This window comes from Beta vulgaris, chromosome 7, assembly GCF_026745355.1.
Source record: "Beta vulgaris subsp. vulgaris cultivar EL10 chromosome 7, EL10.2, whole genome shotgun sequence".
NCBI classification, from domain to species: domain Eukaryota; kingdom Viridiplantae; phylum Streptophyta; class Magnoliopsida; order Caryophyllales; family Amaranthaceae; genus Beta; species Beta vulgaris.
The window spans coordinates 12,859,087-12,920,034 of NC_079208.1; the positions used below are offsets into that span (position 1 = coordinate 12,859,087).

The 60,948-nt window shown below is 37.0% G+C and overlaps 4 protein-coding genes across 7 annotated transcripts; 1 reads left to right on the forward strand and 3 right to left on the reverse strand.

Moving 5' to 3' along the window:
* Window positions 1-2,668: 2,668 nt before the first annotated feature.
* Window positions 2,669-10,158, reverse strand: LOC104884309 (uncharacterized). The gene is made up of 8 exons (XM_010668936.4): window positions 9,882-10,158; window positions 8,771-8,926; window positions 8,398-8,670; window positions 7,469-7,500; window positions 7,291-7,386; window positions 6,502-6,661; window positions 5,680-6,410; window positions 2,669-5,400 (listed from the first exon to the last, which is right to left on the reverse strand). The coding sequence occupies exons 1-8, from the start codon at window positions 9,976-9,978 to the stop codon at window positions 2,788-2,790; spliced, it is 4,158 nt and encodes a 1,385-aa protein (XP_010667238.1). The 5' UTR covers window positions 9,979-10,158; the 3' UTR covers window positions 2,669-2,787.
* Window positions 10,159-11,701: 1,543 nt separating this feature from the next.
* LOC104884308 (PWWP domain-containing protein 5) lies at window positions 11,702-15,074 on the reverse strand. The gene is made up of 2 exons (XM_010668935.3): window positions 14,915-15,074; window positions 11,702-14,738 (listed from the first exon to the last, which is right to left on the reverse strand). Exon 2 carries the CDS (start codon window positions 14,714-14,716, stop codon window positions 12,089-12,091), a length of 2,628 nt encoding a protein of 875 aa, XP_010667237.1. The 5' UTR covers window positions 14,717-14,738; window positions 14,915-15,074; the 3' UTR covers window positions 11,702-12,088.
* Window positions 15,075-27,651: 12,577 nt separating this feature from the next.
* On the forward strand, window positions 27,652-56,847 carry LOC104884306 (probable DNA helicase MCM8). 4 transcript variants are annotated; one of them, XM_048648586.2, is made up of 17 exons: window positions 27,673-27,938; window positions 32,103-32,243; window positions 32,368-32,482; window positions 32,624-32,846; window positions 33,270-33,433; window positions 34,192-34,455; window positions 36,023-36,118; window positions 36,229-36,381; window positions 51,093-51,190; window positions 51,283-51,401; window positions 52,689-52,818; window positions 54,487-54,538; window positions 54,624-54,780; window positions 54,860-55,034; window positions 55,688-55,858; window positions 55,958-56,071; window positions 56,452-56,847. In XM_048648586.2, exons 1-17 carry the CDS (start codon window positions 27,729-27,731, stop codon window positions 56,500-56,502), a joined length of 2,433 nt encoding a protein of 810 aa, XP_048504543.1. In that variant the 5' UTR covers window positions 27,673-27,728; the 3' UTR covers window positions 56,503-56,847. The 4 variants fall into 4 exon arrangements, with proteins under 4 accessions (XP_048504545.1, XP_048504543.1, XP_010667234.1 ...); XM_010668932.4 differs by having other exon boundaries at window positions 27,676-27,938; window positions 51,093-51,163; XM_048648587.2 differs by lacking the exon at window positions 27,673-27,938 and adding an exon at window positions 28,996-29,643.
* LOC104884307 (pentatricopeptide repeat-containing protein At3g09650, chloroplastic) lies at window positions 56,644-60,546 on the reverse strand. The gene has a single exon (XM_010668934.4). The coding sequence runs from the start codon at window positions 59,197-59,199 to the stop codon at window positions 56,950-56,952; it is 2,250 nt and encodes a 749-aa protein (XP_010667236.1). The 5' UTR covers window positions 59,200-60,546; the 3' UTR covers window positions 56,644-56,949.
* Window positions 60,547-60,948: the final 402 nt, after the last annotated feature.

The following is a 60,948-nucleotide window of genomic DNA, read 5'->3' on the forward strand; positions in this document are numbered from 1 at the left end:
TGACCCTTGGTTAACTTAACGTTACAAGAGATTAATATGGCTGTCAAAAACTCTTCATAAACCATGAATAAGAATCAGAAAATCGGACCCTCTAATACAAATAATACAATGTATGAAAACTCAAGTACAATGTATGTTTCAAAAATAAAGTAAAAATCGTCTAAATTATATATAGATATAAGTAATTAATTTATAATTGAAAATTATAATTATTAACGTAATACAAATACGTACTTACCACACAAGCACATTTTACACTTTGTACAAACACGAGCACTACATTGCCCATTTAACATAATTAACGCAGATACGAGCATTGTACACCTACTAAGCAATGCCAAACATAAAAACACGTTATAGAAGCATTGAAACATTATCAAACAAAAATGTAGGTGTAAAAATATATATTTATACTTACCGGAAAATATATTAGTAAAATATAATTTCACACTCAATAGTAATAATTAACGCGCGAAAATTTCAGAGAAATTTTAGGGTGTTACAGCAACTTTGATGTTCCAGCAATTTTAGGGGAGGGCTTTGAAGTATAAAAGGGCATCATATGTGAAGAAAATATGCGATAAAGTGAGGGTAAATCTATCAATCTTAAGACCTTAAAACTCCTTAGTTGCTTGCATGTTGACCAAGTTTCTTGAAAGAACTTGAAAGAACTTCCATACAGAAAAAAAAAACATGTAGGATGAGAGAGGATTCCCTTGTCTAAGGCCAGCTTTAGAACGGAAAATCTCGTAGGTTCCTCGTTCACTAGAATCAAGTAAGACAATGTAGTGATGCATTGCATGATCCACTGAATCCATATTTTCGGAAAGTTCAGCTTCCATAGGTTCGCTTCAACAAAATCCAATTTGATCCTATCATAAGTCTTACTCAAATCAATTTTAAGTATACCCGCAAAAGAGTTGTCATTTTTCCTCTTCTTGACCTAATTCATGATTTCATGAGATATCAGACAATTGTCTGACATTTGTCTTCCAGGAGCGAAAATTTTTTAAAGTCTCCCAATAAATCGCCAACAATGAGTTTCGGCCTTCTCGCCAGGGTTTTGGAAATGGTCTTTAAGAAGCGTTACAGAGGCTGATTGGGTAAAAATGCTTCAGCTGTTGAAGTTTGTATGTTTTTAGGATTAAAGTGATAGATGTTTTGTTTTGATCCTTGAGAAGGAAACCGTTTGAAAGGAAGGGTTTCACGCTGTTGACAACCTTCTTATTAATTTCATTCCAATTTTTCTGGAAGAAAACTAAAGGGATACCGTCTGGGCTAGGAGATTTCATAGGGTGAGCACTGAAGCATACTTCGTTGATGTCGTCGTCTGATAATGGTACGTACTGAGAGAAAAGTGATGTAATTTTATGTGAGACTTGATATATGGTCGAATATCGTATCCCAGTGACGGATAGGCTCTGGATGAGTCGTGTGATAGCCAAAGAGATCCTCAGAATAGGTCTAATTAAGTCCCATATATAACTAAGTCTTCAGTTTGTTCATCTCAGCTAGCACCATTTTACAAGGTGCCATATAAATAGGTGTACTTTTACATTTCAAGTCTCTCATTAACTTCACATCTCTCTTATTAGGTGGCATTATCAAAATCGCTCCACAACAGAACATTTGAGTACTTGTGCACCATTGAGACATCCACAAGTCTCCTTTGTCCCTTTTCAACCCTTCAAACATACTATTTCTGTTTACAAATAATTGTTACGCTTTTCTTTTTGGATTGTTTCTATTTAATTAATATACTTTCATTTTATCCTTTTATGACAAGATGTCAGATCAACATTATACACTTTTCTACCTCATATGCCCATCATCCATTTCATTAGTCGATCCAAAAATTTCTACCTCATACATTTCTCTTTTTATATCTTTGAATGGGTTCTATTATGTTTCCCAAAATCAAATATGCTTTTGTTGTACTTCTCTCATGCTTTTTTCATCATTGTCTTGGTTCAAACTGAAGTGTAACAATTATTTGTAAATGGAGGGACTAATATACAGTAAAAAAAACCTTTTTGTATCAGCCTGAAAGACTTAAATTAGAGATGTTGTTCACACCTAGTTTAAAGTTGATCATTCTACTATATGTCCAGCTTTAAATGCTGTACTCAAATGGTTTTTTTTTTTATATATATTTACTTCTCTTACCCATCTGAGGCATATTGAGTGAATTCTTCGTCTATTTCTCATAAGTACTATCAGGTTTCTTGGCATGTAGCCATGTAGGTTTGTTTATGAGAATGATAAACAGGGTAAACAATCTTTTTCAAAAAATATCAACGCTTACAACCCTTTGACTCCTCTTCACGATGTTGATTCAAAAAAAAAAAAAAACTCCCTCTTATCTCATCTACCATCCTCCTAAAATTTCATGCCAAAGTACTTGGTAGCAATTTAAAATAACAAAGCAAGAAAGTAGCATTCAAAGAGGCAATTGACTATTAAATCTGACATGGTTTAAGTAGGGGCTGCAACTAAAAAGTCTACATTGTACGCTAGCTGGGAGGGAAAAAAGAGTATGGCACTATGGCAGTACCTGCCGTGGAAGATTTTGTAGTCCATGTAGTACAGGATGAACATGCACAAGGCAGAAGTCGAAGCTTCACGCATTAGGATATGCCGCAGATGTGTATATATAAAAGCATGTTCATGACAATAATCTTCTTTAATCGTCCATTTATACTATGTAAAAGAGCAAGTATAACTTGTGAAACATTAAGTACATGTTACCTTGCAAATTAAAGTTAAATTGCATTAATACAACCAAAATCAATAAGTTTCCTTCTGACTATTTTCTAACGAAGGCACAACATCAACCTTCAAGAATGCTTCGGTGGCTGATCCAGTGGCTGGGTTGCTGAGCTCAACCAAATTAGGTACTGTATTCTTTATCTTAAAAGGAGTCCTTGCCGCATAACCGACTTCTAAGGAGGGCAAAGGAGAGCATGAAATCAGGCTCGCAAGTTGTGCAGACTCATTTTCTTTATGATCACACGGCTCCATGAAAGATGAGAAACCAGAGGTGACCTTGTCAAAAAGCATAGAGTCGGACTGAAGATTTCTGTCTAATTTTTCCGGCATCTCCACCTTGTTGTCTCTGGAATCCATATTACTACTGAATCCCTCCAATTGGATTTCATCATAGGCATCTTCCTTGAACTCCACCGGAACAGTTACTAAACATTGGTTCTCATCAGTAGCACTGTGCCCCATAGTTTCACTGTCATCCTGCTGTGCCTGGTGACCAACACAATCAAGATTATCATCCTCATCGACTTCTTGAGATGGAGTGAAATTGTAAAAAGTGCAGCTGTTGCTTCTACTACTCTGCTCCATGCTAGAATGTGGACGAGCACATTCTATTTTAATCCAATCAGTAGTTCCATCCAAGATATTTGATCCATCTTCAGAGGCAACAGCTACCAGATCAGTAGCCGAATGCAATATTTTTTCTGTTTCTGGAGCAATTAAGTCATCTGCAACCACTGAACCAAAATTAGGAAGAGTATGTTTCTCCCCATCATCCACTTCACTAATCGGTTTTAAGGCATCTTCCTTGAACTCCACCAGAACAGTTTCTAAACATTGGTTCTCATCGATAGCATTGTCCCCCATACTTTCACCTTCATCCTGCTGTGTATGGTGACCAACGAAATCAAGATTATCAGCCTCATCAACTTGTTGAGATGGAATGAGATTGTAAAAAGTGCTGCTATTGCTTCTATTACTCTGCTCCATGTTAAAACGTGGACTAGCACTTTCTATTTTAACACAATCAGCTCTATCCAAGATCTCTGATCCATCTTCAGAGGTAACATCTACCAGATCATTAGCCGAATGGAATATTTTCTCTGTTTCTGGAGCAACTAAGCCATCCTCAACCACTGAAACAAAATCAGGAAGAGTATGTTTCTCCTCATCATCTACTTCACTAATCAGTTTAAAGGCATCTTCCTCGGACTCCACCACAACACTTTCTAAACATTGATTCTCATCAGTAGCACTGTGCCCCATAATTTCACTGTCATCCTGCTGTGTATGGTGACCAACAAAATCAAGATTATCAGCTTCATCAACTTGATGAGATGAAATGAGATTGTAAGAAATGCTGCCATTGCTTCTATTACTCTGCTCCGTGGTAGAATGTGGACTAGCACATTCTGTTTTAACACAATCAATTCTATCCAAGATATTTGATCCATCTTCAGAGACAACGGCTACCAGATGATTAGCTGAATGCAATATTTTTTCTGTTTCTGGAGCAATTAAGTCATCCTCGACCACTGAACCAAAATCAGGAAGAGCATCTTTCTCTCCATCATGTACTTCACTATTTGGTTTAAAGGCAGGCATACATGAGGTACCATTTGAGAGTACAGAGGAAGAACCAGATCCAATATCAGTATTCTTAGCTTGTGAGGCACCTTGCAAATCAGCTGAACAGCCTTGTAGTTGAGCAGTTGGCGGAACGTTAGGATTGATGCTTTGGGAGTCAGCTTTGAGTTCATTGGTGGAAATCTTTTCCAGATCAAGAGTAATGAGCAACTTCCCTTGTGGGCTTGCTTCATCCTCAGAAGCAACTATATCATCTTTGGCCTTCAAAGCAAGCTCAAGAACCTGCTTCCCACCATCTGTTGCTTTGGCAACTTCACTATCTATCTCTAAGACTGACTTGGATAAATTACTTTCAGGAAGTTTACTGGTAGGATTTTCCAAATCCACTAAGTTATCCTGTACACATGATTTGAGGTCTGCTTCAAAGTTTTGAGAGTCAGGTTTGGGTCCGTCTTCAGTTGTGACAGTTAGAAGATCACAAGCAAAGTTATATTTGCCCACTTGCCAAGAATCAGAAACATGTTTTCCTGGAACAGATGCTTCAGGAATGTCATTGATAGCTCCTACAGCTGACTTTGGTGAAATGCTTGTCAAAAGTTCTGAGGAAGTCTCAACACTATCAACAGTGACAAGATCACTAGTTAACTTATCTTCGTACACTAACCCACAATCAGGAACAAGGTTTCTTAAATCAGATGCTTCAGGAATTACTTTGTTTCTTTCTAGAGCTGACTTGGGCGGAGTACTTCTCAGGAACTCTGAGGAAGTTTTAGAATTGTTATCAATGTGCTTAGCAACAGAGGGAGTTTGCAAATCAACAAATTGGTCCAGTAAACAAGCAGCTGTTTTGAGGTTTGTGTCAGTCTGCTGTTTAAGCTTGGCTCTTCCAGCTCCTCCTGCTGCAGTCAATCTAGAAGCACCAGTGGCAAGTTTCGTCTTGTTTGAAGTGCCAGAAGGGCTAAATGTGCCTGCCGCAGATCTAGGAAGACTGCTTGGCAAGGTAGATCGAGATCGTGAACTACTAGGAGTCCTGGCACCAGCTTTTACCTGCACAGGACATTTCTCAAAATGTAAAAACAATAAACAATATATGCACGTACTATCAGTACACAAAACAGATATAATATTATAAAAACATCCAAGTGCAAGTAGGGGAGCTCAATGCAGAGCTCCCTCACCCAGCGAATTGCTAACTTTTGAGTTATGGTAGCATGGGTTTGGATCCAGTTACCACTTCCACAACTCCCACACTGCCCAGAACCAGAAGCAGGTTAGGGTTGAAACTTGAACACCTTAAAGAAAAAGTATAAAGTGTCGGAAACTGACCCCATCAAAAAAACCAATGTTCGGTGATGGCATCCGAAGACCTGATGGTTTGGCAGAATCTGGGCGATTATTGGACACAACACTCCCTGTCGAAGGTTGTTGTTTTACTAATTGACTAGATACAGAGCCTGAGCGTGTATTGGACACAACACTCCCTGTTGAAGGTGTTTGCTTCGCGGATTGGCTGAATATTTGTGGTACCTTATTGTCATGTTCACTCAAAGCTCTATCGCTGGATAGATTACGCAGTGTTCGAGTAATATTGCTATCGACAGTAACATCTTGGGAGGAAGGGGGGTAAGGATTCACGCCAAAATGCTTTTGATTAACTGTAGCCGTTGAAGAAGATGACTCTGTAGACCATTCGCTAATTGAGCTCGCTGGTGATATACTAGGAGAAAGATCTGATGCAGACTTCAAAGATGCTGAGAGACGGGAATCCTTATTCTGAGATCTAGCCTTTTCAATAAGTTTAGATGAGGTTCTGATTTTGGAACCACATGCCACATTGACGTTCTTGACCATCATTCCTTTGATAGCACCTAAATGGGATTTTCGAACATTCTCAGACGCAGAGCTACTAGAGCTGTCACATGAAGAGCGTGAACTGCGTGTTGTGGTTCTGTTCAATACTGAAGAAGGTGCAGGAATTTTGGACGAAGCTGGAGCTTTAGGTAAAGGCTTTCTTGAATTAACTTGACGGGGAGCTTCTGGCAATGAAGATCCTTTCACTGCACCATTTGAAATCAGGCTTAAATTAATAAGGTACATTTCGGATACATCGGTTTACTAGGGCAATATAGAGTAGATAAATTATTATACCTTTTACACTTTCTGCAGCAATAGCATCTACTTTAACACGACCAGCACCAACCGACATCCTTTTGGGGGTTGCTGCTACTTTCAAATTTGGTTCACCAGCTGCCTTATTAAGTGGCCTAGGAAGTAATGAGCTAGGCTCTCTGCTACGGCTGACAGGAGGCTTTAATAAGAAAAGCAAATGCTAATGTCAGTTCAACCATATTGTTGCAAGCATAAAATTCATTTCCGAGAAGTAAAATATCTCTATAGTAAATGCTGAGCCAAATATTATGCATAAAGAATATGCTCCCTCCATTCGTACAAAATTTTCACATAGTCCTTCATGAATATAAATTTTCACAATTTCAAGTACTTTTCTCTCCATCTTAATTTCTATCGATCCTTTTTTCTCGCCTCATCCAATGTTACGTGCAAACTGTGATTCAAAAAAAGGCGAATTGTACATGCAAGTGGCATACATTTTTAGCAAAGCTAGATAGCAAATTGCATTTCCGCACAAATTCTTATATCGTAAAATGGGTAACACAATTCCATCCCTACATTTTCTTGCAAAACTTTATTTTTTTCCTTCTATACCACTATTCTTGATCTCCATGCAAAACCCAAAATGTGAAATTATTCAAGGGATGGGAAGTCATTGACAGATCTATTCATAAAAAGTGGAAGATTATAAGACATTATGTTCCAGCATACTGCAATGCTAAGACTTTCTAAAGCTGACATAAATTAGAACATGCCATCATTCAGATAATAACATGTACATAGATGCTGTGAAGAAGAACTACATGCCTTTGTCTCTTGTTTAGAAACAGACACTGGTTTCAATGTTCTCACAGGCCGTTGTACACCAGACATAAGTTTGTTGGAGGCTGATTTGGGCTTTGCCTGCAAAGAGTCAGTATACACCTGAGTGTCACCATAAATAATCAAACTCGGAAAGAAAATAAACCTCAGCAGCTAAATTTACCATTTTGCGCGAAGGCTCAACTATCTTCGTTGCTGAATAAAACAACAAACACAATCAGTTGCAATGAAATAGCAGCCAATGATTATATTACCACTGACAAGGACAGTTTGCACATGAAAATATACACAAGCAGAGATCGAAAGAAAAAAACTGAACACTATTCAAGTGAATACTTGAAAAGATATAAATTCTATTTCTGATTACAGAACAGCTTATCCCCAATCAGCCAGCTTGGGATACGTGAGCATTTGTAGAATGATAATAATTCAAGAAAAGGTAATCATATAACTTCAGGCTTATTATATGTGAGTGGGTGCAACTCAGAATTGCATTACATTAGGCATTCTACAGAAGATTATGAAGAGAACGTAATTGTACACAATTTTTTTTCAGTCGGGACAAATCTGATGCAGTGTGTATTTAACAGAATGTACAGCAAGCTAAAAATTCAAGATCCAACACCAACTTTAACATATTACCCACAGGCCACAGTTCAGTAAATGTAAATCCCAAATAAGAATTCAAATCAAACAATACAAGCTAGATTGCCTGGTTCCACTGTTGGATTGAATTCTATTGGCCATAAGAAAAAGGAAAAAGATTCTTACTATACAATTTCAGGACATATATATAAAACTCACATTATGAGCATCAAGCTTCTTGCCTAAAGCTTCTCTATACTCTAATTGGACCACAAGAAACAAGGGTGAAGGTGACTTGCATCTACAAGAAAATCTCTATATATTCACAGCCTAAAACTATAGATATGAAAAGAGAAGTTCAACAAGGAAAGCAATAGGTCAAAATGAATCTAAGAGAAACGAATCTAGCAGATTCGTAATCAACTAACTTGTACTTGAGATGGTTAAAATTCTGACTTTCAGCATAATCTCAGATGTTATGCTAGGAAGAGGGCTCAAGTTACTTACAACAGGCATTTGTGGATTCTTCCTCTCCATGGACTTTAGAGCCAGGACTCATTCCTGTGGCAGAAGACTTACTGCATCTCTGAATTGAAGCTCTTATATCAGAGAAAAGATCAGCCTCGAGACTTTCCAGTGTCAAATTATCGCTCTGAAAGGTGGAGACTGAATCGGTTGATTTGCTTAATTCCTCTTGGATGCCGGGAAGAGATTGATTTTGTTTCACACTCGTCTCAGCTCCCTCAATTATGCTAGACAACTCCTCTGGATCAAGAACTCCTATGATTGTAGACAGAAAAAGATAATATGTCACCTCAATGGAGGGCAGAGAACAATTTTTTTAAGGAATAGAACTCGAAGTATAATGCATAGCACATACCAGCATTTGTAAAAAATGCACTGTCCCAAGCCAAACTTTTGCGAAGATTGCACTTGCCAGTTCTTTTTGGTCCATTTAAAGCCGAAGTGCTAGATGGTAGGTTTAAAGGTACTCCTTCAGCAAACATACGACCTTGATTGTCAACAATGTTGGCTTCTGTATTCATCAAACAAGAAAATATCTTAAGAAAATGTACTGCCAGTTAACAATCACCTATGTATCTTGTATATTTGTGCTGATTTAACCCAAAAATATTGGAAGTGAAAACCTCAATAATATAATGTTTAACTCAAAACCAAAATCTTCACCATAATACAATTTTTAGGAAAATTTGTCATAGAGGTACCCAATATAAAATAACTATTCTTCAAACCATTACAAAGAAAAAAAAACATGCTTCTTTAAGGACCAAGTATCACCCATGAGACCATGATAGAGTGAAGCCCATCATAATACCAGATAGATTAAACCAATACTAAAACCATAAAAGATACTCTTATGATCATAAAACAAATTTAGCTTGCAACACAATTCCTTCAAGTTGATATTATTTCTATAACATTACAAGGAAAGCATGATTTTCTCAGCATCAGAAAAGATGCTGATGCTAATATAAACAACAGATTACAATATTCAGAGACTTCTCAATAACGCCCCAAATTGCAAAATAATTTGTTGTTATCCTAGTGTAGGTTTGCCAGTAATTTACCAGAAATCCACTCGATAAACATCGAAAACCCTTTCGACGATTTCAAACTTTCCAGATTCCCAACAATGAGCTACGAGTAGAAACTAGAGATAAAGCTTATCCTTGGAGAACCCGAAAGACAAGGCAAAATGTTTCTTATGTGAGAAAGTTACAGCAAATTTCCTAATTAAGTGGACTAAAAATGAGAATGAGAATTCCCACTAGTGTATCACTTCCACTTGTCCATTTTAAGTGCTAACAAGCTAAAAATTGCGCTACATTTCACATCATAGAATCAGTAATTAGGTCAAATGAATTTCGACAATCATTGAGCTCAATTTCATTAAACTTGCGAAATAAACCTGGATTAGATCGACAAGTACATAGAAAGAGGAAATAAGCAATCAAAAAAAAAAAAAAAACCTGAGGAGGAGGCCAAAAGAAAATCATCATCGGAAGCGGAAACGTCGATGAGAGAGAAACAATCAGTTTGAGCGGATTCGAGATCCTCCATTTCCATTGTAAGCAGATCCAACAAAGCTTGAAGTTGAAATGTAACCCAGAATTGAAAGTATTAGAGAATATAGAAGATAGAGAGAAAAAGGCAAGAAGCGCAAATGAAAAATTTGAACTTGAAAATATAGGCGGTTTTAAGTCTGGGACGAATAATTAAAGTGAGAAAGGACGGAGGGATGCTGAAAGAGACTACGGCGTGACCATGTGAGTGTATATACTCAACGGTCGTATATGTCTAATTTTTTTTTAAGTTGGTGGTAACATGAAACAACTTACTGAATTGATACATTGTATATTTGTAATTTTGTATAAGTATAATTAATTAGGTTTGTAGGTCAGACTCTTGAGAAGGACGATGAGATTTGATCCCATGACCTTGAAGTCATGAAGGCCAAATTTTTACCACTCGATTAAGTCTTGCTTGGTATTGTATATGTGTACTTAAAGAATAGAGATTGACGTAATTGGTTGAAAGTCTTATTTTCATTTTCGTGACAAATGGAAGAGGGTGGGTGGAGCAACAGTTTGGGCTGCGAGGGTGGGGGAATTGGGTTTGGGCTACGGGCGGTGCGAGAGTGAGGGAGGTGGGGCTTTGGAGGGTGGGGGTTGCAGTGGTGGTTAGAAGGTGGGGGGTTAGAGTTAGGGTTTTGGGTTTGGGTTAGAGGTAAGGGTTAGAATTAGGGTTAGTATTACATGATTAATTATAATTTAAAACAGGAAATTAAGATTAAAACTAACAGTGATTAACATCATTGGTCATTAAGGGTATTTGAGAGTATTTACATAAAACTGAGTACCTGGTGAATTTTGAAAACATAAGAGGTACTTGATGAATATTTTGAAAACTGGAGGTATCTAGTGAAAAAACCCAAAGAAATAGATAGAGTTCAAAATATCTCCCTTTTATTCTATTTATTGAACTTTGTCCCACATTACTTTATATGAATTCTGTATATATTTATTCACTATAATAGAACTAGTCTTACATGCACGCAATGCGTGCGATAATGTGTGATAACAAATGAAGTAAAAAATAAAATTAATTGGATAGAAAAACCGTCTTTAGATTTTATTTTCTCAAAAAACTGATGTTTAGTTTAAATGGCAAAGAACTCATGTACCGCGTCCAAGATAAGTGGCAAAGAACTTAGATAAACAAGCTAGTGTAGTACTTCCATTTCTGAAGTACTGAAAAGCTACAATTACCATATCTGAGGTTTACGTTCCTCGAGTAAACTACGCAGAGGATGTCAGAAGTCCACATATTTATCCAACACAACTACACGAGCAAGTCCGAACCCAATCATCAAAGGAATTGTAATCAGATAATTAAGATGAACTGTTCATATTCAAGTCCGAGTGTATACTCGAATATAGGCTGATGCAAACACATATCAGTTTACATGGCAGTACGACATTTCAGATAGAAAATGTAATCTCCATTATAGTCCCACGAGAAGCAGATGTATAGGATATAAACTCATGGGCAATGGTCCCATCAGCAGTCTTGGATTCAAGCTTCAACGAGATAGCAGGATCCAACGTTAATCTCATTAAAGAGGACCAAAATAGAAGATATACCTGTCACACTTTAATATCTTCATTAGAAGTTCATATTAAGCTCTTTCCCGCAAACTCCTAAACTAAAATTCAGGGGTTTCCGGAATTTTATATACGAAGCTCCTAAATTACGAGCAGTAATACCATCCAGCAAAAGCAAACGCGAATTAGTTAACATATACATTGAAAAGTAATTTCTAATGCTCTTCACAATCGGTAACTTCAATGGGTTAGATAAAACTATAAGAAAGATCATGTTTGACTGAAGATTCAATAGACATGCACCACCCACCGACCACCAGTACTCTTGTGTTATGCACCTTGAAACGGGAAAGCTTAACATTCTATCAGACTAAGCGATTCGAGAACACAGATTTAACTCAAAGTCATAGATATAAAGTCCTTAAATAGTAATAACTTCTACCTAGCTGTACCTTAACTTTGTGACTGATGGAGCGACCTTAAAGATATGACAGATCTGGTACTGTGTAGAATACCTAATTACAAGTTCACAACACTGTCACTATAAATGAAGCATCCAGCTGTATTTTCCTTCAACATGTTTTATATTTCTTTCTACGCTTAGCTTCAACAGATGGAGATTTGCGTGGAGATGGTGTGTAGTTAAGCCTATAACAAACAAGTGAAGGTCCGAATATTTCAAACTTTCCTGAACTACTGAAGGCTGTTTCAGCATCTGAACGTCTCTTGAACACTACCCTAGCACAGATTTTTTTGGCCAATACTTCGGTCTCTGATTCCTTCAAAGGACCAAAGTGGCCAAATATATTATTTAACTTGCCTTCTGTAGGAATTGAATCCACATCAGAGAATTTCAGAGTTATAGCTGTCGGTGAATCTTCCTGCTGTATCTTCTCATCAGATTGACCCCCTTCTGATGCACCATACTCAGATCCATTCTGCTTCTGAGGAGATGAAACTGTAGAGTTTATCTCCTGTGTAATAGCAGAAATTCCATCTACATCTGGAGGCTCCGATTCCACTACAGCCATCTCGACATCGCTCAAAGAAGATTGTTGCTCGAGGACTCTGACAGTTTTGTTCATGCAAAAAGTATCTTGTACAGCAAAGGTAGACGATGTAGACTCAGATGCCTTTGCTTTCGATTTGCTCCCAGAGAAACACCCGTCTTCAATCATTTCAGCGGAATCTGATCTGGAAGGCCCTTCCTTAGACTTGCCATCTGTGTCTTCCTCCCCAGACTCTTCATGCTTCTGCAAGAGCTCATTATCAGGGACAATTGAATTTCTAAAATCGGAAATGAAAGTTACCATATTACTCAACAAACTGAGTTCTTTGAGAGGTTCAATAGCAGCCAATTGTAGCTCTGAAACAATAACATCAAGAGAAGCATACTCAGAACTGCAATGCTTGTTGTTACCTTCATCATTGATGGTTTTCTCATGAGATGATAGATCAAGTTTTAGTAAAGGCGACGGCTGGCTCAGCTGACCTGCAACTCTTAGAATGCTTTCTCCAACGCTAAATAACGGCTTTATATCTCCGACTCCTGAGGGGCTGTATTCTTTAGTTGTTGAGTCATTTGGAAATGATTTAGCCTCCTTTCTCCTCCCCGCAGAAGATGAAATGAACTTACTCCCTGCTTTTCCTTTAGTTTCCTTGTCATATTTCTTGTGTACGCCTTTCTTCTGGATCAAGTCAGACAGGCACTTGACTTTTTTGATAGAATCACCACCACCACTAGATGTTTTCTTCCTTTTCTTGGGCCTAATATCATCTTCTTCCATGGTGCTTGGTGGAGGAGTACCATCAGCAATCACTTCACACTTCTCTTTCACGAAAGTGACAGGAGCATCAGCCTCATTATTCACATACCCTATCAGCAAACCAAATTCAGCTAGATGATAGATACCCTTCCACCTATAGAAGGCTGCCATTTGAGCTCGAGTTATCATGTGTTCTAAGCGATCAACATCAGCAGATGGCCCTTGTGCCAAATCTTTTACATAATCAAGAAACTTCACCGGTTCAAAAGATGATGCAGTGAAATATCTATCCCCACCTTCTCGAATTCTTGATTCTTCACGGATACCAGCATTCTCGACAACCTGAACCTTTAATTGGTTGTAAATATCATCAGGAATACAGCGACAAGAGAGTCCAAACTCCACCCGCCTAGAGGTCTCATCCAAAATACAAGCCACAGCATGTCGAAAAGCTTCCATCTGAGTCTGTTTCACCATCTGGGAGAAATTTGGGGCAAATGGCTTCAACTTAGCTTCGTCATTCCAAGCAAAAGTTTGATCCCAAAAGTAACCCACTAAATAACCCTTAGACTTGGAATGTTTCCTAGCCTTATCGGATGCATCCCCAGCTTCAAATATTTGAGCTGGCCACCAAGGATGGCTCTTCACTTTTCCCCAAACTAAATCAGATGCACAAAATCCACCTTTATTTTTGCTCTTATCATTTCTAACACAATTATCCATATCAACAACACTCACTTCCTTAACATCTGAAAATCCTTCTTCATTGACATGAACCCCAGAATCCTCTTTCTCAGTCGTTGAATCCTTTGTTTTGAGCTCAACTGACTGATTGTCAACCTCGTTCTGACTACTATGTACAGTTTTCTCTGCTTCCATCTCTTCATCACATCTGTCTTCATTTACAGGATTCGAAATCAACTCCTGCACAGAAGAATCAAGATCTTCGACCTCATTCTGACTACTATGTACAGTTTTCTCTGCTTCCATTTCTTCATCACATCTGTCTTCATTTACAGGATTCGAAATCAACTCCTGCACAGAAGAATCAAGATCTTCGGCCTTAAAACGGCAACCCTGATTAATTGCACCCTCAACACCTACTAAATCTTTTCCTTCTTTTCCAACACAACCATCATTAAGACTCTCCTCTACATTATCCACCTCATCATTCACAGCAACCACTTCACCTTCCAAACTGTCAGTCTCTCTTCCATGACTCGAACGCTCCGAAACCGCCCTCGAATGCTCCGAAACCACCCTAGAATCTCCCTCCTCAACACATTCAACCTCCATACCCTCAAAAACCGTTTCTTTCCCCAAATCGTCCTCCTGAACTAGGGTTCCACTCACTGGTACATCAACACCATTATTTAATTCAGAACTAACCACATTGTCCTCACATATGTCGCCTGAAACGACGTTGGATTGCATATCTACAGCCTAATCAGTAAGTCTGGAAAATAGAAAGAAGCAATATTTCAATCTCAAAAAGTTTATGAGTTATGAACCCTAATCAAAGTCAAAAGTAAAATAAATAAATAAAATAAAGGGGTTAAAGAGAGGATTGAAAAGTATACTATAAAAATGTTATAGTGTTGTCCGCCATAAGAGATAAAATAAAGAGCTTACCTTGTTGATGGATGATTAATTTTTACGCCACGCAGCTGAAGAAACAAAAGAGGGTTAGGATGGAAATGCGGAGAGGCGAGAGCACACAATTTTAGTTTGGGAAGAAGGGAAAATATGTTTTGCTCATTTGCTGTAAATTTTTTAATGTGGCTTGTGGCTTGTGGCTTGTGGCTTGTGTGTCTAGTGTAAAGTTGTTAATTTGGTTAATAAATTGTGGTCGAATTGAAATATCTGAAATTTGAATTGAATTAATTTGAATTGAGAGTAATTGTAACTGAAATAAATTGAAAAATGCTAAACTGGATCTCAAATAAATTATAAATGAAAAACCAAAACTGAACTGAAACAAAGTGTAACTGAAAATAACTGTGAAAAAACTGAAAAGTTGACCGATCAACTAAATTGAACTGAATTGAATATTTAATTGAATTGACGGGACTGAACTAAAATCGATTTAAATTGAAAATGTTTTAAACAGATTTTTAATTGTACATGAACCAAATTCACATACTACACAAATTCATGATAGTACTCCAATTCACATATAAAATTTGTCATGATCATTTTTATTAGTACTCGACTTTATGACATAACTTTATTTCTTGATAATTGTCAACTATGTCAACTTCAATTCACTGTTTTTACACTCCAAATCGAATTTACCTTTTATACAAGTTTATGATATACTCTCACATGATCATGATAATTTTATTATTAATATATGAATTTATGAAATTGTAGCTTTATTTCATGATAAATTGATAATTTCAAATCCATCAAACCTTTACAAAAGTATGAGATATAACTTTATTTTCGTTATTAGTTTGTTTCTATTAACACCATATTACTACTTTTGCAATTGTCACTGATTTGCTGGAATTCACTCGTCACTACTTTGCCACAACAAATGATTTTCACTGCAAATTTGCAACTGAAATGTTTCTTCACTATTTTGCGATTGAAATTTATTCGACCAAAATGGATCATTAATAAGATTATCACTAAGCAATGATGGAAAATGTTCCAGTCATTAAATGATGATTAAGAGATTCAATCCATAATATCGATACAAATATATTAAAAGGCATACATAAACAAGAAACTGTGACATGTATAGGGGTTTGATCCTGAGACCTCAAGTATATATACTAAAGTCTTAACCACTAGACTAAGTTGTATTTGGTGTTACTATCATAAAGTATTATATTAATAAATGAAATTTTTTCTTACTCGGGGCATAGCCCGGACCTATTAACTAATTATGTAATATAAGTCATAATTTCGGTTTTTTTTTTCTAAGTCGCCACAATGACTATACCATTTTTCATATATGTCTTTAGATCTGAATAGCTAAAGAATCATTTAAAACAAAAAATTTAGCACTTTTCAAATTATTCATAACATTGATCACATTAATACATATCCATATGATAATCAAAATAAATACTCCCTTGATAGTAACGAATTACTAGCAACATTGAATATTTTATCTCTCACAAATAATACAAAATGATGCTAGTAATTCGTTAAAGAGGGAATATATAGACAGGAGTAGTACATTATATGATAACCAAATTTTAGAAAAATCTGATCTAAATAATATTCTCAAATTTTACATCAAAGATTTCAAAATGAAGCTTGTTTAATTTGAGGGGGTATATAGCTTTTCATTTGCAGACGTAAACCTGCCAGCAAAATAAAAATAAAAAAAGGGTTTTTCTACGTTATACCTTTGTTTTTTTCAATTTTTGCGTTGTATCCCAAGCTTTTAAAAATTCCACACGATACCCTCAAACTTACATTTTTGAATACACAATACTCCTACCACTAATTATACGTCATTAATTTCATCTACTTTTTATAATTTGTTGGAACGAATCTAATTAGTAATTATCTATCTAAGGGTTAAACTATGTATAAGTCAAATCAGTTCCAGTAAGGTAAAAAGAATAAATGAAATTAGTGACATATAATCAGCAATTTGGGCATCGTGCATCAATAAAGGTAAGCTTGAGGGTACTGTATGTAGTTTTTAAAAAGTTGGGGTACAATGTAAAAACTGAAGAAACACAAGGGTATAACGTAGAAAACCCCATAAAAAAAAAAGAAAGAAAAGAAAAGTTAGAGCCATTAGAAGTGAAGCGAGTCGCCCAGCATCGAAACATCAATGGAGCGGATTGTTTAACACTTGAAACAAGATGAGACTAGTTTTATATGCACGCGATGCGTGCGAAAATACGTAGAATTTGTTTTTCTAGGGGATGTGGAAAATTAATTAATTGTTAATTATATCTAATAAATTAGGGATATTTGAATTGTTGATGGTTTTCTTTTTTGTAATGCCTATTTTTATTTTTAAAATTAATTAGGTAGTTTTCTTTTTTATTTTTACATTTTTTATTTTTTAAATTAAAGTAAGTGGTTAGAATAGAGATGTAGTTAGGGTAAAATGGGATTTCTAATATTTTGGTGTCCTACCTAGGGATGGCAATCCAGTCCGAATCCGACCCTAGTCCGCTCCGACCCGAAGGGAAAAAATCCGAGTTGACTCCGACAAAAAAGTAATCCGACTCCGACTCCGTTAAAAAAATCCGACTCCAAGTAGGAGGAGGGTCGGAGTCGGATCTCGTAAAATAATCCGACTTTGAGTCAATCAATCCTTTTTTCTTATTTATGTAATGTATTATTTATGTATAATCTGACTTCGACTTTCAACCAATTGTATTATACAGGATTTTCCCATAGAAAAAATAATTGTTAAAAATAATAATAATTAGATTATTTGTACTATATAAGATTTCCATATGATGATTAGAATAAATTGTAATGATTAAATTATTGTATTATAGAAGACTATTCTATTATAAAAAAATTGGAAAAAAAATAAGTCGGATCAGGTACAGAGTCGGATGTTCGGATTTTAAGTCGGACGTCCGGATTTTAAGTCGGGTCGGATCTCGGCGTCGGATGTTCGGGTTTTAAGTCGGGTCGGATTCGGATTTTCAAAGTCGAAGTCGGGCTCAGATTTAAAATCCGACTTTCTGTAGGGTCGGAGTCAGATTATGCATAATCCGGTCCAAGTCCGACCCGTTGCCATTCCTAATCCTACCCCTCTTCTCATATAGAATAGAGATGCACAAAGTACGCAGCAAAAAGTGTATAATAAAAGGAAGAAAGAAAAACCTCAATTAATTAAAAAAAAAAAAAAAAATCAGCCATGAACTTCTTCAATCTTCATCCTTAACGAATCTAGAAATGATACCATTAGTCCCTCAAGTACCTAACAACAAACAAAGGGAAGTGAGTAAGAATTTCCATTTTAAAATAATATATTAGTAGAAAATTGATGCAAAGTATATATATATATATAAAAAGAAATGAACAACATTAATGAAATAGAATCTAGTAATAGTATAAATAAATAAATCATGAATATGGTTTTACCAGGACACAATGTAACATTCCGATAATTCTTTTTTTTTTCAAAAATACTTTTCAAATATAAAATCAGAGAACATCAAAGCATTATCGCCTGTGTGATAACGTATCGGCTTATTCAGAATTTTGCAGCGGAAAACATATAACTGAACTTTAGAATTCAAATATAATAAATAACGAAATAACTTTAAACCAAACAACATTGTTAACTTTAACTTCAAACCAAACTTAAATGTAAATGTATCTACTAAAACAATAAATAGATCAATCTACTACACAAGCTCTCTGTTCCTAAAACCCCATGATGCAACATTTGCACACCTGTAAATGTCAATGCACTAAAGAATCTGCTCATCAAGAATGGATCATCACATGATCAATAAGGCAAAACCATGATCAACACATACAAACAAGCACGTAGTCAACAAAGTTGAGTACTACATAATAATAAATAAGCATTCCTAACATGATACTAATGGATATAAGCAGGGACAAATAACAGCATAATTATCTAACAATCTACAGATAACCTTTACTGAGCTAAACTTTAACAATCTTTTTATTACTTTAATGGAATAGTCATTGGACCGAGTTGTCTCATCTAAAAACCCGCCTTCACCTAGGAAGACGAAATATGGGAGCGACTCCGTATTCCATAATGACCTACGATATCGAGGAACCTTTTAATAAAAATAGAAAGCAACTTTAAAATACTTTAAATTCCCTTTAAAAATATTAAAAGTTGTTTTTATCATTAAAACTTCAATCACTCATATTCCCTAGCATAGTTTTACTATACTAGTCATGAAAACCCATAAAACTCCATTAATAACAACCTTTCTAAAATTCCAGCAACTTATAAATTACTAAAACTCCCTTTCAACATACTTAAACATGTTTAAACTCATAAGTTAAACCAATTTCATAGTTTATAACATGCTACTATGATTTTCCAATCTTTAACACCTTAATAATCCATGCTTTGATAATTAAAAATCCAATTTAAACATAATAATCAAATCTAGATTTTCATAATTTTTGTGTCGGAAACAAAGGTTACAAAAAATATTGTGGAGCAAAAAAAGGAGATTTTGGGGTTTTCCAGTGCGTATGGTGTGTCGAGTGTGGGTAGAGCAGGAGGTCTTTGTATTTTTTGGAAAGAAGAGACTATTTCTTTCACTTTGGTCTCGTATTCCCATAATCATATTTGCGGAGATGTTGTTAGTAGGGGTGATAAAAATTGGAGATTTGTGGGGATTTATGGATGGGCTGAGGAGGAAAACAAACACAAAACATGGACGTTGATTAAAAAACTATGTGAGGAGTATCAGGGGTCAATTGTGTTGGGTGGTGATTTTAATGAAATTTTGTGTTACGAAGAGAAGGAAGGGGGCTCGAACAGAACTAGGAGGGCTATGGAGGGTTTTCGTGACATGATGGCGAGTTGTAGGTTGGGTGAGCTGCGGTTTGTGGGGCAGTGGTATACATGGGAAATGGGTCGAAGTCCGGAAACGAGAATTAGAGAAAGACTTGACCGATTTATAATATCTAGTGATTGGTTGGATTTGTCCCCGGAGGCTTTCATCGAGCATTCAGTTAGATACAGCTCGGATCATGCTGCGGTAGTGTTAAAAGAGAGTGCTGGTGATGGGGAGCGAGTTAGGGGCAGTCGTGATTTCAGATTTTAGACGGGGTGGTTGTTAGATGAGACGTGTGAGGAGGTGGTGAAGAATACTTGGGGCGCAGCGGAGGGTGAGCACATTACTAAGAGATTGGGGGCAGTGGCGAGAGATTTGAAAGGGTGGAGTAGGAAGAGTTTCGGGAATTTAAAAAAGCAAATTGCTCGAGTGGAGAAAAAGCTTCATGAGGTGCAGAGGGGCCCGACTTCGAGGGAGAACTGTGATCTTTGTGTGGCTCTGGAGGGCGAGCTTGATGGTTTACACGCAAAAAACGAGGCGTACTGGTATCTTCGTTCGAGAGTTGCGGAAGTAAAGGATGGGGACAGGAACACTGCCTATTTCCATCATAAGGCGTCTCAAAGAAAAAAGAGGAACTATATTCATGGCGTCAAGGATAGAGATGGTGTGTGGCAAACGGAGGAGGAGGATATCGAGAGGGAGGTGGTTCGATATTTTGACATGATTTTCACCTTGTCTGAGCCATCTGGAGATAACCTGCAAGAAGTTTTAAAGCATGTAAGGTCTTCTGTGACCCAAGAATACAATGACATTTTAATTCGCCCATACACAAAAGAGGAGATTTATGCTGCATTGAGTGAGATGCACCCTTGTAAGGCTCCTGGTCCTAATGGGATGCATGCTATTTTTTATCAGAGGGTCTGACATATCATTGGTGACGAGGTATTTACTTATATTAGCAATATTTTACACAAATTTTCTTGCCCAGGCGATGTTAATTGTACTAATATTGCTCTTATTCCTAAAGTGAAGTCTCCTACTGTTGTTTCCGAGTTTCGGCCTATCAGTTTATGTAATGTATTGTACAAAATAGCTTCTAAAGCTCTTGTTTTGAGGCTCAAACAATTTCTCCCTGCAATTTTGACTGAGAATCAAAGTGCTTTTTTGTCCCTGGAAGAATGATTTCGGATAACTCTCTTATTTCTCTGGAGATTTTTCATACTATGAAGAAGAGGTATAATAGCAGGAAAGGCTTGATTGCGATGAAACTGGACATGAGTAATGTAACGCCCCGACTTCTAAGCATCAATATTAGGTTAATTAATTGCAAGGATTAGCAGCGGAAGACCTTCTTAGCTTAGTCGGTGCGTCACTGCCGTACTCTCCACACAGGAAAGTACAAGGCAACATTCTTTCATATAATTAAACTTCTATAATAGTGGTAGTAATTCTAGAAATATATATAGATAGCTTAAGCATAGCTAATGTTACGAAATCTAGTGATCATAAACTTGGATTACATAACCGTCATAGTCGCATGAATTAACGTAATTTAATCCTCACTGCTACGTCATCCCATCTTCATATGCATACCTAAAACAGAAAAAACAAAACGTCATGAGCCGAGGCTCAGTAACATACTACTCTAACACGTAAATTCATTTCAATTCATTTTATTTGCAAACAGGGGAAGAGAATATAGTAAAAATCATTTCGTAAACATACACTTCGAATCAGGAATTTAAAAGTCATTTTCATTCATATTATCTCCATTATCACATTTCATTATCAGAAAACTTTCTTTGGTTACTTTGGCGAGTACAGAGAAGGCATAGCCACCGAGGATATTCATCCCCCATCAGAAGGTGACATATAACATCATAGATCATAACAGAAGGCAAAGCCACCGAGGATATTCATCCCCATCAGAAGGTGGCATATAATGCCAGACATCGTAACAGAAGGCAAAGCCACCGAGGATATTCATCCCCCATCAGAAGGTGACATATAATGCCAGACATCGTAACAGAAGGCAAAGCCACCGAGGATATTCATCCCCCATCAGAAGGTGGCATATAATGCCAGACATCGTAACAGAAGGCAAAGCCACCGAGGATATTCATCCCCCATCAGAAGGTGGCATATAATGCCAGACATCGTAACATAAGGCAAAGCCACCGAGGATATTTATCCCCCATCAGAAGGTGGCATATAATGCATAATGCGGGTGCCACCGAGGACGTTGTCCCCATCAGAAGGTGGCGTTGCCGCCAGGTAACAGAAGGACACGTTTACGGCCCAGAGAACATAGTACTGCCATTCACCATCTTTCACTTTCATTTATCATGTTTCGTTTCTTTTAAGTAGTTTTCAGAAAACATAATAAAGTCATTGCACAACGTCATCAAATCATTCACAAAACATTTCATATCCCGCACACCATATAAAACATAGCATAAACATTATATAAAAGCACCATAAAACGTAGTTGGAAGGGGAGTGCGGGTGTTAGCAGTAGACGTTACCTGGAATCCTGCTTAACAACCTTGATTGTAGGGGAAGGCTTGTAATATCTCTTCTTTTTAATCTCTGATAATTCGAGTAACTAGAGAACAGAGCAGAGAAGGGAGGCTGGCAATGGGTTGCGCTCCGACAGCAGCGGCGGAAGGCGCGGAACTCCGGCGACAGTAGGCGAGGCGAGGCAGAATGTGAGGTGGCGGTACGACGAGATGGCGCGCGGTGGTGCTGGGAGGTGCGCGCGGCAGACCAAGCAGAGGAGAGAGAGAGAACTGGGCGAGAAGAGAGAGAAGCTGAGCGAGAGGGGAAAAGCAGCGCGAAGGAGAGAAGGGAATACAGGCTGGGTTGGCGTCGCGGTGGTTGTTGGTGATGGACGACGGTGGTTGTGGGCGGAGGGTGGCGCACAGGAGGCCGGATGGTCGGACGAAAACAGAGGAGTGAGAGAGAATTGCGAAAAACAGAGAATTTGAAGGTGGTTTAGGTGGCGGTTGGGGTGTTTTCCGGCGATAATCTCAGGAGGCTTGAGTGAATTTGTTTGTGATCAGTGGATGGTGGTTTGAGGGAATGAACATGGCTTTTTATAGCCATTGTTGAGTTCTAATTTTTGCCCAATTGGGTTGATGAATTTGAATGAATAAAAATGGGTTATCGGGTAATTTTGTTTGATTAATGAATTTTCTTTGCAAATAAGTTTGTTTGTGTTCAATAACCCATTTTTGATTTAGAAATCCATGGGTGGGTTTTTGGTGAAAAGAAAACTGAGATGGGGCAAAGGGGAAGAAAACTCACGTTTTCTGTTTTCCAAATTCTTCCCTTTTTTTTTTTTTCATGAATTTCTTTAGTAATTAATTTGTTATTTATTTGTAACTCTTAACCATACATAATATATACATATATTTAACGAACTAATTATCCATTGGACATAAAATAACGAAATTCGATTATAACTAATTATTAAATGAAAGAAAAATTTAGCCACTAATGATTATTATTTAATTTAAGCAAGTTTAAATTTTCGGGATATTACAAGTAAAGCCTATGACAGAGTGAAGTGGGGTTTCTCAAGAAGCTCTTGCGAACAATGGGTTTTGATGGAAGATGGGTAAATTTGGTGATGAGTTGTGTATCGACTGTATCGTATTCTTTCATTATTAATGGACGAGTATGTGGTTCTGTGACTCCCTATAGAGGATTGTGCCAGGGTGATCCTTTATCTCCGTTCCTGTTTATCTTGGTTGCTGATGCCTTTTCTCAGATGATTCAATAAAAGGTGGCTATGAAAGAAATTCATGGTGCGAAAGCAAGCCGGAATGGTCCAGAAATCTCTCACCTTCTTTTTGCAGATGACAGTCTTCTCTTTACCAGGCTACCGACAGGAGTGCTTGACAATAGTTGATATTCTCAACAAATATGAAGCAGCATTAGGGCAGAAAATTAATTATGAAAAGTCGGAAGTATCCTTTAGTAATGGTGTAAGCTGTAAGAAAAAAGAAGATCTGATTAACATTCTACATATGAGGCAAGTTGACAGACACCAGAAGTATCTTGGTATTCCGTCTATCTGTGGGAGATCTAATAAAGTACTTTTTCGGGAACTTTTAGACAGAATGTGGAAGAAATTGAGGGGTTGGAAAGAAAAGTTGTTGTCCCGCACTGGGAAAGAGGTTCTTATAAAGGCGGTTATCCAAGCTTTGCCTACATATCTGATGGGAGTTTATAAGCTCCCTGTTGCTGTCATTCAAGAAATCCACTCTGCTATGGCCAAATTTTGGTGGAGAGGGCAAGGGGACAAACGGAAAATGCATTGGCTTAGTTGGGAGAAAATGTGTCAACCCAAATGTATGGGGGGTATGGGTTTTAAGGACCTTGCGGTTTTTAATGATGCGTTGTTGGGCAAACAAGTCTGGCGCTTATTACATTACAAAAAGTCACTTTTGAGTCGGGTAATGAGTGCCAAGTATTACCCTCACGGTGATATTTGTCAAGCGAGGTTAGGATATTCTAATAGCTATTCGTGGCGGAGTATTTGGGGTGCGAAGAGCTTCGTATTGGAGGGTCTGATTTGGAGAGTGGGAAATGGCACGAAAATTGATATATGGAGCGCACCATGGGTGGGGGACGAAGAAGGTAGGTTTATCAAGAGTGCTCGTGTGGAGGGACTAGAAGTGGTGCAGGATTTGATGGATGTTGAAAGAAAGGAGTGGAATACGGAGCTTATTGACAGACATTTCAATGAACGTGATCAACGTTGTATTATGGCGATCCCTTTAAGCGCTAGATGTTTACAAGATGATTTAACTTGCGCGTACTCCAAGGATGGCGCTTATTCGGTGAAAACCGCCTATATGTTGGGTAAAGGTGGGAACCTGGATGATTTTCATAGAGCGTGGAATATTTTGTGGAGCTTAAATGTGTCGCCTAAGGTCCGCCATTTCATGTGGCGCGCTTGCACAAGCTCGCTCCCGATGCGGAATGTGCTTAAGCGTCGTCACCTAGTCGAAGAAGCTTGTTGCCCCTGTTGTGCCAGAGAGGATGAGACACAATCACATATGTTCTATCGCTGCCCGATGTCGCTTAAGTTGTGGGAAGAGCTGGGTTGTTATAGCTTATTGCAAGGGGTGGAAGACGAAACCATGTGTAATACCCTCGTTAGATGGAGTGAGATGAATGCAAATGTGTTTCAAAATGGCTGTTATATTCTATGGAATGTTTGGGGAGAAAGAAACAAGAAAGTCTTTGAGAATACTAGCCACCCTGCCACTGTTGTGTGCCAGAGAATTATGAGACAAGTTGATGAGTTTAATTGCTATGCTGTGAGGATTTATGGTGGAATGCGAACCACCTCCGCTCCGAGCCCAGCTCGATGGTATGCTCCCCCTGCTGGTGCTATTAAATTGAACATAGACGCAAGCCTAGCCGATGAAGGGTGGGTGGGACTTGGCGTGGTAGCCCGTGACTCGGAAGGTAAGGTGTGCTTTGCTGCAACTAGACGTGTGCGTGCCTACTGGCCTCCTGAGGTAGCTGAATGTAAGGCCATTTATCTGGCAACCCGCTTAGCCAAAGCTCATGGGTATGATGATGTGATCTTCGAGTCTGACTCTCTAGTAGCTACAAAAAGATTAACAAAAGCAGCAATTTTCTTCTCAGATTTGGATGCAATACTTGGGGACATTCTATCTATGTGTAATGCTTTTTCTTCGGTTTCTTTTTCGCATGTTAGAAGGGATGGGAATTCTGTTGCCCATAACCTTGCTAGAGTAGTGCCGTTTGGTGTTGAGCAATGTTGGGAGCGTCATTGTCCTAGTGTTGTTACACCTTATGTACTTATGGACACATTGTCCCTTTGATTAATGCACTTCTCTTTCCCCTAAAAAAAAAAATCTAGATTTTCATTCTTTCAATACATAATTTAATCATATATTCATTATTAAAACAGTAAATTAAAGCTTCAAATCATAATTAGTGTTGACCCTTGAGTTTTGAAGATGACCTAACCACAAAAGACATAGTAGATTTTATTTATGTTGTTGCAAGATAATTCATGCTCGAGCTAAGAGAATACTTGATTGAAGATTAAAGTGGAGAATTAATCAAGATCGAAGTAAAGATGTTCGAGAGATGAAGAATCAAGCACGGAATGAAGATTAGAAAACATTAGGGTATTTATGAATCTTCATGTTAAGGTTGAGTAATAAACTTGATTAATGTAAGTATGAATTCTCTTAAGGAAAATGCACTGACACTTTAGATAACTTAAGACAAAATTCATTTTTTAAAAATTATTAATTTTACGGGATGTAGTCGAATTACTCAGTTTTTCTGATTTTTGGGAGTTGTCTCTCTTGTTGTCTTCTTTCTATTACTTTGCAGGTTGGACTTGGTGATGGGATCTCGTGTGAGGAGGCTTAGTTAATTCGCCTAGACGACCTCATTTAATTTTCTATCTTGGAGTTACTATTTTAGATTTTATTTAACCTTGGTTGTAATGATATTTCTATTTTAAGACTTTTGGGTTAACTTATCCTTTGTTGCCTTTCGTTTACTCTTAGAGAGTAAATGGGCAGTAATATCCTCCAAGTTTGAATAAAGGATTTTCTTAAAACTATACTTATTTGATTTTACACTTATTTAAATTTGGAGGGTGTTACATGAGCACCATACGCACGATTAACATCAAGTAATAGATTATGAATATTATGACCAATGTCAGTGAACATGCACTAACAGACTTGTACATATGTTCATTTGACTTATTAGCCATATATATATATATTCATTTAACTTGTTATTTATATAAACTAGTGTTTAGGCCCGAGCGATGCCTCGGGGTTTTTCTGTGCTACAATTTAGTAGTAGTTAAATAAGTCATCTCATACTCATTTAAAAAGTTATGTCATTCATTATATGGATTTCGAAAGTTCACTTTTCATACATCATCATTAATTTTGATTAAATAAGCAATAATAGTATAATGGAGTGATGGTTATATCTCTTTCTTTCATACTTGAGGTTGTGGGTTCGAATGTTCACATATATTTTTTTTTTTACTATATGAGAAAGACGTGGATAGAATGTTACTCAATAAGGGATGGTGACACATATACGTTTTAAGGAATGCTTCTCAATATATTAAACGTGGATGCGGCCTAGGCCCATATTGAATACAGACTTATGATCAAATTTTGTTTATAGTATTACTGTAAATATAAGGGTAGTACTGTAATGGTCAACACTGCTCTTCAAATGGTATCATGCATACATAATTAATTTTAATGAACATACAAATTTATTTATCTCTATTATATAAGTCAAGGGGGGAGCTATGACGTCCCATTTAAAAAGTCATTTTTGTTCATTACAATTTCCAATCACTTTACATTATTTTGTACGACAATAATTATAAATCACACTTCTAAAATTATATTTTGATAAATTTTATTAAGAACAGACCCAAATAATCGATACGCGCATCGTGTGCATAGAAGGCTAGTTTTTAAGGATGCAAGGGGGTATGTTTAATAACATTAACTAATTACAACACATATTTGTAATTTTGCGGAAACATGGATCACTAAGAGATGTTAGATCAGATGGTGATTCTTTGAAAACCCCTATATTAGGTTAGGGGTTCGAGCCCAGGCTTCAGCATCAGGAGGAGGGTGCCACGTGGCACATCGACGTTGTTACGCACACCTTTTAATATATTTATATACATTTGACTTGTTAATCATGTATGCCATTGAAGAATCTCACCCAAAATAATAATTAGGATTGTTGCCAAAAAAGAAATTATAATTAGGGCTAAGGGAATAATTTGACATATCTCCTCTTAGATGCTTTCTTTGGTTCCCGCCAGAATCAGAAAAATAAATAAGCAGAGGAGCTCAGAAGACTAGAAAAAGCGCGAGAGATAAGAGAAGAGTCTAAGTCTGTACTCTGTAATGGATGGCGGCAATGGAGAAAGCATAGTGATGAAAATGAATGGAAGTCATTCCGCAATCGAACAACCTTATAGTTATTGCGATGTTGAGCAGATATGGCCTCTATACTTCCCGCAAATTCAGCTCACTTTCCAAGATTGGAGATACCTTCTCATTTCCAAGCTTTCTTGTTTCTTCGCTACTCCCCGCGCTAAGCATCTCGTTTCTCAGGTTTTACTTTTATTTTTCTAATGCGTCATTTTTAATTGGTTAGATTAATCAAGCTTTGCAGTTGTACTTGTGCCCTAAATTTGTTTGGGTTGTTCAATGATTTCAAGTGATTTTATTGAATACTTAGTTTCTGTCATGTATTGAATTTTTCAATTGTGGTATATATATATATATATATATATATATATAATATATATATATAATTATATATATATATATATATATATAATATTATATATATATATATATACTTGTGTGGATCCGGTTCACGTCAACATGAGTGTGCACCGGGCAAAACAATATATCATTACTGAACAATCCACTCTATTATGCGAAAACCCACTATATTATGTAGAAATCCACTATATCATTCAGACCCACACTATATCATGCAAAAACTCACTATATTATTCAGACACACTTATTATGTCATTCAAACACACACTATATCATACAGAAACTCACTATATCATTTAGACACACACTATATCATACAAAAACTCACTATATCATTAAGAACTACACTATATCATGCAGAAACTCACTATATCATTCAACACACACTATATCAAGTTTCATTCAAACACTCATTATATCATGTAGAAATTAAATCATTTCATATGTTAGAACATGTGTCATGATATATACTACGCAACTTAGATCTTCTTGTATGTTAAAACATTTTAACTAATTCCTCTATTATATTGCATATGATTTCACATTATGTTTTTTGTTAATAAAATATACTTATTGTATATAAGTTCACTATATCTCTTTAGAATTCACTATATGAAGTTAATATCTTACCAACCCGGTGTACACTAAGTCAGTGTGCACCGGGTCCATTTGTATATATATATATATATATATATATATATATATATAATATATATATATATTATATATATATATATATATATATATATATATACTAGGTTGCACCAATACGGGTACGTATATGGATACGGGTACGGGTACGGGGACGGAAAACGGCAAAATCAAAATTTCAAAAAACGGGTACGGCTTGGATTCGGCAAAAAAAAATATTTTTTAATGAAAAATATTAAGTTCAAATTTTCCTACATCTCCATTAAATTTTTGTACAAAAATATCAAAGACCTGCGTATGAAACTATTGAGAAAAAGCTTTCCTTCCTATAAATAATTTGATTTTAGTTAAAAAAAAAAACAGTAACATACTAAATAAAGTTGTGCAAAGACCAAAGACAGCTGTAAAGTAGTATAATACACCACTCACTTTCACGTTTCACGTGCCTTTTTTAATCACCTTTACCCTTCCCTTTCCCCACATACTGTACAAAAGAAAAAAAATAAACCAGAAACTGACTTTCTCTCTCCCCTTATCTTCTTTCCTTCTCTCTCCTCTGATCTTATTTTTCTCTCTCCTCTGATCTTCTTTTTCTCTTTCCTCTGACGAGAGGGTTGTTCCGGTCTGCGTTGAAGAAGAAAACCGGCGAGAGGAAACCGGTGAAGACCTTGGGTACGTGGGTTTAGTGTGAAATACGTACCCAGCCCGTCCCCGCGTTCGAATTTTCCATCCCCAACATCAGCCCACGTACCCGGCTCAATGGATTCGTTCTGGGTACGAATCCCAGGCGAATCCGTACCGTACCGCGTACCCGTACCCGGTACGGGAAACGGTCCCTGGGAGCCGTACCCAGGCATCATAGTATATATATATGTGGGTAAGATCACATGAGAATACTCCTTACATAAGAAATGAGAAATGAGAATGAATCTCAACCACACGATTGGATTAGAGTTACAACACTTGTTAGTTAGAACAATTTTTTGATTTTTTTTTTCTAATATTCCTTTTTTGAAGTTACATTACTTTTTCATTAGAATTACATCACTTGTTCAAAGTTATAGCGCGTGAAATCCATTTTCATTTCTCATGCAAGTATGCATTTTCATTTCTCATGCAAGCCTATATACTCCTCGCGTTTGCAAATTAATGTGTGATTAGGTTTGGACACGCATATTAAGAGCAAATAGTAGAGGTATATAGGCTTTTTGAGTAGATAGAATAAAGGTAAGTATTAAAAAAACTGATTGAATGAGAGAAAGAGTTAGTGGAGGGCACTATATGTGTACATGAAGAGAGAGTGTGTGTGAGAGATAGTTAGTGGAGGGACCTATATACATGGATTGATTGGGTTGGGTGGGATACGTTATACTATTTAAGGTAACATGATATCTATTTATGAACTGACCAAATTATATACACGACAATTATTTGAGGACGGAGGGAGTATTGATTCGTTTATGTATTAATTAGAACAATTGCAATAGCGAGTGTGTTGAGCATTATATGTCGCCTTGTTAGTGTTCATTTGCGTGTTGTTGGCTGTGTAATTGTGTTTGATGTATGCTGATCATACCGATTTAAACTAGATAATGATTTATTTTGAGTCCACCTTAATGTTAGGTGTAATTGTGAATGATTCTAACAGTTTATGGCTTTGTTCTCTAGATCTATGTTACTCGTACTTAGGTACTTGTGTTGGACATGATACGTGTCCAGGTGTGACTCAGCTATTCTATTAAAGAATTTCATGATTTTGGCCAATGATGGAGTGTCAAAGTGTCATCATCTCAAGACGGTTTGCGCTCTAATAAAGTGCCACGGGCACATGATTGAATTTCCGCCTTATAGTAATGTAGCTTCATTTCAACTCTTTCCATTTTGATTGGTTTAATCCTGGTGGCGAGAGAGGGGTTGACTTATGACTTTGGTAGAGTTAAAATGATTTTAATTGCAAGGCCATTTTTGTAATGTCCTAAGTGCTTACTGCAATTCCATCAGAGTTGTGAAAACATTGACGATCTTAGCAGCATGTAGGAAAGGTGTTTTGTGTTAAACGAATTTTCGTAAATTATAACATCTCTGTGGTTCGTAAATTGATAGCTAACTAAAATTACCAACCCTGTTGGCATAATGATTTTTCATATGGTTATACCCAATTATTGATTGATTCACTATATAATGTTTTTATCCATCTCTATATGAATCTTGGATCTATTTTTTTGGGAGTCAACATCTGTATCATGCTCCCCATTTTAGTTTGTATTCTTGAACTCGATTTCTCCAGTATCTGAATGACACATTTTTAGCCTGTAGGTTGTCAATTTGTCATTCCTACCATTAGAAATGAGCATAGCATCTGTTATTAAGAACTTCTGAATGCCATTTGAAATGTGCAGTTCTGGTGGTTCTTGATAATGGTTCTGGAGCATTTTGTTTTATTAGTTGATAGACAATTTGATATTTGTAATGAGATTCAACGATGGTTTATTATGGATTTGTAGAATAAATAACAATGAGCTACATCACACATGTCATGCTCATAGCAGTATCGGACTGCTTTCATCAGTTGCCAGTTGAAGACTCAAACAGTGGATATCAACTTCTTGTAATGGCATTCTTGCTAATTTTGACTCTAATGTGGATCGAGATGCTAGTAGCCTAGTACACTTGACACAATGGCTAATGTTGTGTCCCTAAGTTTAGCTTTATGGACTTAAAGTATGTTTAATTGCTTTCATAGGAAGCACTATGGCTCTTAAAGCATGGCTTTTTATGTTGCAGCATTTGTTTGGTTAATGTTACTTTTATTAGTTATAAGGCCTAGTGCTTCCACAGCTGTGTTAGTTTATTAGTGGGCTATAACTTGCAGGCATTTGGTTAGTTCTGTACTTTGCATGTCTGACAAGTATAAGAGTTTGTAGTTAGTTTCCAACTTTTGTTATGTTTCCTGTTGGAGTAGGGAACAGATCCTTTTTCCTATAAATAAGGGTTAGGTGCCATAATGAAAGTGGATGTCTATGATATTAATAATTATGTTAAGCTGTTGTACTTGAACAATGGGTGAGAGAAATTTGTCGAGGGATCTAGATTTTACTTCATTGCCACTAAAGTCAAACTTAGAAGCTAGAACTTAGAAGTTTCTGCTTCTTAAGATCTACTGGAAGAGACATCTGTTTGGTATCAGGCTCTTTTATGAGCATTTATAGGTCCTCTTAGCATTTTGTCTGGTCACAAAAAATCAGTTAAATTTATGATTTTCAAATGCTGACTTATTTCTTTATGTTTTTATCCCCTCATTGTCAAAGAGATTTGACGTAGAAATGCAATGTATAGGTAAATCATGAAGATGACACATTCTTTTTACCACTCAACTTTCAAGAGTTCAGGAAGATATGTGACCTTGAATGTTTCTATGTAAATCTGGAAGAATACCCGAAAGAAGCTCTCTTGTGTCTGGGTGCTGCCATTCATAAGGTATAGAATGCATTAAGGCAGTAACCAAAGATCTTCAATTAGCCTACTTCTGTTTCACTTTTGAAGATATTCTGGTGCTTGCATAATATCTGTGTATGATTGATATGCTTTTCTACTGATTCAGGTTACACCTCTCCATGAAAAAAGCAAGTTAGAATCTCATATGAAGATAAATATCCGGCTTCATAACTACCCAGAATCAATGATTGCTTTGAGGAACTTAAAAGCAGCTTATATAGGTTTAACCTAACAACTTTGATTTGATGCTTTGTTTCAACTTTCTTTTTGATTTTTTGAAAAATCTCTGAAATTACTAAATCAGAAGTCCAGTTCTGCCAGAAAGAGAAACTGATTATATGTTTCTGGGTATGTGGTGGTAGACAGGCTGGTATCTGTGCGCGGTACTGTTGTAAAGGTCAGCACTGTTCGACCACTGGTGATGGAGATGACTTTTAAATGCATTCAGTGTGGAGCTGACATCCCACGTTTCTTTCCTGATGGGAAATACTCTCCTCCAGCAACTTGTATTATGAGCTGCTGCAAAGGAAAAACGTTTGCTCCAATTAGATCTACTGCACAGTCCATTGATTTTCAGAAAATAAGGTAAGCTTTGTCCTGTTGGAGATCTATGTCCTTCTGTATTCATGTAATGAATGCACAGGTTATTGAAATTCCTTTAGCTGTAAAGAAGAGTTACCTGTAAACAAAAGGGGCTCAAAACTTCAAATGGTACTTCCCTGCTGAAAATAAATTTTTATTCGGACCTTCTACACAGCTTAGGAGAGATAAGTTCGCTTTTTTTTTTTTAAAACTGTGTGGTAGTGGTTGATTCATTTGTCATGTCAATCTCTTAATCGTAACTAAGGAAAATCTGGGTGCTTCAAATAAACAAAGTTAGTGCTTGCAAATTTGCATTGTGTAGGACATCCTAGAATGAAAAAAATCGTCATTTTTTTTCAGAACAGAGGGAGTATATTGTTGTATGTAAACAGCAGGAAGATCTGTGATCTGACTTATTATCTCTAGATTGCAGGAGCTTCTCAAACCTGAAAACCATGAAGAAGGCCGGGTTCCTCGGACAGTAGAATGTGAACTTACTGAAGATCTTGTTGATGTTTGTATCCCTGGCGATGTGGTGACAGTTACTGGAATTATAAGGCAAATTAACAATTACATGGACCTTGGAGGAGGTACAGCTAAAAATTGCAGGAAACCTAGAGCAAAAATATACTTCCTCTATTTTTCTGCTAAGTTGTTGCATTTATTCTTTACATGTTGGCCAACGCACAACTTAGACATTTAATATCTCTAATTATACATAAGTACAAATTATTAAAAGTTGATATTTGGAAAGTTTATATTGAGATGAATCTGACAAGATCCCACTTGACTATGTTTTCTTTGTGAACTAATAACCAAAGACCGTCAAACTACATTATATGAATAGTGTCATAAGTCAATATGGAACAACTAAAAAAATGGAGGAAGTATAATTTTGAGTTGTATGTGCACTTTTATGGTTGTCATATAACTCATATTGTCTTGGTTACCGGTTCTCCCACTTATAGAGCTTGTTCATAGATTACATTCTGTTATCATATCTTCTTAAATACTCTCATTTTCTTAGCTCAAATTTAAGCTTCAACTAGAGTTTCGCTCGATTAAACCAACAACTCGTAATAAATAAATCTCAATTTACAATTATCAGAGACTACAACCTGATTTTGTGTCTTTCTCTCATGTTCTCATTGTTTAGATGTAATTTGAGCTTGAGCTACAGTTCAGCTTGGATTAGCTTCCTGTTTGGTCATTTTATATACAGAACTTGGCAAATCATCATGACAAAATGACTATGTATTACTTGTACTATGTTAGTTTTTAATTTTCTTGCATATTAGTACCAAAGCTTAACCAGGATAATATAGCCTTTTAAGCTTAAATATTTTAGGTAAATCTAAAAGCAAGTATCAAGGATTATACTATCTATATCTGGAAGCAGTCTCTGTAACAAATTCCAAATCACAGTCCGTTCCTGAAGATTCTGAGTACTCCACTGCTGATGCTAGAGCAACCGAGATGTCTGACTTATATTCATTTTCTCCAAGGGATTTGGAATTCATTGTGAAGTTTAGTGAGGAACACGGTCCTGATGTCTTCCGTCAAATGATTCACTCGATCTGTCCATCTATATATGGTCATGAAATCGTAAAGGGTAAGCTTCCACTCCTTTTTTTCGGTTGAAAAACTGCAGTGCATTTCTTCACATTTTCTTCAAACTCAATGCTGAGATGTTTACAGATCAATGCATGTAAGTAATTGCTCAATAATGCAAAAAGAAAGTTAAGGTTTGACCTTCAACATTACCATTTGGAGTCTGGAACTGCATATAGTTTCTTACATTTGTTTGTGTTTATGGATATTAAGATGTGTAATCAACTGCTTTCTGAATGTAAATAACACATATTCATTTTTATGTTCTCACATCTAGCTGCATTGCCTTTCCAAATTTAATGATTACAGAAAGTAGACCATCCTCAGAAACATGAGAGCTCATGCTAAGGCCGTATCAAAAATTGAAGGCTGCTGCGTTGTTGGAAAGGAACCAGCTGCAGTATGCTTAGGCCATTCCCTTATGGTGGGAAAAATGAGGCCTTGGTACATGTTCCAAGCTACTGTAGGCTAGCGATAATAGTTGGGTGCATGTCAGGCCTTGTGTTTTTAAATGAATAAAGAAGGAATATCTAGGTATTTGCATTGCAGCAGTCCCATCAGAAATTTAGGAACATGGAAATGAGAAAGAAGAAGAGAATTTGGGGGAAAATGATAGTTGATTGTAATTGGTGCAAATAAATAATCAGCAACAACATAAGTACATGTTCTTTTTCTGAAACTTTGGTCTACCTTGCTACTTCTCTGTCTAAAAAGCACGAAGAAGGTTGGAGTGGCGTTCTCGGGCCCATCCCAGAGTAGTTCACTCTTAAACGTCCTCGGACTCCCCTTGGCAGATAGCCCTCGGATGACGGATAGCTAAGACGGTTCCTCAAAACCTCTTGTACAAATAATTTTGTTCTAGAAGCGCACTCTATTCAATGTTACAAGCTATCTCCATGACAATGCGACTGTAGTCGCACACGTGACTCCTGCCATGTTTTTTCCCTAAATCATCTCTAGAATGATATCCTCTATTGATTATCTTGCTAGCTTTACCTTAATTAGGACTTTGATTAAAATTTCTTTCTTGTAAGTTACACTATGTAGGGATGGCGATAAGGATCCAAGTTATAAATGCAAGCTCACAGTTATGTGAAATATATCTTAATAGCATGGAAGTAGTAAAAACTAACCCCCCCCCCCCCCCCACCATTATCTAAGGTTTTAAATTGCAGTTATAACTGCGATTGCAGAAACAAGTCGTAACTGCGATTGCAGAAACAAGTCGTACTGTTTTGTGATGTCGCATAAAGGGTGGTGGTTGATATGTTTTGAATGTTGTATTCGTGCGTCGTATTGGATTACAATCTGTCGGTATAGATTTTGTATTGGCCATATTGGCTCTTTATCGGTGGTATCAACCGACACATAATTGTCTGTAACACTATGGAAATATTGGTCGGAAAACTTGACAAAAACATTCATATTGACCAATACATTGCATATTATGATCGAAAATTATGCCTCAAGCCCTCAACCAAATGGAAAGCAGTTTTGCATACAACTTGCATCAAGTCGTAATTGTTCTCTTGCTTTGAAGTCACAATATCTTGTTTATTTTTCCACAGCGGGAATAACTTTAGCTCTTTTTGGTGGAGTGCGCAAGCATTCCATGGATCAGAATAAAGTACCTGTCAGAGGAGACCTTCATGTGATTATAGTTGGTATGCATGGTCTATGGTTCTTATTTGCTAACTTCAATTTCGAATCTTGTCTTTGAGCTTCAGACTACTACATACAAGTGCAGAAGCAGAACTGACTTTTGTATACTCAGGTGATCCTGGATTGGGAAAGAGTCAATTACTTCAAGCTGCAGCTGCTGTTTCTCCACGTGGAATTTATGTCTGTGGAAATGCTACGACTAATGCTGGCCTTACTGTAGCTGTTGTGAAGGATCGTATGACAAGTGATTATGCTTTTGAGGCTGGTACTGATTCTAGCCTCTCTCTTTCTTTTACGGGAGCATTGATGTCTATATCCAGTTGCCAATTTTTGACTGAAACTTGCATAGTATGCATCTATTTCTTAATTAGCCAATTAGGTCTATTTGGTGAAGCTTTTCAAAAACAGTTCTGTTTCTCAGAACTAGTTTTGCAGAAAGTATTTCTAGAGAATATGTGAGGGTGTTTGACGTATCTTTGTCCAAGCACTTCTAAGAAACAGAAACAGTTTTCTGTTTGGCCCCCATTTGTGCTGAGTTTTTGGAGTATTCTTTTCCATCGAGTTATAAATAAATATCTAAATATATATTTTTTAATTGTAAGTTTCTTTTAGTACACTGTTTAGGATTTAGTAAAATTATGAAAAGTTGATTAATCCATCATGAGTTCATGACCATTGACTAGAAAAAAAAGCAATTGTCAATGTTATCTTCATCCTCTTGCATCAACTGCACCTTGGATGCATCAAGCTAGAATTGTATTGCTGAATCTTTTTCTAAACTCTAAACTAATCTAACGGCATTTCAAGGGGACCTTCTAAGTAACAGTGAATTGCTGCTTAATTTGTCCATGTAGCATTACAATGAAGAGGAGTACAAGGATACATCTTGTACTTCCCCAATTCAATGATAATTTAAAGAAATTAGAGTTTTATCTCTACCATAACCCCGAAAAAAGTCAGATCAGCAAAGGTTTTCTATATTTCCTAAACACTATTTCTTAATGTTGTTTTATTTAGTAAAAGATAACGGGTGGAAGGTGGCTGGAAGCATTTTGATGATGGAAGTTGGAGAGGAGTTGTGCTATGTCATGGGGAAGATGAAAGAGAAAGCTGATATGAGGAGGCCATGAGAGAGAGAGTTCAGAGAGCAGTAGTAGTTTAGAATGTCATTTCTATTTTTATCAGGGGTAATATTGTCTGCCCAAAAATTTCATCAGATGAAGTATTCAGCTCCCGGACAAACACCTTTGAGATGCTCCAATTTGGAGCTTCTGAGTTCTGTCTATGGCCTTAAGAAACAAGGTTCTGCTTCTCAGTTTTACCTTCATTTGGCCTAGCTTCTGTTTTCAACTTAGAGAAAGAGCTCTACGAACAAGGCCAAACACTGTCTTAGTTACATAGCAAGAGGGAGTTGGGCATTGCAATTTCATCTCTTTCCCATTTCCATTCAATGAGAAATCTATCATATGATGATTTCAATAACCTATTTGGCCTAGTGATACATCCTTCACTTGAATGTTTCTACTTTACTAATAGCACATAGCTATCAACTTCTGTTTTTTCTACTACTTGTGAAGCAGGATGGGTATTGCAATAACATTGTGTTGCCTGCAAGTATGTGAACATACATTCTTTAGAGAATCTTTCATATATACATTTGAGAAAAGAGCTCTTAGATCCTCTTGAATATATTCTGTCTTGGTTTCTCATCGTTGACGTTATGTCAAGCTGTCAAATGCTAGAAACTCAAGTTTTCAGGTATTGTGTTTTATGATTAATGGTGTCGAAAACTCTTAGTTCTCATTGAAGAATCCTGAGGTTACCATATGACTTTCTTTGTATCTTCTATGCTAGCAAAATGGGAAGTGTGACAGCCAACCTTTCTAACCTTTGATCAATAAAGAGAAGGGAAAGTGGTCTTTCTTGGTGGCAACATTTAATTTTCTATAATCAATGCACATATGCCAATCATTTACTACTCGTAGCAATTAATTCATCTTTTTCATTTTTTACAATACTAGTACCTCCCTTTTTAGGAACCACTTGAAGTGGGCTCACCCAATGATGGAGGCACGCAACTTGTTATACTAGAATAAAGCTTTGTCTCGTAGGGAGAAGCCAAATAGGCTAAAGTCATATAACCTAATAAAAAATAAACCTAAGGTTCAATAACTGGTACTTAGGGAAGTCAGGATCGAATCTATAGAGAGATAGCTATGCTATAATGTTTGAGCTCTAATACTAAACTAACTAAATCAGATAAAAGAGAGTTGGTTTATTGAACTAAATGCAAATAATCAAGTCAAGAAATCAAATAAGGGAAAAACTAGGGAAACCGTTCACTAAATAAGGGAAAGACTAGGGAAACCGTTCACTGTGTATGCAATTTAGGATATAATAAATCAATCCAACTAGGGCACATGTAATTTCTTTCGAATATTACCTCCCTTGACGCTTACTAAGCAGTTCTCTCATGGTCATAGATTGTTAAGCCTATTATTGAGAGCCTATATAAAATCCTACCTCTTGGCTTATAACATTGTATTGCAACAATAATCAAACAAATTTGGTTGAACTTGCATATTAGCAAAACTAACTCAATAGTAAGAATCAAATAGATTAGTCAAGTAAACAATCATTCATTCATTCAATCCATCATATGCACACAGAGATCTCCAATTCTCTAGAAATTAAACTACTCACTCATAATTAGAAAAATCATAATCATAATAATATAAGCAAACATATAATAAGGAAGAATTAAAAAAGGAATAGTAAGGGATGAGAAACAATTACCAATTGAAGAATGAATGTTGAAAAGAATTACTCTGAAATCTTGAATGTGCTCACAAAGTATACTAAACTAGGGTTCTTCGAGAGAATAAAACTACTTAAAAAAACTTAATAATAAAATAAAATGTGGTTTTTATTACTAAAAGAAGAGATGTTTATATTAAAACCGTAAACTGTGCAACACGCGCACTAAAGAACATGAAAATCGACCCGTCCAGATAGCCGAGGAAGATTCTGCCGGACCGAGCGGTTGTCAGGTACAATAGAATGTTTGTCTCGCCTGACCAGGCAGTGCATGGCCCGACCAGGTATTCTTCAGGTGTCTTTTTCTTCACCAAAACATCGACTCGCCCAGCCCACCCGAGCAAGATGTGTCGGGTCGGCCCGCAAGCAATTTGCTTTCTTCTCAATTCCTTTTCAAATGTTCAAATATGGCTAAACCCGACTTGGCGATTAGCAGGTAGCAAAATTATACCATTCTCTATCTTTGAGACGCTACGACTTTAGTTTTAAAGGCACAAGGCGCATAGAGGCGCACGCATCCTATAAGCGAGGCGCACCTCATAAACCTTAAAAATCAATTATAAAACATATATTACACTCAAAACAAATATCATGAACAAAATATTAGCTGCTTGTATTTAAAAATATACAGTTACAATCTAGCTATTATTAGAAGAGTTAACTATAAAGTATTTTTTTAAAAAAATATTCTGACCAAAGGCTAAGAAGAAACAGAAGCAGAAGTTAGCTGCATCAAAAGATAAGAAGAAAAGAAGAAGAGGTGAGTAGAAGAAGAAAAGGAGAAGCGTAAAAGAAGAAAAAAGACAAATGAAAAAAGACAAAAGAAAAGAGAAGAAAAAAGAAAAAATAAAGAAAGAGCATGTGACTATTCACTTCAGCACTTCACTATTTCTCCCTCTTGATAGTAGGGTACAACTCATCATAGAAGTTAAGAGAATGCTTGAGGAAGTAAATCGAAGAGCCCCTCAAGGTAGATTGAAGAGCAACCCTCAAAAAAAGAAGATCGAAGAGGATGAACCTGTATATTAATGGCGGTGGTAACCATGGTGGCGCTCTAGTAACAACCTCTGTCATGAGGATTGACCTCTAATTGTCAACTTATGCCAAACTTTGAGGATTAGGGTTTCCCTAGATTGGGGCTTTTACTGTTGGAAGCGTGATGGACACACACAATATTTTGGTAGAATAATATAAAGAAAAGAAGACAAAATGCACTAAATAATAACTCTTATATTTCTTATATGTGTCTTACAAAAAGACTTACATAATGCATTTATATAAGGGTATTGTAAACTAATTAATGAATGTTACTCCTTTGTCTTCTCTCGTCATTCTAACATATTAATGACATTCCTTGATTTTCTCCCTATCAAGTATTGTATTGTCAAGTTTAATTGCTAATTTTAACACTCCCCCTTAAACTTGACCTTCTCACAATCCCGATTAATTTTTGCATTCGAATGAAGTCTTCAAACTTTATTGGCTTTGTAAAGATATCAGCAATTTGGTCCATCGACTTAACAAACTTCAATTCAATTTCCTTCTGTTCAATGCATTGTCGTATGAAATGAAACCTCGTATCAATATGTTTGCTTCGGTCATGTAAAACTGGATTTTTGGCCAAAGCAAGAGCTGACTTATTATCGGTCATAATCTTAGTGGACTCCATTTGTGGTAGTTGGAGTTCCTTCAATAATCTTCGTAGCCATATCGAGTGACATGCACACGAGGTTGCAACAATATATTCTGATTCACATGTAGAGAGTGTAACAATTGGTTGTTTCTTTGAACTTCATGAAACAACATTATTACCAAGTAAAAATACAAAATCAGTTGTACTTTTGCGATCATCAACATCTCTAGCAAAATCACTATCACAATATCCTTTAAGTTCGAAATCATCTGAAGTAGAGTATAACAACCCATGATCTAATGTGCCTTTCAAATAACGGAGAATTCTCTTTTGCCTTCAGATGAGAAGTAGATGGATTCTCCATAAACCGACTTACTAGTCCAATAGAAAATAAGATGTCTGGCCGAGTAAATGTCAGATTCGTAGACTTCCGACCAAACTCTTATATAAGGTTGGATTCACCTTTTCTCCATAAGGATCATTTTTCGATAATTTCAGCCCACATTCCATTGGAGTGCTCACTGGATTAACATTTAACATATTGAATTTCTTCAATACTCATTTTGTATAAGCTTCTTGTGAGATAAACATTCCTTCATCACTCTGAGTAACTTCAATTCCTATATAATAGGACAGGAGTCCCACATCTGTCATCTCAAATTTGCGTGCCATTCTTTTCTTAAACTCTTCAAACATTTCGATACTACTTCCTGTGAAAATTAGATCATCTACATAGATGCAAACATAGAACACATCGTTGTTTTTTTCCTTGACATAGAGTGCATATTCATGAAGACACCTGGCAAATCCATTTTCTTGCAAGTATTTATCAAGCCGACTATTCCATGCTCGAGGTGCTTGCTTCAACCCATATAAAGCCTTTTTCAATCTTAATACTTTATTTTCTTGTCCTTTGACAACATAACCTTCTGGTTGTTCAATGTACACCTCTTCTTCTAAAAATCCATTTAGACTTCCATTGAAATTGCGCTGCTATTGAAATTAGCAACCTCACTGTCTCTAATGGGGCAACTCGGGCAAATACCTCTTCATAGTCAATTCCTTGTTTTTGCTTATAACCTTTAGCAACACGCCTCGCTTTGTATCTTTCAACATCATGATTGGCATTCCACGTGATTTTGAATACCCATTTGACTCCTATCGCCTTCTTGCCTTTTGGGAGTGGTGTCAATTCCCATGTTTCATTCTTTTGAATAGAGTGTATCTCTTCATTCATTGCACGAATTTATTCCTTTTGTTTCTTTGCTTCATTGAAGCTCATTGGTTCAATATCAGAAAATAAGCAAAATAATGAAGTATTGTCTTCAAGCCTTTCGGTGACTTCATAAAGATCAGAAAGACTTCTAAACCTCTTCGGTCCTTCACTTGAACTAGAAGACTCTCCACTTGATTGCGATGTAGGTGATGTACTATGAGGAGATGTTGGTGGAGTAGTGGGTGTAGCCTCTGGAATATGATGTGTCGAATTTTCTTCACCAAAATAAGGAAGAAAGTTGTAAGATTCTTCCTCTTTGGTGATGTTCCAATCCCATATTGCCTCTTCATCAAATTCTACATCTGTGCTAATCACTAACTTGCTAGTGCTTGGATTGAACAACTTGTAACCCTTAGACTTTTCATCATATCCAATGAAAAGTAATTTTTCACTTCGATCATCAAGCTTGGACCTGAGTTGCTTGGGAACTTGTGCATAAGCAATGGAACCAAATATCCGAAGATGTGATACACATGGCTTCCATCCACTCCAAGCTTCTTGAGGCGTAACATTCTCTAAGCTCTTTGTAGGGAAACGATTTGACAAGTAAACTGCACATGAAACTGCTTCTGCTCAAAACTCTTTAGGCATCTTCTTGTTTTTCAGCATAGAATAGTCCTATTCTTTCTTTCCGCTACACCATTTTGTTGTGGCGTTCTTGGAACAGTAAGTGGTCTGCGTATTCCATGGTCCTCACAGTATTTGTTGAATTCATTGGATGTGAACTCACCACCTCTATCTGTTTTGAATGCTTTAATCTCATAACCACTCTCTTTCTCAACCATTGCTTTGAACTTCTTGAAGGTGTCAAATGCTTCTGATTTATTTTTCAATAAATAAACCTATGTTTTTCTGCTATAATCATTAATGAAAAGAATAAAATATGAACTTTTACTAGGTGATGGGGGTTTGATTGGTCCGCATATATCTGAATGCACCACTTCAAGTGGCTTCGTTGCTCTTGAAATAGATTGTTTTGGAAATACCTTTTTTGGTTCCTTACCAAGTAAACATGCTTCACAAAGTTGATTAGGATGATCAATATAAGGCAATCCTCTTACCATTTTCGTATGTCCAATCTCTTTAAGACTTTCAAAATTAAGGTGACCAAATCTCATGTGCCACTTCCAAGAAGGATCTTCAGCACAAGTCTTCAAACATGGACCAATTGTTTGTAGATTAATCAAGAATATTCTATTCTTCGTCATAGAAACAGTAGTTATTAGATTAGAGTTTCTATCACGAAGCCATAACTTTTGTCCCTCCATCATAATTTTGCATCCATTGACCTCTAAGAGCTGACCCACACTTAAGATATTACTTCTTAAGTTTGGAATGTAGTAAACATCTGGAATTAATTTATGACTTGAATCTTTTAATTCAATCATAATCGTACCTTTTCCCTCAATTTTTACTTTTGAGCCATCGCCAAAAGTAACGTTGCCTGTCACACTTATGTCTAGATCAACAAATTTGTTCTTGTCTCCTGTCATGTGGTTACTCGCTCCATTGTCAAGATACCACGTTAAATTATCATCCCTCTTATCTTTTATTTTGAGAGTTAACAACATAGTTGATTCTTTTGTATCATCCTTATTTTCAATAAGATTTGTTTCTTCCTTCACCTTTTTTGAATAGCATTCCCATGCAAAATGGCCATATTTGTTACAATTGTAACATTGAATATTAGCTTTATCATTACTTCTCTGGTTTTGATTCATTCCTCTACCCCGTTCACGACCTCTAGTACAAGTTTCACCTCTATAATAATTTTGGGAGTTTCGATAATGACCCCCTCTTCCTTGACCACAACCATTGCCACGACCACGTCCTCGTTAGCCGCCTCTACCACGTGATTGATAATGTTGCTTATCACGTGTAAATCCTTTATTGTTAAAGGATGTCCTGGCTTGCAGCACCTGCTCATCTTCCTTCTTTCCTTTCTTAACCATTCGCTGTTCATGGGCTCGAAGTGACTTATTCAATTCATCGATTGTTATTGAATTCGAGTCCTTATTTGACTCTTCAATAGCAACCACTACGTGGTTGAAATCAGAATTGAGCGAACGCAATATTTTTTCTACTACTCGAGAATCTTCCATCGATTCTCCAAGCCTCTTCATTTGATTCACAATGTTTAGAACTTTTGTGAAATAATCTGAGATGGATTCTTTCTCCATCATCTCAAGTTTTTCAAACTCTCTTCTTAGAGTTTGAAGTCGAACCTTCTTTACTCGACTTACACCTTCAAAGGAATTTTGAAGGGTATACCATGCGAACTTGTTGCATTAGCAACTTTTTCAAACATGTCATCATCCAAACCTTGATGGATGATTGTAAGTGCATTCTGATCCTTTTTCCTCTCATTATCCAAAGCTTCTTTCTCTGTTTGGTTTAACTTTGTTTCATCTTCCGATTGTGTATAACCTTTCTGAACAATCTCCTAAACACCTTGGGCTCCAAGAATTGTTCTCATACGTAGAGACCACTTATCATAATTTTCTTTTGTAAGTTTAGGATATTGAAAAGCTACAACATTAGTTTTTGACGCCATAATATAAACACTAGCTCTGATACCACTTTGTTGGAAGCGTGATGGACACACACAATATTTTGGTAGAATAATATATAGAAAAGAAGACAAAATGCACTAAATAATAACTCTTATATTTCTTATATGTGTCTTACAAAAAGAATTACATAATGCATTTATATAAGGGTATTGTAAACTAATTAATGAATGTTACTCCTTATTTTTCTCTCGTCATTCTAACATATTAATGACATTCCTTGATTTTCTCCCTATCAAGTATTGTATTGTCAAGTTTAATTGCTAATTTTAACATTTACAATTACGATTTAAATCAAAGCAATTTTATTCAATTAGATGAGGAATCTTGGTCGATTTTACAAGTTAAAGCTTGGGTAAGTTTTAATTTATAGAAAATTCGAATCTTTCTAGTTGGAAACTTAGATCTCATCTTTATATCTCGCGTTTCTACAAGAAGCGGTAAAGGTGTTGCGCCTAGCGCTTCACGGAAGGCGACTTGAGACGCGCACCTCCTTGCGCGTCGTAGGTCACTTCGCCCTATGTTGCTCAGACACGGATACGGGTGTCGTGTCCAAGTAGGGATCGGAGGATCCGACACTCTAGTCCCAAAATTTGAGGGATACGGCGATACGGTCAAAAGAGTGTCTTGCCCAATTTTCTAGACACGGGTATCTGAAAAGTGTCGGAAAAAAATTGGATACTTGAGATGTTTTTCAAAAAATACATTTATTTTGAAATTGAAAATTAAAATAAATAATAAAGAGTAACAAGTTTTTTAGTACGAGATAGCATAAAAAAAAATACTTTAGTTATATAAACTTGTGTTCAATTAGCGTATCTCTAATATAATGTTACTTATGCCCGTAAAAAAAAAAATATAATGTTACTTATGAGTTATGACAACTTTTTTTTTAAGGCCCAACTATACCTAGCCCACTTTAATGCTTTCTTTAAAACCCTAGTTGGTAAAACTTTAAGAAAAAAAAAAGAAAAAAAAAAGAGAAGGGGGAGGGGCACAACCACGTAATTAGAAACTGACTGGATTAAATGAAAAAAAAGAGAGGAAGACAGAGAAAGAAAATGTCGGGGGCTAGGGAAAGAAAGAGAAAAAGCCAACTGCCGACCGCCGCCGACTGCCTTTGCCGGAGATCTGACAACACCATCTGGCTCGGAATTCTTGCTAGAACCAAAACCCCATGGTAATTTGTCCTAGTATAAGCATTTTCCTCTTCAATTTCCAGATCTAGGTTTTCGAATCAACCCTAGATCTGTGATTTTTCATCTTCTTTTCTTTCCTCCTCTCTCTCTCGGTCCTCTAGTGTCGACCCTTGAAGAGTATATTCGACACTTACTCCGACACGGGACTCGACACCTTTTCCAGGCGTGTCGCTCGTCGTGTCGCGTGTCGTGTCGAGTCCCTTGAAATGCACCCAAATATGCTAATTCCTACCTTAATAAACCTGAAACTACAAACACACTACAAGGAACACTTTAGTACTAAATTGGCTCCGAAGAGCGCAATTAAGACCATTAATCAATTAGGGACGGGGTTAAAAACTCTATATAAATAAGCACATCAAACTCCCTCAAGCTAGACTTTTGCTTGTCCCAAAGCAAAACTCGTCTGAAAATCAAGAGTTCAAGGAAGAAATAGTCGTTTCACCCAACATAAAATCATTGCAAAAGACATTTAGGTGATTTCAGATCAAATCCAAGTATACCACAAATCACAATCTGTAAAGCTCAACAAATAAGCATCAATCATTGATAATAATCAAAAGAGGCCACTAGATATGCCATACAAATCAATGAGAATGACCTCATAAGGGGGCACTCCGCTTATTTGTAGCACACTCTCCAAGCAGTTAAGGTGTTCCATCCCAACTCTCAAACTCATGTGTTTGAAGGGTGATCAATGATACTCAATTGCCAAACTTTGCGAAGTTAGTCCATAGGCTTGAGCTTATCCTCCACATTTGGTAACCATAGATACAAACAAATCATATGATTCATTAAAGATTGTATGGGGCTAATGGTAGTAGGAGCGCTAAATATTTTGGAAATGTGGTGCTAAGGAGATGAAGTATTACTACAACTTTGATGAAATAACCCACACAACATATTAAGTATCACCACAACTACAACTAATTTTCTTTCTCCTTTTGTGGAATCCAAGCAAAGAATTTCAACTCAATGATTTTCATTATTTTTCTTCACTTTTCTTGAAAGTTCTATAAGCTATACTCTAGCTACTAGCTAATAGGGATAGAGGAGAACAACAATTAGGACTCAAAAATAATAATGCGGAGTCCGTTCTTTTTCCTTGTACACAAATTTTTCTCATTCACTTTCATTCACACCAATAACTAATTCCATCCAACTGTCAACCAACAAACAATTCCTAAATACTTTACAAGCATTCCATCCAACTGTCAACCAACAAACAATTCCTAAATACTTTACAACCAAAGATAGAGGGATGTATTTTTTGGAAAATGAAGAGCTCATAGCATGGTTATCACAAGATATAGGCTTAGTTCAAAGTGGTTAATTAGGGAAACAAATGTAGGAAGGGCTATTTCGTCTTGTGGTGCAATTTCCTACAAGAGTCGTAATCATTTTTGTTTAGCCGTCATATAGTCAATGCATTATTGAAGAGAAAGCACAAGTTCTAGCATCCTTTAGGGAAGTGGGCATACACATATGAAAAAGAAAAATCAGAATATATGCAATTTTTAAGGCACAAAAATCAGAATTAAACCTAAACATGCTTGTTGAACATAAGGAGTGCCACAATTGCGATTCTTATCATAGATCAAAGTACAAAAATGCTATGCTCTGTTGATTGATCATAGGTCTTCCAGTATGAGTGGTATTCGTCTCTCATCTCCCAAAAAGTAGTGCCTCCGAAAAATTTCAAGAGCAACCAAATGCTAAGATGATGAACGGTTTTAATTTGCAATTGTTGGCAATTAGGGGGTCGAATTCTAGTCAAAGCTTGCCAAAAAAAGCCCTAAATGGATAGTTTCAGGTTTCTTTCTATCCCCTCGGATTATCATACCAAAAATTTAGGCAAATTGCCTAAGGGTCAGTCGGCGGTCAGTGTTTGCAATCCGAAAATATAATACAAGATTATGAGATGCATGCTTATGAATTTTAAGAGAACTCAATAATTCAACGATTAAATCAGCGTAAGGTCAATGATACATGCCCTAAACAAAGTACGTGAAATTTCAGTAATACGAAGCGCATATAATAGATACCGATTAACAAACCGGGTAGGAACAAACATGCGATACTTAAGCTTTTGAAAACGTACCCTTTGTTCTTCATCTTTATGTATGACTTGGGGGTATGTAGGATCAACTTCAGGAGGAACATCATCCCCACGTGCGCCACGATGAGCCGCCATCGGAGAGACGATAACGGTGGATATAGTTACAAAATCAAGAAAACTAATTGGAATCATCTAACATGCCACAATTAAGTGTAGGAACTCCAATTACAGGCTAAAACTACCAAGAATCATCAAAAATTCAAACCTTTACACAAGAAAACCTAACAAGAAGAGAGAAAGTGAGAGATGTATGTAGGGAAGGGAATAATTGGAGTTGGAAAAGTAAGAAGGATGGATGGGAGGTAAAGCATTGTGGAAAAAGATGAGAATTTGGGTTGGATTTATGGAGTTGAGATGAGAGAGAGTGGGAGGATATGGAGTTTTGAGTTGAGAAAGAAAGAGGAAGAAGATGAAGTTCCTCTAATGAAGAACAAAGTGTACTTTTTGAAAAGTTTAAAAATTGCATTAGTCAGGATCTATTGCATGTGTTTGGTAGTACTGAAATTACCCGTACTTTGTTTATGAGTGTAAGCATTAGTGGGTTTTTTACAATGTATTGTGGAACTTACGTTGATTTAACCCTCAAATTCTTGAGTTCTCTTGAAATTCCTAAGCATGCATCTATGCTCTTGTATTTTATTTTCAGATTGCAAACAGTGATCGCCGATTGACCTTTAGGCAATTCGCCCAAATTTTGGTATGACAATTCGGGGGGATTAAAAGAAACTTGAAATTATGCCATTTTGGCAATTGCCAACACTTGTAGATTAAAACTGTTCATCATCTTGGCATTTAGCTTCTCTTGAAATTTTTCGATCACACTATGTTTGGGTGGTGGGAGACGAATACCACTCATATTGAAGAGCTCACTGCCTTAGGAACGTACTTGTGGCATGATAAACTAAAAACGGATTTTGATCTTGTTTATGCTTTTGCAGATCATTTGCACAAAATTTTCACCACCTTTTGTGCCTATTGTTATTGGGGGGTTAGTCACCCATGTAGCTTGCCACTTTGGGTATATTGAGAAACACAACAATGTTTCTTGGCCTAGTTATCTTTATCTTGACATTATGTCGACCCGCTACTGTACTCCTAGTGGCCGACTATGATGAGTGTTTTGCAACGTATGAAACTAAATATGACTGCAAATACAAGTATCCAAAATGACGAGCATCTAGCAATGTTTCCGATATATGATCGATATTGCAGGATAGGTACTATAACTACCTATAACTCATTTATGCTTGTCCACACCTTAGTTGGTATACTTGGAACCATGTCTATGGTGGTGGTGTTGGCCTGCTGGGGGTAGTGCCGCCGACACTAGTACTCAAGGTGGTGATGATGAGGATGGCGATGACTCCATGGACGATTGAGTTCCATGTTCTTCTCCTTCCCCTTGTTGCAATGAGGACATTGCTAACTTCAGCTTGGGGGAGGATGTCTCTTGTATGTATGGTATCTTTGTCTCACTCTTAAGGTAGTCATTTCTTTCCTAGTTTATAGTTTTGTCTTGATCTACAAGTGCCCTAGGAGAATTTCAGCTTGCGATGCATTTAATTAAATATTTCCTTGATTGCAAATGGCAAACACCATTGGATTATGACAAATAACAACTTGTATAACCGAATATTGCGCTTGTGAATTGTGATGATTCATGAAATTCAAAGGGAATTGATAGAAAATTTCGGAAGAGCCTTAACAATGACTATGATAGGCGATACCTGACTACAAGAGGATATTCTTGAACTCAGATATCTCAAATTTAAATATTTCCTTGATGCCAAATGGCAAACACCATTTGATAATGACAGATAACAACTTGTATAACCGAATATTGTGCTTGTGAATTGTGATGATTTGTGAAATTCAAAGGGAATTGATAGAAAATTTCGAAAGAGCCTTAACAATGACTATGATAGGTGATACCTGACTACAAGAGGATATTCTTGAACTTAGATATCTCAAATTTAGCACTCGTTTTCTTGAACAAATGTGTACCCTTGGTGAGGTCCTGCCGCACAATGCCTAGTATATGCCATATTGCTAGGCATTCAATACAAATGGGAGGATTTCAAACGATCCATAGGCCTGGAGTAAGCATTATTGAAACTAGTTTCATTTTGGCAATAATCTTTTAAATTAGTAGAGGAGATGCTGCAATTGCAATTGAAACAAGTCACCACTATGTGGGTCATGTCCTTCATGAGGATAAAGCTCAGGTCAAGCCTTTGGATGTTCACTTCTTTCCTATTCGTCTTAGTTTCACACCATTTTGCGATCCCTTACTGGGATCTTTTCACATTCTGTTATCATGTTTGAGCCATCTAATCCTGAATTTCGTCTCGCCTTCCATGGAGCAACGCTCCTTATCCTCAGATTATTCTGTTCTTAATTCACCACCCCTAAAGTTGCAGCATATCTGATACAGCTTCCTCATCTCTGTTGATCTTGATTATTTGACTCACAAGCTTTCCATCAAAGAAAGAAGAAAAAGAACAAAAATGGTCGACCAATTCTCTCTTTTTTGAGGATAGATGGCTAATAGCCGCCTAATAGTAATTTGCTAAAGTTTGAGAATTACTTGTTTGTTCCACAAACTCCAGATGTGCTCGGTTCCAGCCAAGGAATCAAAACTCTCCCGTTCCGTTACAGAACGGCCGTTCTGTAACTGATTTTGGATTTGCCGTTCGGCGAAATCCCGTTACGGAACGCCATAATAAAATTCATGTACTTCTCGCCGCGTTGTCCGTTCCGTAACGCGAACTCGCCGCGTTAGAACGATTTTATCCCCGTTATATCCGTTCTTTTCAAACATTGGCCAATTTTTTTTTATGATTTAATTATATAGTTGAGGAAACATGATATTCTATTAGATTTGATTATATTATGTTGTAATAATGCTTCATAAACTATTAAAATGCAAATAAGGTTAAAACATATTAATGTGAATTTTTTAAAAAAATTCACGCCGCGTCGGCCGCGAAACGTTCTATTTCGCCGTTACAAGCCGTTCCCGCGACAACGCGACCGTTCCCACGAACGCGACCGCGAGCGCATCTTTTTTCCCTGGTTCCAGCCACCACACTTTCATACAGTTTACAAATGTCTCAATATATCTTTCTGCTGCCTTTCGAATTATTGATGGGTATATATCTCAATTAATCACTACCCAGTTAGCATGTGGAATCGGTTGCTTATCCTTTGATTAATCAAATAGAACTGCAAGTGTTGCACTACAATTCTGTATACAGGGGAAGATGTTTTTTGGCTATTAGCTACTTGATCTCAGTATATGTTCTGAATTGTGTCATTTTCATTGGGTATAAACTTTGAAGTGACTATCTATTTTCCTGTAGGGGCTGTTGTCCTTGCGGACCGCGGTCTTTGTTGCATTGATGAATTTGACAAGATGTCTGCAGAACATCAGGTTATCTCAAGTCTTACTTGCAGAGTCGTATTCTTGGTCTCCTTCTCTCTTGTCCCCTCCCGATTGTTTAGTGATACATACTAATCTGTTCTTATATGACTGTTCCATGTCTCTGCTAGTCTCTGTTAGAAGCAATGGAGCAACAGTGTGTCTCTGTTGCAAAGGCGGGACTCGTGGCAAGTCTATCAGCACGCACTTCTATCTTAGCTGCTGCAAATCCTGTTGGCGGCCATTACAAGTATGTCTTCTACTTTCTTTGCTCAGTATTGTCCTCCTTTGATGCATATAGATTACACGACCTATTTAGTGAGCTTCTCAAATCTGTTTAGCCTCTTTGAAATTGAGGGTTCAAAATAAAATGACTGGGAAAGTGAAGGATATCAAGTGAAGGCTGAGCGGGTATATCCAAAGTGTTCTTGATGAAGGAACTGCCAAGGTTTGAATTTCAACAGAAACACTTCTCTATAAAAAAAGTGAAAACGGAAGAAGAGGATCCAAGAAAAAACGTTTTACAAATTCTGATGCGAGGAAAAACAAGCGAAACTGCGAAAGTACTTAAGCTTTTACTTCTATTGAACATCTAAGCTTAGTTAGTAGCTTGCAATCTAGAATAAATAAATATTGAAGATACAATGCTGAATTTGATTGCCATAACATTGGATTTTATATGGTGGAAGTCAAGCTCAATCAACAATGATCCAATGGATTTTGTCACAAAGTCTAACTTTCTCAACCTAAGAAGGCATACTTGTATTATTTACATTTACAATCCCTTGTTAAATATATCTCCAAGCATAAATTTAGAGTCATACAATCTCAGCCATACAATCCAAATTACAATAATGAAGGGGGTAAATAATGCGTAAATAATAGTAAGAGGACTTTTCCCTGCCAAACCTTCTTCTCATCTTTTATTCTGGATCCTTTTTTCAATTTGTCAAATTCTTGCTCTTTTCTTTGAGGCTTCCAAAACAAAAGGTACTCGTTAATATGTGAAGTAAAACTGAAATGACTTAATAACTACAGAAGGTTGGTTCACCGGTTGGCAGCAAGACCTTGTGTGCTAGGCTGCCAAAGACAACCCCGTTCACTTGTTCGCCATCTTAGTTGAAATAGCAACATCTTCCACCAAGAGAAGAGATCCCCATAGGGGTAAAAGGAAAGGGCTTGCAAAGAGGCATTTCTATTGTTGTACCTACAAGTCTACAACTGCAAGGTTGCTTTTGTTAGACTCCTGATGGAATGCCACTGTGAAAGTTCCTTCATGACTAAGCAGCATATGTGCACACTGAAGCTTTCTTTTGTTGATTTGCAGTTATATTTTCGACCTTCTAGTTATTGGATGCAGAAAGTCAGTCTTGGAATCTTGCAAACAGACTGATAGCAATCATTAACATCTCAGTTCATGCAATTTTTTATCTTGGCCAAAATACCAAGTCATTTTTTATTAGAAAGCAACGCGATGGATAAGTTTTAGTCGTTCCTCAATGTTTTACTAACATTTATTAGAACTGTGATGTTACAGTCGCGCGAAAACGGTGAACGAAAACTTGAAGATGAGTTCTGCCTTGCTTTCGCGATTTGATTTGGTTTTCATATTGCTGGATAAACCTGACGAACATATGGATAAACGGCTTTCTGAGCACATTATGGCTGTAAGTACTTGAACATGTGCAGTCTTTTTTACTTCTGCACTATTGTTGCTATGTTCATAATCATGGTTTATGTAAACAGCCGGACGTACAGAGTGTGTCCTCCCTTGGCTCCTGATGAATTTCTTATATCTCTTATGGGAGATCTTTGAAATGGAGGTAGGGGGAATAGAGGTGGAACTTGGAAGACGAAGCACCTAGCCACCTACTGTTTTTAATTGCTAGCCATTCATCAGATTCAAGAGGCACACTGCAAAAATAAAATCAAGCTGTGCATTCCTGTAAACAATTCTGCCACACCATAACTTACATCATACTAGCCTAGGAGTCTAGTTGCTTGACACCAGTAACTTCAATGAAAACTTTGCTTGACACCAGTAACTTCAATTGTTGATATTTTAAACTGTTTGTCTGTTTTGTGAGTGAGTTGATGTCTAAAACATTTTCTCGGTTACTTGACTCTTGAGAGTCTCCAGAAACCAGAGTGCTGATTTAAAGATGAGATATCTGGTCACAGATAACAATTTGAGTTGTATTCACACAACATCAAAAGCCTTGCTGTTTCTGAAGCTGCTATCATTATGCTTGGTTAATATGTTCAAATATGTTAGTCGCATGCATCAATGAAGAAAGGACTACAGTCTGTTATATCTACCTGGAAATGCATCGAATTATATATAATTTGCGCATTCACTTTCAAGGACAACTGGACTCTAAGATCTGGTTCTCTAATTGGTTATTCTTGCTTATCTTACTGGAACTTGACTGCTTCTAGTTCAGTAGCTGAACTCTTCGGTATTGCAACGGCCCCCTTTTTGTAAGTGATTTGTAAGCACTTGCAACTTGGATAACTTTCGTAATTTTTAGCACTATAATAAGTACTCCCTTTGTCCCTCTTATGGGTCCGTTAAACAGGCACATAAATACTTCCTCCGTTCCATAGTGATTGCAACAATTACCGGTTCAGGAAGTTTTAAAATAATTGCAACATTTCCTTATTTGACTATGGTTTCTCTCGATCTCTCTCCTTATCACATGAATGCCTCTTTCTATCTCTCTCATCATCACATGGACTCCTTTAATATTGTGGCTCCCCCCCCCACCCGTCGCAATTTTTTGGACAGGAAGAAGTATTTTTCTAACTTCATTAAATGTGGTTACGAATCTAGAGCGACCATAGACATCTCTAGATCAACATATCGGTCTTATGTACCTTTATTCTGTTCTTACTTTGCATCATTTCTTAGTTGAATCTCTTGCAGATATCAATGTGTGCAATAACACTAAGGAGATACTTTATGTATTGTATGTAAAATTGTCATGCAAGAGTGAATTTCCATGCTAGTTGTTATATGCTATAGAACATATAATCACTTATTGAACCCCCCCCCCCCCTCTTAAAGTATGTAGGATATGTCTGTCACAGTCCTGCTTTTTATCATGATAGCAGCTTTTCAACTATGTACATGGATTACATGAATTAGAACTCCCTAGGGAGAGCGCCACGTGGCACAGTTTCTTGTTTATGCACGTCTTTTATCCTCTGGTCACGATTCCAGTTGACGATTCATGTTAGCCGACCCCAAGCACCTTGGGATAAGGCTTAGTTGTTGTTGTTGTAGCAGCTTTTCAACTACAAGGTTGTGATCAAAAGGTACTTGTGTCTTGCAGCTTCATTCCGGTTATGGAGATAATTCCTCCACAGTAAGAACAGTCTGCAGAGGTGATGCTTGTATAATATGTTGATACTTGATCATTCATGACTCAAACTGTTTTACTAATAATCGACAATCGTTATCCAACTGCAGCATCACAGAGTATCAGACAAACAGATGTTACTATAACAAGTGAGTCTCTCGTGGCAAGGTTGAGACTAGATCCTAGGAAGGATAGTGAGTTTGTCCCACTACCTGCTCCACTTCTACGGAAATATATAGCTTATGCAAGAGCTTTTGTCTTTCCAAAGTGAGTCAATAGGCCCTACTTGTTACTTCTATTTATAAGCTTTATTTATCTAACTCTGCCATAAACCTGCTGTGATCAGAATGTCAAGGTCAGCAGCAGAGATCCTGCAGAATTTCTACTTACGATTGCGAGATCGTAACACTTCCGCTGACGGTACTCCCATAACTGCAAGGCAGCTAGAAAGTCTAGTAAGATTGGCAGAGGCTCGTGCTAGAGTAGACTTAAGGGATAAAATAACTGACCAGGATGCTTTGGTAAGTAGAAAATAGGAAGTATTTACGCTGAAACATGGCTGCTTTTCTCATTTATTGCCTAGACAAACCATGGGTGTAGTTGGACCCACAACTCAATAAAATAATTTGGAGACTGTTGGGCAGTTTATGGAAATAAAACCATGTGAACAGATCATAGGCCTTGTAAGTAAATTGCTTTCCATGAAGTCTCGCCTTGTTCGTTTTGCTTGTAACTTGAAAGTCTTTGTGTGAGATGGTTACACAAATGTTCAACTCTTTAAAGTATGGCATTGTTTTTTTTTGGAGTGAAAGAACCCAACTAAGCACGGTGATTTAGACAGGCTTCGATTCTGGGTCTTGGGTATCACCCCTACAAAACTTGACCAACTAAGCTAGATGACATCCACTTAAAGTATGGCATAGTAATTAAATTGAATCATACTAGACTACTAGAGGCTCCGTGTTATGCGGGACTTGTTGCTGACAATTGAATCATACTGAAGCATTAAATTATGCTAAAAGACCACAAAAAGTAATTTCATGTCCAACTTTGCATTTTCTTATACAATCACGAGTATGGGATGGATCTTCTCTTTATTTTGCCAAAATTTTGTTATTGTTACCTTCTTGGAAATAAGGATGCGGGACATTTTTTTCTGAACTGCTAATTGCAGGACGTTGTTGAAATCATGAAGGAATCCTTGTATGATAAGTACGTTGATGAGCATGGAGTTGTTGATTTTGCGCGTAGTGGAGGCATGAGTCAACAGAAGGAAGCAAAGAGATTCTTAAGTGCTCTCAATAAGCAATCAGAGTTGGACCAGAAAGATTGTTTTACAATATCTGTATGCTAATTCATTTCCTTCTTTCTATGATTGGTGGCAAACTCGTCCAGGTGGTAGGTACTTTGTGTGATCCTGACCCTACAAATTTTCACATTTCAGGAAATATATGGTTTGGCAGATAGGATTGGTCTCAGGGTTCCAGATATTGATGTATTTGTTGACAACTTGAACAGTGTTGGTTTTCTAATCAAGAAAGGACCCAGAACATATCAGGTTCATAAACATTATTTGTTACTCCTACCTCGTAGTATTAGTGCCTGCCCATTGGGATAATGGGTTTAAGACTTGCTTTATAAGGTTATAAATTGACGATGTCATTCTCATCAGCTCGACTTGAGATGCATCATTGCTATAGTGAAGAATTAGTCAATGATTCACAAATCATAATGGTCCCACATTTGTGTGCTAATAATCTTATGATACGCAATTTTTGATGTCTTGGTTTCTGGGACCGTATGGTTTGAGGAGTTGGTTGATCTTCTAAATTATCTTGTGTAGACATACTGCTGGTTGTGGTTTGTCATCTTGATTGATGTTTTCAGTCTATGGTCCAAGCTCGTCTCATGATTGTTATTCCTGTTACTGTGTTACAGTTGCCATCTTCATCTTACACAAGGAGTCAGACATCAAGGTCCAGGGTATAGACATGGAAAGAAGGATCTGTCGCAGGTTGTCTTCGAGACTATTGAAATAAACGAGTACATCATTCCGGCGTCGTCAAATTATAATCGCACGCTATGGAAAAGTGAAGGTGTTGTGAACCATATGAAAGTGATGGCGACGTATAAATAGAAGCCGTGATGATATTGCTTGTATTATAGTATTACACATGGCTTGTACAAAAAAGTATAAATCAAGATTGTACCAAATTACAACTGGTTCTGTTTCGTTTTGTTATCTAAGTTCTGCAAATAGCTGTACATATGATACACAACGAAAATCTAGTATACAAAATTACTAGCTGATAGAAACCATGATTTACTTGATAAGATGTTCTGAATTCTGATGCAGCTTTGTACAATTGAAACTTTGTCAGCTGTGATCTGCAAAGTTAAAATCCAGTATCATTACCTACTAGTCCACCAGTCGATTTAAATAGGACCTGATTCATAATCATTGCGTTCGCTTGGATTGAGAAGACTCCATTCAGTAGCGTAGTACTCATTTGGCAATCCTAACCAAAACTTGAAAGCTTCTGCAGCTCTTTTCCTCTCTCGCCTTTTATCTTGTCTGGCTTTGGATGCATGCTTACTTGTAAACATCCTTGAGTGCATCTCAACATAAATCCTCGTAAATTTGGTTTTATTTGGAGAAATCCCATTCTCTTCCATGCAAGCAACAATCTCCAAAGCTTTCCTAAAGAAAGCCGCTCTTACACAAATGTCAGCCAAAGTATCTAGTAGCCCTTCGTCAGGCTTTATTGGTGGTGGCAATGAAGGATTGTTTGCATCCTCGTCTCTCCTTGGAGCACTTCTCTCTTTCACTTCATTCCAAATAAGTAATGCTTCCCCCGGTTTCCTAGCCAATGCAATTCCATTAGCAAGGCTGCCATAGGTCGAGACATTAGGGTGAAAACCATGTTCTCTCATTCTCTCAACCACGTTCTTGGCTTCTTCAATCAATCCCATCTTACAATACCCTTCAACTAACATATTCCAAGCCACTTGATCAACTTTTACTCTAGGATCGTTCAACATTTCATCAAAGACCTTGTTTGCTAACTTTGGTTGCCCAGACAACGCGAAAGCCTTCATCAATGTGGTGTAGCTTATCTTTGTTGGAGCAATTCCTCGCGCCCTCATCTCATTGAAGTACGCAAGAGCTCCTGCACTATCATCCACCAATATGCACCCATCAATCAACGTATTGTATGAAACCACATCAGGCGATATCCCAGCAACACCAGTCATCTCCCTCACAAGTTCTTTCGCTTTATCAACCTGCAACTGCTGGCAATAACCTTTCAGCAAAATATTGTAGGTAACCAGATTGGCACATACGCCAATCCTTGCCATCTCAGCCAGAACTATCCTAGCCTTGTCCATAGATCCTGCTTTAACAAGAGCAGAGATTACTGTAGTATAAGAAACATGGTCAGGGTGACTAGCACTATCCTCTTGACGCCTCATTGCCTCCAGCATTCGCACCGTGTCAGACACTCTCCCTGTCTTCATATACCCCTTCATCAAAGTTGTGTATATCCTTGAATCCGGTGAGTACAGTCTAGGCAGCAACAGAGGTTCCGAATCATCAACAATCGAGCTAGGAACTAGCTTCTCAAGCAGCACATCATTTCCATGCTTGTTATATTCTTTCCCATCATCATCCTCACCAGCATCATCAACATTCGCTAAATTCGCATCCCTAAGAACCCGACACACATCCCTCCTACCCTCACGCAACGCCTGAACCAACTGCTCCGCGGTCCCTAAATCACCAAAGCCAACATAAGCCGCAACAAGCGAATGCAAAGTGGTAACACAAGGTTCAACCCCTCTCCTCAACATCAATTCCAACACAGAAACAAGCAACTCCTTCCTACCCACTCTCCCACACAACTTGATCACCACATTATACGTCAACGCATCAGGCACAACACCCCACTCAGGCATTTCATCAAACACCTTACAAAACCTCACCACATCCCCAAGATTAGCACAGGCATTAAGCACAGCATTGAAGGCAGCAGTATCAGGACAAGAGTAACCCACAAGGGTCCTATCCTCAACCTTTCGAACCCGTTTTACGACAGAATAAAACAACCGAATAGCATCAATTGGGCCATTATCAGGCGCAGCCGAAAGACGGCTAACAACAGCACTCCATGCCTTGACATGGGGGAGGTAATTAGACTTAAGCATTGAGTTAATGATGGAAAGTGCGTAAAGGGTATGCCCAGATTTGACAGCGGAAACAGCGAGTAATCCGAGGGAGTTGGAATCAAGGCGGTGAAGCTGACGGTCATGACGAAGGCGGGAGATGATGGATTGTGCACGAGAGAATGAAAGTGGGGTGTTTTCGTAGGAAAGTTGAGAAATTAAACGACTTAGACAAGTTGGGTTTGGGAGATGAGGTAATTGGGAGTAAAGAATCCATGCTTCTTGGGTTTTTCTTTGGCGGAGGAGAGAGAGAAGAGTATCATCTTGTTTTTCTTTACTGTTTACTATAAACTCAGCTATAGTAGTATTGTTGTTATTCTTAGTGTTTGTGTTGCGTGATGCCGATGCTGATGCTCGAACACGGGTGGTGGTGGGTTTGCTTGTGGTTGTGGTTGTGGTTGTGGAAGTTGGGGATATTTTCAGGAGAGAGAAAGTGAAAGGGAGGTTTAGAGTGTTCATCATTGGTCCATTATTGGAGGGAATAGACTGTAGAAAAAGTGAGGATTGAGCAATGAGGGAGGTTTTGGGATTTTGGGAGGGAAGAATAAGATGACAAATATGAGATGAGTTATTTTTGTGTGTGGATGTGATATGTGTTACGTTGAGGATATTGTCATCTCTTGTTTGATCAGTGCACGGGGAACGATACTAACGGTGAATTTATCGCTCAGACTTAATCCCAAAATTTAGAGTTCAGACTTTAGATTGTTTTATATCAACTACTCCCTCCCTCCGTTCCAAAATATAATTCTCATTTCCCCTTTTTTACGGCAATTTATGCAAGTAGAATCTAAGAGGGATAGTAAAGATTTTTTGTTTATTTAAATAAATGTTGTATGGGAAAAGATGATTTTAAGAGAGAGAGAGTGGAGAATAATTGGTGAAAGAGCATTAATTGTAACATTTTGGTTGAATAAACAAAGGAAAAAACAAATTTCAAGAAGAAAATAAATGATGGGACACGATTTTTCTAGACAAATTACGAAAAAATGTGAAACTAAATATAGAAATGGAAACTATATTTTGGGACACCCAAAATAGAAATAGGAACTATATTTTGGGACTCAGGGAGTATTTAGTAAATTTTTACCTACTTTTTTTTTTTTTTCAATTTTCAAACTCACTCTAAATTCGTTGTTTTATACATTATACCTTAAACTCTGACTGGACTATATGTAACATTGTTTTAATTCCATCTTTTTCATGTTTTTTTATTTAGAATTAAATATATATTAGTGTTTTAAGAACTTGTAATTCAAATATATATTTATAACTTAATAATTGAATAAAAGTTGTTTTTTTAATATCTTAAATTGAAATTAATCTTATAAAAATTACGGCACACACATAAGAAAGATTACACGTGAAATTTAAAAACATCATCCATGAACATTAATAAAAACATACATCAAATAAAACGTGAAATATGTGGAATGGTTTTCAACTGCGTGGACGATGCGAAGGAATAATTTTTTTCTCGTCCGAAACCTTTGGCGGAGTTGTCGTGCATTGTGAATTGGGTTGCTTATTCCATATTTGTTTGTGCCCCTCTTCACGTTTTCTTTCCGTGTTTTCTCGTTTCTTTTTTGTTCTCGTAATATGTGAAGATGATGCCTCTTCATTTATGATTCTGTTTAGGATATTGTCTACCGCAGTCATGGAAGCGTGGTCATCCATCATATATGACTCATACATTTCATTATACAAATCATCAAATGTTTTTGGAGGGTTATAACTTGCCATTTGGCTATGCCTTCGTGTTTGAGTTTGGAGAGAATATATATATTGTTTGTTTTGAGATGATGAGATCAAGAGGGATCCATATATATATAAGTGGTAGAACTTAATGGTTCATTGCACGATGGTCAAATAATTCAATGAAAAGAACAATAATGCATTGCTATCTTTGATACAATAATTTACTCAACAAGGGTACAATAATTTACAAAGTAGTGCAATTATATCTGATAAAGTTACTAAAAAGATGTATGTGAGTAGACTAGAGCTTTATCACAATCAATATGAGATAAAAAGTCATGCATTGATATGAACTTTGAGGTGACACCTCAATGGAGGTGATTCACCATTATTATTCTTATTTTGATTATTTAAGTATTATCTAAGATTAATTTAAAATATCTTATAAATATTGACATTAAACTTAAATAACTTATAACTATTACTTTTTTTAGCTTGATATTTTTGGCTATT

Bases quoted from the DNA above. Each gene is read 5' to 3' on its own strand.
- LOC104884309 (XM_010668936.4), bottom strand. From the start codon at position 9,978: ATGGAAATGGAGGATCTCGAATCCGCTCAAACTGATTGTTTCTCTCTC. The intron at 6,411-6,501 runs GTATAATAATTT...CAAATGGTGCAG, and splicing joins TGCTGCAGAAAGTGTAAAAG to TGAAAGGATCTTCATTGCCA. The intron at 5,401-5,679 runs GTCAGTTTCCGA...TGTCCTGTGCAG, and splicing joins ACATTGGTTTTTTTGATGGG to GTAAAAGCTGGTGCCAGGAC.
- LOC104884308 (XM_010668935.3), bottom strand. From the start codon at position 14,716: ATGCAATCCAACGTCGTTTCAGGCGACATATGTGAGGACAATGTGGTT.
- LOC104884306 (XM_048648586.2), top strand. From the start codon at position 27,729: ATGGATGGCGGCAATGGAGAAAGCATAGTGATGAAAATGAATGGAAGT. The intron at 36,119-36,228 runs GTATGCATGGTC...TTGTATACTCAG, and splicing joins CCTTCATGTGATTATAGTTG to GTGATCCTGGATTGGGAAAG. The intron at 51,191-51,282 runs GTATTCTTGGTC...TGTCTCTGCTAG, and splicing joins CAAGTCTTACTTGCAGAGTC to TCTCTGTTAGAAGCAATGGA.
- LOC104884307 (XM_010668934.4), bottom strand. From the start codon at position 59,199: ATGATGAACACTCTAAACCTCCCTTTCACTTTCTCTCTCCTGAAAATA.